General features: G+C 43.9%; 2 protein-coding genes across 2 annotated transcripts; one reads left to right on the top strand and one right to left on the bottom strand.

Annotated features, from left to right (window-relative positions):
- Positions 1-253: 253 nt before the first annotated feature.
- On the top strand, positions 254-46,203 carry LOC115138360 (transcription regulator protein BACH2-like). The gene is made up of 5 exons (XM_029675147.2): positions 254-488; positions 26,128-26,409; positions 36,733-38,277; positions 41,799-42,005; positions 42,239-46,203. Exons 2-5 carry the CDS (start codon positions 26,140-26,142, stop codon positions 42,740-42,742), a joined length of 2,526 nt encoding a protein of 841 aa, XP_029531007.1. The 5' UTR covers positions 254-488; positions 26,128-26,139; the 3' UTR covers positions 42,743-46,203.
- Positions 46,204-46,294: 91 nt separating this feature from the next.
- On the bottom strand, positions 46,295-51,030 carry LOC115138940 (gap junction alpha-10 protein-like). Its single transcript, XM_029676121.2, has 2 exons — positions 50,874-51,030; positions 46,295-49,596 (listed from the first exon to the last, which is right to left on the bottom strand). The coding sequence occupies exon 2, from the start codon at positions 49,547-49,549 to the stop codon at positions 47,990-47,992; it is 1,560 nt and encodes a 519-aa protein (XP_029531981.1). The 5' UTR covers positions 49,550-49,596; positions 50,874-51,030; the 3' UTR covers positions 46,295-47,989.
- Positions 51,031-52,338: the final 1,308 nt, after the last annotated feature.

The raw sequence follows: 52,338 nt of genomic DNA, 5'->3' as shown, positions 1-52,338 counted from the left end.
ATCCTCCTGTGCCTCGCTCCGCGCTGAATTAAACACTTCTATAGCCAAACGGGGATTTACGGTGACATGATTGTAAGGCCAATTCACCAACCCCAAGTGCGTCCCGCTATTTTGAGTAAAATGTCAAAGCGACCGGGGCTGTAGCGTAATTTCTGCACAGCGCATTGTTGTGAATGAGGGACAGGGTGACGTCAGCGCTCGAATGTCAACAATGTAGCTCCTGGGAGAAGGCGTTTCATAAGCGATACAAACAGCAGAGGAGGCTGCACGCTGTTTTTCAAAGGGACAAAACCCGTAACATTCACTGAATAGAAATTGTAATAGTGTAACCACACTTTTACACGTTATAAAACAAAATATTGATGACTATTGAAAAACACGCGGTTTCAGCAGTTTGGAGGGGGTGCTGCTGAAGTCACCATGTGGAACCATTCTAATTTGTAAGAGACCAACGGAGCGCTGACGTGCAAGAAAACGGGAAAGTTACGGTGAGCTTATTACTGCTTATTACCTATAACTAATTACATTATGGCTTTGGTTTAAAGTGCGTTCCTTTTCCCGATTGCATTGTTCAATTTGCAGTGATTGTTTTATACTGATGTTGCCGCGCATTGCATTACATTTCCCACAAGTTCTTTGTTGACATCCAATCATATGCATACGTAAATGCATAGAGACGCGTGTGTATTTTTTTATTTTTTTACTTTGTTAATCAGCATAGCGAACGAATATCCTTCATTTGGCTGTACCTTGAAGTGCTCGTCCCATTGTGCAGAGCGGTGACAGTGCGCTTTGTTGTGGGGGGCATGTTTTCGAACGGTCAAAGCGCAGAGGCTGGGTGGTCGCTGCCTGGTCAACATGACTCGAGCTTCCATAACGATGAGGGCACTGTCATTTTGCGGAAAGGGGGGGCAGAGAGGGACAAAGGATCACATCTCGTAGCTCCTATTCCCGCCCTTGGCCGCGCTAGAAGGACATTTTATTGACGTTTTTCAACGAATTAGTGACTTGCAATCATGCAATATAGATTTTTACTCACAAAAAAACGGGAAATAAATTGCACATTGACAATTTTTGTTTCACGGCTAGATGTCACTCTGCTCCCCACGTGTTAGGCTACAAACACCAATTACAGTTGACAATAAATCTTAACATATGTAGACGAATGTCTGAAATTATTATTTTTTAATGATCAATGATTGAATGTCCTAATCTTATTTTTTTGATTAATTGCATTGATTGATTATTTTTGATTTAATATAACGGATTTCGCTTCAGTGCCATGCATGAATCTCGTATACCCCTTCTGGCCATCTAATAATATTGTAATCTTTCAATCTGGAATGTGGTGTCACTCGCACTCCCTGACCTGTTACTTGAGCAGTCTTTGAACAGCTGCCTCTTTGTTTTAATCTAATCATACTAAGGTCATTTGCTTTCCCTTATATTTCCTTGTTTATGGTCTCACATGACGGGGAAAGGCGGATTTGGGTGCAATAGCAACTCAAGCACTTGAGAGTGGAACATTTTTAGCACAGCATCTGATTCCGAGGAAGCGGATTTGCATCATTGTTTTGAAATGAAAGGATAGAGTGAGGGAGAGGGGGCAAGGAGAAGGTGGGACTTGGACGACCCTGAGTTGTTGTCAGTCTGCCAGAGCCAGTCAATGAACACATTCAACCATGCATGGGGAAGCTAGCTACATGCACACAACCACGCACCAGGATCATGTCCTAAATTGAATAGAACGTGGCATGTGAGAGATGACTTGTGAACAGTGGCGTGTATTCATGGATGCCAAGTGAAGCCAGGTTTCCCCCCAAAATTGACCAATAAAATAATGTATCTTTCGTCTCTCTGTGTTTCATGATGTATAATCAATTCGCAAGCGGCTGAATGTATCTCACCGGAGAAAGCATTCGAGCAGGCGAAACAGCGCCCCTCGGTCTTTGTATGTGTTTCAGCCCATCATTTCGTATTATTCTGTACATAAATCCGAGACACTACATTTAGTATATGTTACGTTTTGTATGGTATGTATTAATTTGTGGATTTTCATGGCCCATTTCGTATGATAAAATACAATTAGTATTATATGTTACGAATTTGCGAAATGTACAACATGTTACAAATTTTCAAAACGTATGATGATTTGTAACGATCTTTGCTAAATGTATGATATGTTACGAATTCTAGCTAGGTGGCCCGCTAACGTTAGCTATAGGTCAGGGTTAAGTTTAGGATTTAAGTTAAATGGTTAAGGTTAGCTAAAATACTAAGTAGTTGTAGTTGAAAAGCTGCTAATTAGCTAAAGTTGTTCGTGATGAGATTCGAACTTGCAACTTTTGGGTTGCTAGATGTTCGCGTTAAACACCCACTCATGGTGCTGTAATAGTGGTGCCAGCTCCTGTTTTCTTTGCGACTTGCAGTAACTCCATGGTTCTAAATCAATAGTTGTTTAGTAGCCCGAAAATGTCGGAAACATTAACTTGCTTTACCATGCTCTAGGTCATTTAACTGTTTGTTACATGCAATATGCTTTGTGGACTTCACCAGACAGCGGTTGCTCTAAACTTTTGTGATGAAACAAAGGTGTGGTTGAATTTATTATGCCATTGTGTCTTGTTATTGTCTCGGCCTGTGGCCGAAAGTCAGCAAAAAGTAAACTGGAGCACTGCCTCTGCTATTCTAGCACCATTTCAACTTAAAAATGTAAGCTTTATTAAATCAACTAGGTCTAATACAGTGAAAACAAACATAAAGATACCATTAAACGATTTAGTGCACTCAATGTTGCTAAATAACATGTGGCTGTCCATGGTAGCCTAACTCCTCACGTGAGCAACAATGAACAAGTTAAGTTAGCTAGCTAATTAAAGGTGTAATATGCAGAAATTGCTCCGCCATTTCCTGGTTGCAAAAATTCAAATTGTTCGCTTAATTTCAGTTTATGTGACAAAACGTGGCTGAACGACGACATTATCAACATACAGCTAGCTGGCTGGTTATACGCTGTATCGGCAGGATAGGACAGCGGAGTCTGGTATGCCAAGGGGTGGCGGACAATGCATATATGTAAACAACAGCTGGTGCACGATATCTAAGGAAGTCTCAAAGTTTTGCTCGCCTGAGGTAGAGTATCACATGATAAGCTGTAGACCACACTATTTACCTAGAGGGTTTTCATCTGTATTTTTTGTAGCTGTCTACATACCACCACAGACCAATGCTGGCACGAAGACCGCACTCAATGAGCTGTATTCTGCCATAAGCAAACAGGAAAATGCTCATCCAGAGGCGGCGCTCCTAGTGGCCGGGGACTTTAATGCAGGGAAACTTAAATCTGTTTTACCACATTTCTATCAGCATGTTAAAAACTCTAGACCACCTTTATTCCACACACAGAGACGTGTACAAAGCTCTCGCTCGCCCTCCATTTGGTAAATCTGACCATAATTCTATCCTCCTGATTCCTGCTTACAAGCAAAAAGTAAAGCAGGAAGCACCAGTGACTCGGTCAATAAAAAAGTAGTCAGATGAAGCAGATGCTAAGCTACAGGACTGTTTTGCTAGCACAGACTGGAATATGTTCCGGGATTCTTCCTATGGCATTGAGGAGTACCCCACATCAGTCATTGGCTTCATCAATAAGTGCATCAATGATGGCGGCCCCACAGTGACCGCACATACATACCCAAACCAGAAGCCATGGATTACAGACAACATCTGCCATCTGTACAGCACTTTGAGATATCAGCTGATGTACGAAGGGCTATATAAATACATTTGATTTGATCTGCCCTAAGCTAAAGGCTAGAGCTGCCACTTTCAAGGAGCGGGACTCTAACCTGGAAGCTTATAAGAAATCCCGCTATGCCCTCCAACGAACCATCAAACAGGCAAAGTGTCAATACGGCACTGGCTCCGACGTTCATCGGATGTGGCAGGGCTTGCAAACCATTACAGACAACAAAGGGAAGCACAGCCAAGAGCTGCCCAGTGACACAAGCCTACCAGATGAGCTAAACTACTTCTATGCTCTCTTCGAGGCAAATAACACTGAAACATACATGAGAGCACCAACTGTTTGATCACGCTCTCCGCTGCAGATGTGAGTAAGACATTTAAACAGGTCAACATTCACAAGGCCATAGGGCCAGACGGATTACCAGGACGTGTACTGTGAGCATGCGCTGACCAACTGGCAAGTGTCTTCACTGGCATTTTCTACCTCTCTCTGTCTGAGTCTGTAATACCAACATGTTTTAAGCAGACCACCATATTCCCTGTGCCCAAGAACACTAAGGTAACCTGCCTAAATGACTACAGACCCGTAGCACTCACGTCTGTAGCCGTGAGGTGATTTGAAAGGCTGGTCATGGCTCACATCAACACCATTATCCCAGAAACCCTAGACCCACTCCAATTTGCATACCACCCTAAAAGATCCACAGGTGATGCAATCTCTATTGCACTCCACACTGCCCTTTCCTACCTGGACAAAAGGAGAATGCAAAAGTGAGAATGCTATTTATTGCTCAAAGCTCATCAATAAGCTAAGGACCCTTGGGCTAAACACCTCCATTTGCAACTGGATCGTGGACTTCCTGACGGGCTTCCCCCAGGTGGTAAGGATAGGTAGCAGCACATCCACCACACTGATCCTCCTCAGGGGTGTGTGCTCAGTCCCCTCCTGTACTCCCTGTTCACTCATGACTACACGGCCAGGCACGACTGCAACACCATCATTAAGTTTGCCGATGACACAACAGTGGTTGGCCTGATCACCGACAACAACGAGACAGCCTATAGGGAGGAGGTCAGAGACCTGGCCATGTAGTGCCAGGACAACAACCACGTGATAAAGACAAAGGAGATGATCGTGGACTACAGGAAAAGGAGGACCGAGCATGCCCCCATTCTCATCATTGGGGCTGTAGTGGAGCAGGTTGAGAGCTTCAAGTTCCTTGGTGTCCACATCACCAACAAACTAACACCGTCCAAGCACACCAAGACAGTCATGAAGAGGGCACGACAAAACCTATTCCCCCTCAGGAGACTGAAAAGATTTGGCATGGGTACTCAGATCCTCAAAAGGTTCTACAGCTGCACCATCAAGCGTATCCTGACTGGTTGCATCACTGCCTGGAATGGCAACTGCTCGGCCTCCGACCGCAAGGCACTACAGAGAGTAGTGCGTACAGCCCAGTACATCACTTGGGCCAAGCTTCCTGCCATCCAGGATCTCTATACCAGGCGGTGTCAGAGGAAGGCCCTAAAATTGTCAAGACTCCAGCCACCCTAGTCATAGACTGTTCTCTCTGCTACCGCACGGCAAGCGGTACCGGAGGGCCAAGTCTAGGTCCAAGAGGCTTCTAAACAGCTTCTACCCCCAAGCCATAAGACTCCTGAACATCTAATCAAATGGCTACCCAGACTATTTGCACCCCCCCCCCTTTTTACGCCACTGCTACTCTCTGTTATTATCTATGCATAGTCACTTTAATAACACTACCTACATGTACATATTACCTCAATTACCTTGACTAACCGGTGCCCCCGCACATTGACTCTGTACCGGTACCCCCTGTAAATAGTCATACTTTTATTTATTATTATTATTCATATTTTTTAAACTGCATTGTTGGTTAGGGGCTTGTTAGTTACCATTTCACTGTAAGGTCTAAACCTGTTGTATTCAGCGCATGTGACTAATACAATTTGATTTGATTTGATTTGAAACAGGCAATGTGTAGAGAATCATTGTAATCTAAACTGCTGTGAAATATATTTTCAATAACCAAAAATATTGTATTTTCAGCTGGTTGAAGCTGGTGTACAAAACCGAAAGTAAAAGACGCAGAAACTAAACTTAAGAACGGGAAGCATAGAAATAGCGCACATAGAAAATATCTATCGCTTCTTAGAATTGCTTTCAATGACAGATCTGTAACTCACATTTCTATGTGAATTTGGTTGGGTTGCCCAAAAATGTACATATATCAGCTTTAAACTGAGCACACTAGGCAACATCTAGGCTAGGGTTATATATTGAACTTTAGTTGAGCTCAGCTCAACGCTGATTGGCTAATTATTTTATTTTTTTTTTATCAAGGGAAATCAAATGCTTGCAAAACAGCAATCAATCTAAAGGTATGGTGGCAACATGTCATACTCTTTTTGTCCAGACAGCATCAGATACATCGGCTACACATACTGAAACAGAGGGGCGCTGTTTCCCTCACTCGGATGATTTCTCTGGTGAGATAGATTCAACGAATTGAAGGAAAATTATTAAAACACAGAGAGACGAAAGATAATACTATTTAAAAAAAAGTATATATGGCATCCATGAATACACAACACTGCAAGCGTGGCTTGTCTTCTACTTCAGTAACTTCGAATGAGTGAGTGTGTGGTGGGCAGGTTCAGGTTGGCGATTTGCATCCTGTGACAGACATACATGTGGTTGGGAGGAGAGTGAAACACACTTCCTGTGCTGTGTATGTACGGAGGCGTATTGTCACTGTCACTTGCTTAAATAACAGGATTTGCTTGTGGTAACGTCTCACTGCCTTGTCATATCAGCAACACATCCAAGATATGTGGACATGCACTGTACAGAAAAGCAAAATCAGTAGCGTTTTGACAGTCACATTTATAGTGGAAATTGTGTCTAAATTCAAATTAAAAATGCACTATGCAGAAATTGCTCCGCCATTTCCTGGTTGCTAAAATTCTAATAGTTCCCCTAATTTCAGTTTATGTGACAAAATAAGCAGGTGCAATGTAGAGAATCATTGTATCATCTAAACTGCTGTGAAATATCTTTTCCATCACCAAAAATATTGTATTTTCAGCTGTTTGAAGCTGATGTACCAAACCGAAAGTTAAAGACTCAAAAACGAAACTTAAGAATGGGAAGCATAGAAATAACGCACATAGAACAGATATACCGCTTTTTAGACTTGCTTTCAATGAGAATGACAGATCTGTAAATCACATTTCTATATGAATTTGGTTGGGTGGCCCCAAAAATTGCAGATTAAAGATTAAGATCACTTTATTTGTCTAATTGTATCAAGGTCAAACAGAAATTTGACTTCCGCTTTGGGGTGGCAGATAGCCTAGTGGTTAGAGCGTTGGGGCAGTAACTGAAAGGTTGCTAGATTGAATCCCCGAGCTGACAAGGTAAAAATCTGTTGTTCTATCCCTGTACAAGGCAGTTACCCATTGTAAATAATCATTCGTTCTTAACTGACATACCTAGTTAAATAAAGGTTAAAAAAAATCTAATATCCCAGACTCTCAGAAAGATACACATGGAACAGGGTGCCACTATACTATGGAGCCATTGGAGTAGTTGTTTTCGGGGGTTTAAGTGCCTTGCTCAAGTCTACAACAGCAGGCGATGGTATCTAAGATTTGATACCAGCAACCCTCCGGTTGCCAGCTCACTTCCTGCCAGATTTGTCTTGTAAGACCTGGCATTTGAACTGGCAACCCTCCGGTTGCCTCTCAAACCACTATGCTATCTGCCGGCTGCCGACCCGTATTTTGTCACATCGTAATAAGAATAAATAGGACTAGCTGAACTGAATGCGGGTCTATTTTCATCTTAGATTCGTCATGTGAGGACATTGCCAGAGGGTGTTTTGTGTGTGTTTGTCCACCTTTGTGTCTGTATACGCCTGTGTGTCTGTGTCCGCTTGTGTGTGTGTGTGTGTGTGTGTCTGCTGCGTCTTTGTGTGTGTGTGTGTGTGCCTGTCATATTCCACTCATAGTGTTTCCCTTAGGATTTATTTCAGCAGTGGTGACAAATTTAGCATGGGGGGATTAATCACTTCATCAGTAAAAACACTATAACTAATTGAGAGGTGTTCCATTACTTGTTACTTTTGTGAATTTTCATTATCCTCTCCTCGTGAGGGAGAGAAATTAGAAAATATCTTAAAGACATGTGGGTTTTTGGTAACGGAATTTCAAGGCACAAGGCAATGTTTCTTAAACTTATAGAAGGCAGAAACATTTATCCTAAACTAAATATAAGTGTTGATATTAGTTGGAAGGGGTCTTTACTTCAACATTATTCTGTTTTGATGTATTTCTAAAACCTTTTAAGACTTTTTTCGGTCAATGTTTTCTAAGACTCTTTTCCTTCTGTTTGACCAGAATCAAAGCCTTTGATTATTTCTAATTTATAGGATGGAAAATTGTTGAAAAATGTACACAGTATATGCCTTAATTTAAAAAAAAAATTGACTCTTAGCTTGCATTTGACAGCCAATTGGACATGCTCCTATGTACTTGACATGTTGGCGCTCATTGGCCCTTTTACATGGAAATAGACAATTACATTATGTATGGTGAAGCACTGCGAGGCATTTCTCGGTGCTGTCACACAGAGGGAGAACGTCTGTATGATAGACAGACAGTGGTACCAATGCATTGGATTCAACTCCACTGGAGAAAGACAGGACAGAATCTACCGTTACCCATGCGGAATCTATCCATATGAGACATCAACTCGTATGTTATTCTTCCACACACTGTCTGGCAGGCAGTATTGAAGCACAGCCCCCTAGTATGTACAGAGTACAGATAGTGCTGTGAGGTACATGTATAATTTACAGTGTAGAGCGCAGTGAAAGTCAAGTGCGGGTATGACTGAGTGTATCAGGATTCCTGTCTCTCTGAGAGGTTTGCTGAGGTGCAGGAAAAGCAGTCGGAGCGACGCCTCGCCACCTCCTCTCCCCATTATCACTCCCATCAATCCGTCCAAGGTGATAAGGACAGACTGTCTCTGGGGACGCCTGAGTGCCAGAGCGCTCCAGGGCAGACAGACCAAACCGTGGAGAGAGGCTGTTGATGAATATCCCTCTCTTTCTATCTATCACTTTCATTGTCTTTTTCTTTCTGTATTCTCCATCTTTAGCTTTCCCTCCTTTATGTACGTTTATATCTCTGTCTCTCTCTCTTTCTCTCTGGCTTTCTCCCCCATTAACATATTGTCTGTGAATGCAGTAGAGGGTTTCATGGTGCTCAAGTAGCGGCGTCTGTCATGTGATTCTATTTCACGCCTGGATCCCGTGATTTTTCACCATGACTGTCAGCAAACCTGCATCGAAACCGATATTCCATCAAATTCCTATATGAAATCAAATGTTTTTGTTTTTTTAATGCAAAATGTATGGAAGTGCACACATTTATAAAAATGTATTGACCTTTTGTGTTATTTCTTATGAAATGTGAATCGCCCATAAGTTTGGAAAAAAAAAACGAGATATGATTTGTAGGCCATATCCCCCAGCCCTGCTAGCACAGCAGAAATGTGTATTTTTTATCAGTGTGAAAGGATGTGTACATCCTATGTCCTGATGCATGCAGTTCCCTCCCACTGGGCACAGACTGGGTCAATCAACGTTGTTTCAATGTAATTTGTCAACGTATTGTGATGTGGAATTTGTGTGGGAAATACATTGGATTTGAAAAAAGTCATCAATGTATCAATTATTAATTTGTATACAAACTGGCATTAAAGCCAGACTAAGTCAGTGGGACAGATGGAACTATCTAAGCAGAAGATACATCAAGTGTTGATATTTGGTTGCGTTGACAACCAAACAATTCAATATCACGTTTGAAATGCAATAAATAGTCTAATAAGTTGCCGACAAGTTAACAAATTATATGTTCGATTCACGTCTCCAACTCAACCACAAATAAAAGTTAAGGAATGGGATTAAGCCAGTGGCTCAGATGGAATTAACCAAGCAGTAGATACATATTTTTAAAAATGTTTATAGTTGGTTGCCTTGTCAACCAAACACAATTCAATATTACTTTTGTAATACAGCAAATAACCTAAGTTAAGGTTATCTTACAAACGAATGTAACATTGGGTCAGTAACAGAAAGGTTGCTGGCTGGAGTCCCCGAGCTGACAAGGTAAAAATCAGTTGTTCTGCCCCTGAGCAAGGCATTAACCCACTGTTCCCTGGGCACCGAAGACATGGATGTTGATTAAGGCAGCCCTCCTCACCTCTCTGATTCAGAGGGGTTGGGTTAAACGTGTAAGAAACATTTCAGTTGTACAACTGACTAGGTATCCCCCTTTCCCTAACACATCCATGGCCACATTTTGAGGTTACTGTAACTATACATTTCTTCTTATGTAATCATATAAGGCGTGCATGTTCAACATAGCATGCATAGGTCTTCGCAGGTCTGTGGAGATCTTCACAATTTCTGTAATAATCTACGCAGAAACTGAAATGGCATTGATCATTTGCACCATGTACTTTTAATGTAATCACATCTCCAGTCCAGACCATTTGTTTCTGCTATTAGATGAAGCACATTGATAACCCATTAATCTGTTGTATAAATAAACAAAATATCCCATTTGAACTTTGTTGTGCTTTTAAATGGTTGAATGTGCAATGATAGACATTTGGGTGGCGACTAAACCGAAAATGAGTCATTGTTTTTCCATTGGAATTTGGTTGTGCTTTTAGACAGGGATGGGAGGTTCAGCTCTTTTAACCAACTCTGATCTTTTCAACTCGTTCAGTCAAAAGAACAAATCTTTCGACTCATTTTGTTCATTTGAGTCAGTCATGCCCAGAGCACGAACGAACGATGAACTGAAAATTCGAAAGAGTCATGACTCGTCAAGCCTCTCGTTCACGTCGTTCACAATAGGTGTCTTATTGGAGCTGTCATTTGTGACTGAGACTGTCATTTGTGACTGTGCTTTTAACAATGTACATTTGTTGATCGCTAGGCATACAAATGTGTTGATACATTTGAAATGAGGTCTAGTTGGGGCCGCAACCGGGCTAGATTGTGAACGACTCTTGACAGAGTGCATTGCTTGACTGCCGTGAGGGTGATAAGAGCAATGTCGTTCGGCAAACTGCAGACCCCCAACGATTCTTTCCTCGAGTTTGTGTTTGTGGACGTTCTAGAGCTCGAGTGTGTTGATGTTCTAGAAAGCTCTGTTCGTCATAATATTCAATCATCATCGAATTGCATTCACTCTTGCACCATGCACAATCAATTATCAATTCTTAACATGTCTTTTTCCTCTATGCTCAGGATCTATTGTCCTGTGCACATATGACAGACAGTTGGTGGTCGGAGCACATCTCTGGAGCCGCTGAGCAGGAGTAGTATGTATTAGTCCTGCTGTAAGATTCATTGCGGCCAGCACTAGCTGGTCAAACGAATGACTAAAATGAACGAGTCGCCCATAAAAACAAGTCATAACTCACGAGTCAGTAAAATGAGTCATTCAAAAAGCACAAATTGTTCGCGAACTGCACATCACTAGAAACCACCATAGTGATAACACATTGGAAATTCAACAAACTTTTGGCTGTCTTTTTGAGTGGGTGAATATAGTTTGTAATCAACATCTCAATCAAATATTACCTAATTATCCATGTTGATATGATGTGGTGTGCCCAGTGGGCTGTGCTCGTATCTGTGCCACCAGTACATCACGTTTAATAGGCATGGAATTGACAATTCATGTTCACAGCATGACAGTTGTTTTCACATTGTGGTTGAATTTTGGCGTTTCTTGACAGATTCCACATTCATGTATTCATCCGGACCTACCGCTGGTAAGAATTGTGCTCGCCAGATTGTAGGATTTTGACAGCATATTAGGGGATGCTTATACATTTTGGCAGCATAGTTTGACACAGACCACCATTGTCATATATTTCATACAGTCCAGAGGCTGTATGTATGTATATGCTCTAATGTGTATGCATTGATTTAACAGAAAAGCCCTCTTGATTGCCCAATACCAGGCTAGTCTGCTTCATAGAAACTATAATGTCCCCAGTCCGGGCATTCTGGCCCAGTATTGGCACAGCTGATGGCTGGCTGGGTTGGGGTTGGATAACCTTGCCATATATCTGGCAGCCCATCTGGCATGGCAGGTCATGATTAGTGGAGCATGGGCAGATGGTGACAAGATCATACCCTGGGTCTTTGTTGTTTAGGGGGGTGCATTAATCCATGGATTCCATGGGTGTGCCCACCAGATAAGCCAAAGCCCATGTTGTTTATTCCCATTCTCTCTTGCTTGTTTATAGGCCTCCAGATACATGTAGGTCATATTTGATTTGAGTCATGGCACCACTGGGCAAAACAATGGCAAAGGCCTTGCAGTCGAAGAGCCAGTGTGAAGCCAGTGAACAAGTCAGTAGGAAAAAGGCCTGTAGAACTCATCAAGCTCGGTGTGAGTGTGTGAGCGAGAGAAAGAGAGAGAGGAAACCCTTGAGAAGCTTCATGCAGAGAGAGGAGTTAGACAGGAAGGCAGGCATGGAATCCTCACGAACCACAGGAAGAAACATAGGCAGGGCGAGAGAGAATGAGCTGGATTCTTGGAATGCACTTTAGCTGGGACTACATTCTACAGGCTGTCAGTCATTAACCAGCTGAACCCAGTGAACCTGAGTGGGGCTCTAAGGTTCTTCCTGGGAGCTAAGTTACACCGGCCAGCCGGCCAGTCAGACTCTATGACAGAGTCATGTGCTCCACGAGGAACGAGGGGTCATTGAGGGGGAAAACCACTCCAATCAAGGGAACAAAAACAAACACAGGTCATTGCTCTGGTCTGTTTGTTATGTTTGATCACTTAGTCAGCGGTTCGACCTCTTTCATTTTAATGTGGAAAGAACAGGGTTGTGCATTTCTCCTCACGCATTCTTATTCTAAAAATAATGTTATTGCAGCAGCTGTGGTAAATGTTGATAAGTTATTGAGTATTATAAACTGGGTGGTTCGAGCCCTGAATGCTGATTGGCTGAAAGCCGTGGTATATCAGACCGTATGTCACGTTCTGACCTTAGTTTGTTTTAGTATGGTCAGGGCGTGAGTTGGGGTGAGCAGTCTATGTTTGTTTTTCTATGTTGGGTTTTGAGTTCGGTATGGTTCTCAATCAGAGGCAGCTGTCAATTGTTGTCCCTGATTGAGAATCATACTTAGGTAGCCTGGGTTTCACTTTTGGATTGTGGGTGTTTGTTTTCCGTTCCTTCGTTCACTTTATTGTTTTGTATTTCAGTGTTCAGTTCGTTTCATTAAATATGTCATCATGAACACTTACCACGCCACGCTTTGGTCCGATCCTTCTTGCACCTCTGAATGCCGTTACAAAAACACCCACCACAAAAGGACCAAGCAGCGTGGTAACGGGCAGCAGCAGCAGCGATGTCAGGACTCCTGGACATGGGAGGACGTTTTGGACGGCAAGGGTTGCTACACATGGGAGGAGATCCTGGCTGGAAGGGATCGTCTCCCATGGGAACAGGTGGAGGCAGCTAGGAGAGCAGAGGCAGCCGGAGAGAGGAGCCAGCGATTTGAGGGAACACGGCTGGCAAGGAGGCCCGAGAGGCAGCCCCAAAAATGTATTGGGGGGGCACACGGGGAGTGTGGCTAAGGCAGGTAGGAGACCTGCGCCAACTCCCCGTGCTTAACGTGGAGAGAGAGGGCGTCGTACTGGTCAGGCACCGTGTTATGCGGTGGAGCGCACAGTGTCCCCAGTACGCGTGCTTAGCCCGGTGCGCTACATCCCAGCTCCTCGTATCGGCCGGGCTAGAGTGGGCATCGAGCCAGGTGCCATGAAGCCGGCTCTGCATATCTGGCACCAGCCTTACGCATGGTGTCCCCGGTTCGCCAGCACAGCCCAGTGCGGGCTATTCCACCTCACCGCACTGGCCTGGCTACGGGGAGCATTCAACCAGGTAAGGTTGGGCAGGCTCGGTGCTCAAGAGCTCCAGTGCGCCTGCACGGACCGGTCTTTCTGGTGCCACCTCCACGGACCAGCCCTCCGGTGGCAGCCCCCGCACCAGGCTGTCTCTCCGTCTCCTCCCTACAGGTGCTCCCGCCTGTCCAGCGCCGCCAGAGCCTTCCTCCTGCCTAGCACCGCCAGAGTCTCCCGTCTGTCCTGAGCCGCCAGAGTCTCCCATCCGTCCTGAGCCACCAGAGTCTCCCGTCTGTCCTGAGCCGCTAGAGTCTCCCGTCTCTTCCTGAGCCGCCAGTCTGTCCTGAGCCACCAGTCTGTCCTGAGCCGCCAGAGCCGCCAGTCTGTCCTGAGCCGCCAGTCAGCCAGGAGCCACCAGGAGCCGCCAGTCAGCCAGGAGCCGCCAGTCAGCCAGGAGCCTCCAGAGCCGTCAGTCAGCCAGGTGATGCCAGAATCGACCTTCAATCCGGAGCTGCCGGAGTCTCCCGCCTGTCCGGCGCTGCCGGAGTCGTCCTTCACACCGGCGCTGCCGGAATCCCCGTCCATTCGGGACCCGTGGCTGGGGTCTCCAGTCCAAGATCGGCGGCGAGGGTCGCCACTCTAAAGAGGCCACGGAGGCGGGCTAAGAGGCGGACAAAAACTATGGTGAAGTGGGGTCCACGTCCCGCGCCAGAGCCGCCACTGTGGACTGACGCCCACCCAGACCCTCCCCTATAGGTTTAGGTTTTGCGGCCGGAATCCGCACCTTTGGGGGGGGTGGGTACGGTCACGTTCTTTGTTTTTGTCTTTGTTTTAGTAAGGTCAGGGCGTAAGTTGGGGTGGGCAGTCTATGTTTGTTTTTCTATGTTGGGTTTTGAGTTCGGCCTAGTATGGTTCTCAATCAGAGGCAGCTGTCAATTGTTGTCCCTGATTGAGAATCATACTTAGGTAGCCTGGGTTTCACTTTTGGATTGTGGGTGTTTGTTTTCCGTGTGATTGTTTGGTCCACACGGTACTGTTTCGGTTTTCGTTCGTTCACTTGATTGTTTTGTATTTCAGTGTTCAGTTAGTTTCATTAAATATGTCATCATGAGCACTTACCACGCTGCGCTTTGGTCCGATCCTTCTTCCACCTCTGAATGCCGTTACACCATATACCACGGGTATGACAAAACATTTATTTTACTGCTCTAATTAGGTTGGTAACCAGTTTCTAATAGCAATAAGGCACCTCTGGGGTTTGTGATATTTGGCCAATATACCACGGCTAAGGGCTGTGTCCGAGCACTCCGCGTTGCGTCATGCTTAAGAACAGTCCTTAGCCGGTTACACTGGCCATATACCACACCCCCCCAGGCCTTATTGCTTAAATAACCTCATGTTAATACAGTGCAATGCAATACAACATTGGATATGAGATTGTGCCCTATTTGGTGGATATTACACCTGTCTTTTTACATGATAATGCTTCCACATTCATTTCCATGTTTGTGGCTGAAAGAAGACATAGTTTGGCCTTTGATGTGAGGGGATTAGTGTTTGTGAGCCTCGACGGTTCTGGGACAGATTATATAGTACAGTAGGAGGTAAATAAACAACCGCTTGGTCATACTCGTAGGAAGTGACGCACCACCTTGCTTTTACCCTCCAATACGAAAAACAAGCTTAGGTTCAAAATGCTACATCCTTCTACAACATGACTGAAATAGACATTTCAAGAATTATTTGTAATCCTTTACTTGGAATGTTCACTGCAACAGACCCCATTGTCTTTTTTAAAGTTTCTTTGTCAGGTTAGAACTCTCACAAGCCCCTGCAGTACTGTCATACACATCCGATATGACAGATAATCCCAATAGAGATTGCCGTTACACATGCCTCTCTATGAATGTCTGACATATCTTAGGCAGCTGTGAATGTATTACAGATAATGATGAAGAAATGGCTGCTGTGTCACGTTAATTGGCTGCTGTGTCGTGGTAATTGCGATGTGAGAGGGGCACAATCTGCTCATTTTGCGATGGCACGAGACAGTGGTCTTTTGGGCTTGTATTAATATTCCCCATCATGTACCATTAACACTGATGGAGCTGTGGAGGCCCTGAGATCAGCTTCTTTTGGCGTAGTCTGATGACTTTGGTAGAGACAGCGATCATAGGGACCGTACCATATTTTGACACGTAGGGTAGATGGATGCGAGATGTTGAAGATAGAGGTTTGATTGATGTCGGACATTGTCGGGGAAGTACATTGGTCCACAACCTTTCTTTCTTACTTGTTTATATCACCCATATCTCATTTTGGGTGGATTCCCAGCCTCTAACATTTGTGTTGGCACTAGATGCTCTACCATTGCATGACTCTACAGATGTGAGACATCCAATCATTTTTTTTTGGGGGGGGGTAACACCTGAGTTGATCAGAAACCCTAGAGTGTGCAAGATATGGAGACTGAAGCAAAAGACCCCAGGCCATAAATGACGTCAGCCACAGAGCAGAAAGAAGAGGAGAGTGGATGACTTCAATCAGGACATGGACTGACATACAATAAAATGTCCCCACAGATGGAAAGTCCCTTGCTTGAGTGAGGACAGGTGTAATCTATACACACACCTTGTCACAGAAGCTGCTCTGTTTTTTTTATTAGGGCCAGTTGGTATCATCACTGTTCCTGTGAGAAGGGAGGATGAGACTATCATTACTGTTCCTGTGAGAAGGGAGGATGAGACTACGGGGGGTATTCGCTGCTTCTGCTAAAGCTAATGGGGATCCCAATATACGAATAAACCAAGATGCCACTGAATATCTTTTCTTAATAATATCTCTTCCCAGCTGCATCCTGACATCCAGTAACCAGGCCACAGTGACTCCGTTTCTGGAAAAAATTACAGCAATGGATTACGCTCAGATTTCATCAATACATTTTCTCTTTACAGGGCTAAAGTGTATCTTGATATTCACATGTGTAACCTGAATGTTCTGTTGACCTCAATGCATGATTTGACACAAATATCTGAGTTAGGATTTGGTCCTTACAGAATACATTTCCAGAATCTGACAGAATATCTGCTGCGCTGTAAATAACAAACTTTCTGAGTAACAATTCAGATCGTGTCATTGTGTACTGTATTATCTTGCTTTTTAAACAGGTAGCTTTTCCTTTATGGAAACACTGTAGGTGTGGAACGACCCACACACGTGCTTTCGTTTTTCAGCTGCAGAGGATGTTTATGTTAGCCAGTGAATGAAATATCCCACATGAAAAGTGGTTGTCACAATTTTCCTCTCTTTGTGACTCATTTGTCAACAGAGAGGTTTCACACCCTCGTGGTTATCAGTCAATCTCTTTTTACATGCATGTGGATTTTGTCCCCATACATCAATATCAGTTATCGTAAATTGCATATAAGCAAAATTATTAAATACCCAGAGATATTTTGCCACGACTAGTCTTCAAGGATACAATTTTGGAATGTATTGATTATTGATTAATGCTGGTTGTTTGAGTGATGTTGTGTTTTCCATGTATGTTTTAGAGGAAGTGGAAACGGTGGCTGTTGGCCATCTCCATCCTTGTCTGACCTCTCAGAGGTGCCGGAGAGTCAAGTTCCATGTTTTTCATCTTCCTCTATGAAAGTACCTCAAAACCAGAATGTATTTAACAGAAAGTCACCCTGTGGTCTTGTCGCACACCTTCTCTCACTTCCGTCACAATTTTGGCCATTAATATCCTCCTGACTTTCACTGCTGTGATATTTCGCTAGGTCCTCCCTCACATTGACATTAAGGTATCATAGCTCCAAACATATCATTTCCTCCCCCAGACTATTTCCACTTGATCTGAAAACGAATGCTATACTATGGAGGCGTGATAAACTGTGAAAGCATGTCACTGTTGTTCCTGACCTGTACTGTTTTGAGCTTGTTAACCACAGGACGTTGCAGATATGAGTGGACCCCTGTTGGCATTTCAAAAAATGTTGGGGGGGGGAATGACAAATATTTGGTGTTTGACGTTTTCATATTTGTAAGTTACATTCCCCCACTCCCCAAACCCCCCCTTTCTCTTTCGCTTATCTTTCTCTCCCACACACACACACACACACCGGCTGTTGTGAGGTCGTCACCCAGCTCTGGGGTGAAACGTGATCAGCCACAGTTCTCCTGGTTTGCCGCCCGCACCAGCTTTCTCGCTCTCTTTCTACTAATCAGGCCTCTGTGTCTGAGGATCCAGCCAGTCGTTAATGGTCGGAGGCGGTATGGCGGGCGCTGAGGCTGCTGCCAAATTACCACCAGGGGGTATCACATGGCAGGGGGTCAGCCTTGATACAGACCCCGAGGAGACATGTAGTTCTTAGGGTTCACACAAAGCCTTTACAATCACTCCTGGATGACTTTGGTCATTTAAGCCACTCTGATGTTTTAGGAACTGTTGAATCTGAGATGTTTTTCATGTTTTCTCTGTTTGAGGAATTTTTCAACTGAAATCCTTGTGTGGTTACTGATACATTCTGAGAATGGTCTGTTTGTACTGACATGGCTATTGTCAAGCATTAAGCAGCCATGCAGACCCCCACACACACACACACGCACGCGCACGCACACACACACACATATATACACACACTCATCCATTCAACAGCCTGTCCATGTTTGACCATGAATGAATGCTGGGCAGCCGTGTTAGTTCTCTACACACACTGACTGACTGCTGGGGGTTATTCCTGGCCAGAGCAACAGTGTACGTTTCTGTCACATGGCCGCTCGGCTAGCTCTAAGCTGTGTGTTACCATTCTAAACTGGGCTGTGGTGGTGACTCACCCTGGGCTGGCTGGGCTCCGACCAACAAAGCGCTGAGCTGTGGGAAGTCATGATTCACTCCTCCTGCTCCCTCTGCTTAGTTCACTTTAGTTTAGTTACCACCACACGCCCAAAATACTCTCCAGGCTACTACGACGTGACCGCGCTCCCCACTGACTGGCTGGCTAGCATGGACAGACTGCTTTTCTCCACCACCACCATGCATTTCTGCTGTTACCTATGGGGAATATCTGCTCTGGCCCACTGAGAGAAAGGGTTTACTAGGCCTAGGGTGCATTTAACTGGAGTCACTGACCCTGACATGGACTAGAGAGAGACATTACGCCATTGCTCTGTAAAGGTTTCTGAGGTATGCACTGCATGACTCATGGTTGTGGCGGATGATAACTCTTTAGTGAGTGTGTTGTTGTCCTTTCATGGAGTGTCCACCATTACAAAGAAGTTGTTTTTGGGGAGAAAGAATGTGTGCAACCTTAGTCGAATACAGCTGTGGAGTGGAGACCCAGCTATCTTGGGCTGACTAAGTTTGTGACCCACATTGTGGTTCCATTGTTTGTGCATGACTTTCCCTCAGAAAATGTATGCGTGTGCATGTCTGTGCGCTGAGGTAGCGAGCAAGGTGAAAGTGACTATTGATAGTCAATGGCCAGAGATGGGAGCCAACGTTCAATGTATCATGTCAGCGTCTAGAAGGGAGTAGATTCTAAGTTACACCACTACTACTACTGCACACACACACACACACACACACACACACACACACACACACACACACACACACACACAGTCTCCCTCTTTTTCCTTTCTCTCGCTGGTTCTTTCTCTCTATTCTGTAGTTAAATCATGAACTACTCATAATGAAGGATCTCTCCTCTCCGTGATGAATGAATTTCAGATGCCGTGTGCTCTAACCTAGTTCATCTGAAATGAAACAGGCCCTTTATTAAACAGGCTGGCTGTGCACAGGTCGACTCGCCCTTCAGTTGCGTCTCGAGTAACCCTTGAATATGCCATTTTCCTGTCTGGAGGGCCAGTGGGGAGCTCGTTTGCAGTAAATCCAATTTCACTTCACAATGCCTGGGTGACTTAGCAGTAAAGAAGATTGAGACTCACACAAACAGTGTTAGGTATGACCTCAGATGACATACTGTATGTCATGGGTTTCACTGACCTTCTGAAAGTGAGATCTCCTAACCCTGATTCTAGAACAAAGAGGTTTTGTTAAACGCAGATGATGATGTGACTGGTGCATTTCCGTCCCAGCAGCCCTCAGGGGAAGGCCCCTGGTAATGGACCCTGTTGCCCAATTCCTTTTGCTTTGGTCTTATGATGTTTCACCTAATGCCCCTTTTGATGACTAATTATAAAAACAAATGTGTTTATATTTTCTTCCCCAATATGTGTTGGAACGAAAGAAGTCTGACATTGTTTTATTGATTTCACACATTGCCGTCGAGCTTGGCTTTGTGTGTTTTGGTCGAGGTCAACCTCACGCAAAACCCACTTTCATCACCTTCCTTTTATTATTCTCTCTTACACACACTCCCACACACACACACGCCACACACACACACACACGCCACACACACACACGCCACACACATACACGCACACATTGTCGTGAGTTGAAAATAAGACATAATCAGGGCAGGAAGAACACAGGGTGGAGGGAAGTAGGGCATAGCAGTTGTCAGTGGTGTATAGTGTACTGTACATCACCACCAACATCGGCCTTCAAGTGGGAAGCCCTGAATTATTACTGTTTGTTAATTAATATTTCTCTGCCAGCCCAGAGGAAGACTGGGGCCCCACTCTCTGTGCTCTGTGCTAAATAATTCACAGCTAGTTGCTGATAATCCTGCTGGTTTACTTTCGATCACAAGGTTGTTTTCTTCCTCCTTCTCACTCAGGGGGCAGCCTTAGATGTGTTTTGATAGATGCAGATGGATTGCTAGCCTCACTTTAAACTACAAATGCCATGTTATAATATTGCACTAAATTACTCAAAAGTTTATGTGCATTCCCTGTGGAAACTCCAGGTCGAAACAGGGATAATATATAATAACATTTGTTTTGTAAGTTATCCTAGAAAAATAAATCCACTGTAAAAACTGTATTTTATTTCTTCTTTTGATTTGGTACTATGGGTAGGGTTGCAAAGCCACCGGTAATTTACTAAAATTACTGGAATCTTCACAAATTTAGCTAATTAGCAGAAAATCTATGGGAATCTATCATAACTTTTGGTAATTTATACTTGAATAACTTTTAAAATATATATTCATATATAGTATTCATTTTTTATATCAGTGTCTATATTGTCCACGAGTTTCTAGTAGATAGACCACGTGGTTCAAGAGAAAATAGCCTAATTAATGAAAAAACATCAACAACTCTTTCAACTATTGACTTTTTTCACAACTCTCCATTTTGATGCCAAAACATTGACAACAAATACATATTGACATAGTAAAATAAATAAAAGTGTGTAAAACATTTTTTAAAGGATATTTCATGCTGAAACCCTCATATTGTGAAATTGTTAGATTACTTGTTAGATATTACTGCATGGTCGGAACTTTAAGCACAAGCATTTCGCTACACTTGCATTAACATCTGCTAATTAATTTGTATGTGACAAATACAATTTGATTTGATTAAATACCAATGGTATTCACTAAGTTTATGGTTCATATTTAGGATAATGTTTAACAGCTTTGTCATTAAATTTGTGATATTTTTTTATTATTATTTAATCATTTAATGTGATAAGGCCACACAGAGGGCCAGAGATAATTACAGACACCTGTGATAATCTGAAGGACCCAAAAGGGCCACTAAATGTCTTGTGATAGATTACATCAGCTGGGCTAGACAATCTGGACCCTCTCTTTCTAAAAGTATCCGTTGCCATTGTTGCAGCCCCTATTACTCTCTTTTGTATCGTCTGAGATTCCTAAAGATTGGAAAGCTGCCGCGGTCATCCCCCTCTTCAAAGGGGGTGACACTCTAGACCCAAACTGTTACATACCTCTATCTATCCTACCCTGCCTTTCTAAAGTCTTCGAAAGCTAAGTTAACAAACAGATCACTGACCATTTCGAATCCTACCGTACCTTCTTCGCTGTGCAATCCGGTTTCCGAGCTAGTCACGGGTGCACATCAAACGCTCAAGGTACTAAATGATATCATAACCTCCATCGATAAAAAACAGTACTGTGCAGCCGTCTTCATCGACCTGGCCAAGGCTTTCGACTCTGTCAATCACCGTATTCTTATCGGCAGACTCAACAGCCTTTCTCAAATGACTGCCTCGCCTGGTTCACCAACTACTTCTCAGATAGAGTTCAGTGTGTTAAATCGGAGGGCCTGTTGTCTGGACCTCTGTCAGTCTCTATGGGGTACCATAGGGTTCAATTCTCGGGCCGACTCTTTTCTCTGTATATATCAATGATGTCGCTCTTGCTGCTGGTGATTCCTTGATCCACCTCTACTCAGACGACACCATTATGTATACATCTGGCCCTTCTTTGGATACTGTGTTAACAAACCTCCAAACAAGCTTCAATGCCATACAACACTCCTTCCGTGGCCTCCAACTGCTCTTAAACGCTTGTAAAACTAAATGCATGCTCTTCAACCGATCGCTGCCCACACCCGCCCGCCCGACTAGCATCACTACTCTGGACAGTTCTGACTTAGAATATGTGGACAACCTCAAATATCTAGGTATCTGCTTAGACTGTAAACTCTCCTTCCAGGCTCATATTAAGCATCTCCAATCCAAAATTAAATCTAGAATCGACGTCCTATTTCATCACAAAGCCTCCTCCACTCAAGCTGCCAAACATACCCTCGTAAAACGGACTATCCTACCAATCCTCGAATTCGGCGATGTCATTTACAAAATAGTCTCCAACACTCTACTCAGCAAACTGGATGCAGTCTATCACAGTGCCATCCATTTTGTCACCAAAGCCCCATATACTCCCCACCACTGCGACCTGTGTGCTCTCGTCGGCTGGCCCTCGCTACATATTCGTCGCCAGACCCACTGACTCCAGGTCATCTCTAAGTCTTTGCTAGGTAAAGCTCCGCCTTATCTCAGATCACGGGTCACCATAACACCATAGCACACGCTCCAGCAGGTATATCTCACTGGTCGTCCCCAAAGCCAACACCCCCTTTGGCTGCCTTTCCTTCCAGTTCTCTGCTGCCAATGACTGGAATGAATTGCAAAAATCGCTGAAGTTGGAGACTTATATCTCCCTCACTAACTTTAAGCATCAGCTATCTGAGCAGCTTACCGATCTCTGCAGCTGTACTGTACATAGCCCATCTGCAAATAGCCCATCCAACAAAACAGCGATCAGTACAATGTACAATTTTATAAGAAAAACAATGACATTTCTCAGCTACAAGGACCTCAATCAATACTTTAGTTTGCCCTAGTGGCAATTGTAATGAGTTTTGTAAATCATTCCATCAGTGAGGTGCGTTAAAACTTAAAGCGGATTTACTTAATTCGGTGGACACCCGAGGAAGCTCAGGAGTTAACCAACACTGTGAACACTTTGGTAACTAATGTTTTTATACTTCAACAATGAAGTTAAGTAAGTGCCTATCACAGCTGTGCTATCTAGTGCTGAGCTTGTTCATTTGAACAGAAGGCAGAGACAGTGAGACCCAGAGGAGCTGTTCAATATTTAATTGTTAATTGTTTGTCACTGATACTGTACAGCTTCATAAAGCCATCTACAAAGGAGACTTAGGGAGACCCTCCCACTGTGCCCTTTGTTAATGTGTTTGTTTATTGCCTTTATAATGTCACACTCACGCACACACATGCACATACACACACACACAGTTCCTCACTGAGTCGTTGCTCATAATAATAGTGTTGTATCACCAGCTGATTATTTCATTCTGAAAGACGAGTTCTCTTCCTCTTTGTTAGTCTGTTGTACTCTAAAATGACACTGATATTTATCTCTGAGTTGATGTCTGATTTTGCCTACGCAACCTCCGCGTATACTGTAGCCTATCACAATGTAGTCACCTACGGGCACAACAAGGCAAAACAGTCCTACAGCACTTTCTATACCCCGCCAACCTCAATTCACGTCCTGTTTGTTTCACCCAACTAGCTCTACCCTCAGTCTGAACCAGTCAAAGCTCAATTATTTCCAATATGATCCCAGAACTGTGACATGCTGAGAGTGGAACGAGAAGGGATGAGCAGGGGGATATGCTCTCCTCCCCTGGCTCTCGTCAAGCATTAACAGTTGGACTCCCAGAAGCCTGGAGTAATGATTATACAGTTAGCTGCTTGTCTGTCTAGAAGCTGTCTGTCTGGCAGACAAATATGATGTCGAAATATGTCATCCACACACAACAGACAACATGATGAAACGACCTGCAACGGCTTGTTTACAGAAACAGACTGTTTAAAAAAAATATTCATCTGGTGTTATTGGTGAGTTAATGAATTGGACTTTGAAGATCAAGTGTCAAACATAAGAACGATAGCTTGTCTAATTTACAAAGGTATGTCATGTGGTTGCTAGTCTAATTCGCAAGGTATTGTAAGGGTATTGACACTGGTTTGAAGTTATGGCTCATTTCCATAGACATATCGGTGTATTAAAGATAACGAGGGAAGGTTGTGGTTGTCCTGTAGATGCAGCAGAGAGAGATGGAAGGTGTGGAAGATTAGGCCATGGAAAGGGAACAAGCTCTTTGTCTGTTTCTGTTCTCCTTGTTGTTTTGTCCTCCTTGTTGTTTTTGTCCTCCTTGTTGTTTTGTCCTCCTTGTTGTTTTTGTCCTCCTTGTTGTTTTGTCCTCCTTGTTGTTTTGTCCTCCTTGTTGTTTTGTCTTCCTTGTTGTTTTTTCCCTTCTTGTTGTTTTTGTCCTCCTTGTTGTTTTTGTCCTCCTTGTTGTTTTTGTCCTCCTTGTTGTTTTGTCCTCCTTGTTGTTTTTGTCCTCCTTGTTGTTTTGTCCTCCTTGTTGTTTTGTCCTCCTTGTTGTTTTTGTCCTCCTTGTTGTTTTTGTCCTCCTTGTTGTTTTGTCCTCCTTGTTGTTTTTGTCCTCCTTGTTTTGTCCTCCTTGTTGTTTTTGTCCTCCTTGTTGTTTTTGTCCTCGTTATTTTGTCCTCCTTGTTGTTTTGTCCTCCTTGTTGTTTTTGTCCTCCTTGTTGTTTTTGTCCTCCTTGTTGTTTTTGTCCTCCTTGTTTTTGTCCTCCTTGTTGTTTTTGTCCTCCTTGTTGTTTTGTCCTCTACATTGTTCAAACCTTTAAAAAGAGAACATGGTTCTGTTCTACTGCTGGCCTGCTTAGCTCACAGAGACTACGAATGAAATCATCTATGGACTAGGGCAATCAATCTGTTCAATCAAGACCAATTAATGGCATCACGCGTATTACTGTAATAGTACTAGTCAACACAGCTCTAGAAAAATACAGTATATTCTGTAATAACTAAAATATTATGAGGAGAGGGTCACCAAAGTGGCTTATTAACAGTGTTTGCAAGCATCACCGTATATTTATCGAGCTACAAAGAAAGGGAATATTATGATGCTACTGTGAGCCTTTTCTCCCCTAGTCATAAAGGTAACCCGAGGGCAAATAGTAGACGATTTAGAATTCTGAGAAGATCCCCCCTGGAGTCTGTTCCTCTGCAGCAGGCCCCTGGCTCCAGGCTCTGCACATTAAAACACCGTGACTCAGCAGAAAGAAACCCCTCCAAGCATGATGAGTCCACACACACACCACACACTCCTGGGCTCAAATAGACAGACTGCAGCCTCAGCTGTCTGTAGGGCTGCAGGAGCTTTAAGTGCTCCAGTGTTGAGATGAGCACAATGAAAAATGCCTCCGCATTGAACCACTTTCAATCAATGTGGAACCATACTGAGTGACGCTACCTTAGACTTCCTGCACATAACGTGTTTATTTTCAATGCTTTTATTGTCACATCATATGATTTCCAATGTGCTTTACATTTTATGTTCATTTTTACAATTAACGCTCAATCATTGTTGTCTGTAGCGCGCTAGAGCCCTTAACTAATGTCATCGCTGTCCTTTCCTAGGTATCAGCACAACAAGATAATGCTGTTTGTGCTGTAGGCTAGTAATCTCAAATCGCCATGACCGTCTGAGCTATGAATGTGGGTCAAGAGAGACTAGTCCAGAGACATGTGTATCCTATTAGGAAAATCACGGGATGTATGTCAGATTTGTCTTGCAGAGGTGTTGAATCCAGGATTTTCTGTTGAAGCTAGTGGCGAAGAGGTGATAAAAACACATTTGAGGTATGTCATTACTGTGGTATGTCCCCCGTCTAACTGAACGCCTGAACAGAATGAAAGTTTGTGCGCTTGTGCGTGCATGCACGTGGGCACGTTTGTACGTGTATGGAGGAGAGAGACAGCGTTTTCTGTTCTCCATATTTGTAGAAGAAAGAAAGAAAAAAAAGAAAACCTCCGAGAAATGAGGTCCTTTGCATCCTTTGGGTCCATTGACTGTGTATCCAACAAACATCTTGTCTGTGTGTTGTGTTCTCTGCAGGACGTGAGCAGGATGTCTGCGGATGAGGGGGCTCATGCCCACGTCAGGTCCGGGGATGCTCCCATGTACGTGTATGAGTCGACGGTGCACTGTGCCAACGTGCTGCTGAGTCTGGAGGACCAGCGACGGCAGGACATCCTGTGTGATGTGACGGTGGTGGTGGAGGGGACGGAGATCAGGGCCCACAGGGCCGTCCTGGCAGCCAGCAGCAGATACTTCCTACAGGTGCTGCTGGGACACACACACCCCGAGCAGGAGCCAATCATCAGCCTGTCTGACAAGGTGGGTAATGACCAATCATGTACATGTATGTCTAACAGCCCTTAGAAAGCGCTTAATAACTTGACTTGAAAGACTTTATGCACCCCTGGGCGTGGCCGTTTTATACTGTTACAATGTATTATTACACAGCCCTTCCATTACATTCAGATACCTGCAATAGAGTGGTAAAAAGGAAGTGTCAGTCAAAGAGAGAGAGAGAAAGAGAATCTAGACTTATTGAGTACTCAAAATTCATGATCTTTTGTGTCTGTGTGAGTCAGAGAGAGAGAGAGTCAGATAGAGACAGGGGAGGTGGCCGAGTAGCTTGCTCAGGTGTCACACTGAAGCATTCCAATAGCTTGTTTACCTAGTGTTGGAAGGATTCCTGAAAACCCTGTGTGAATTTTTTGGAATCAGTGATACGTTATCTTTCCGCCGCTATATCTAATTGCGGGCGGAACAGCCCCGGCCCACATCCCAGTGGCTGCCATTAGCATATAATGTCCTAGATCTGTCAATTTGATTATCTATTTGACTCTACCTCATACAGTAATCACTATCAACGACTGAACCACTTCACATGTCAAAATCCATCCTCTAATGACTAGAAAGCATGGCTTATTTCAGTTTTGGTTTGTTTAAAAAATATATATCTTTATTCAAGTTTTTACACATTTTGCTATCATAAATAATTCACCTGAATACAAATCAACATTCACATCAATACATTTAAGTTCATAATTACGTAGCACGGTTTACAGATGTAATAGTTTCCACAGAGATTTTTCTTCTTCTTGTTTTTAGTTTCATTTTGGTTTGTAAAATAAATAAATAGTGTTTGAACAATAATGTTGTTTTATAGTCTCATAGACATCTTGTCTTCCACATTGTACTGTTCATAATGCATGTTATTGTCCACAATATTTGTTAAGTAATGTCAATGCATAATATTCTCCACCATACTTCTTTAGTAAAGTAATCCACGTAAATATCGAAGACACATTGACTTGGGATTTATACATACATCAAACACGATCATTCTCATCAGATCCGCTATTTCTTTACTTCTGTAGTATTTCACTTAAAGGTTTTCTCAATTCTCTTCATCATGACAATTAGGCATAGGACACAGTTAACTTTTGACAAAACAACTCCACTTTACTGCAGCACGCACTGGTCATTGTTTTCAAAGGAAAGAGGGCAAATTAAGTCATACAATTAAAAATGTTGACACACAGGTCCATATATGCACACATGCAAATGAACATGTGCACACACGCAACACACAAACACACAGCACACACAATTCCTAACTCTGGCACTCATTGTTCTAAACTGACCTGCCTAATTGGCCTCCCCATCCTATTCTAACCACCTCTCGCCGTCTTTGTGAACATGTTAGCTGATGAAATTGCTGTACAATAGGATCTTGTTGCCATCTGAGGCACATTCAGATGTCATAAATCAGCACTGCAGAGCTCTCCCTGTCCTCTGCCGTGCCTTGATTGTATTACTGTTGATGATATCTGGAAATGTGCATGTACATCTACTGTTGCTAGCCCCAATTCTGACTTGTGCTCTGATATCTGCTTCACTGATTTCTGCTCTCATAAAAGCCTGGGTTTTCTGCACGTTACCTAAAATGGATCAATTGAAAGTGTGGATTCACAGCTCCAATTCAGATGTGTTGGTCATTACTGAGACGTGGTTAAGGAAGAGTGTTTTGAAAACTGATGTTAACTTTTCTGGTTATAACCTTTTTCGGCAAGACAGATCTTCCAAAGGTGGGGGAGTGGCAATATTTACCAAGGATCACCTTCAGTCCCCAAACAATTTGATTTGCTGGTTTTAAGCATTAAACTTTCAAATAGCCCTTTGTTGACTGTTGCTGGGTGCCATCGTCCTCCATCAGCAACGGCCTGTACCCTACCTGCCCTAAGCTCTCTCCTGACCCCTTACACTAAGTCTGAATTTGTCCTGCTTGTTGACCTAAATTGGGACATGCTTAAACCACCTGACCAAGTCCTGAAGCAATGGGACTCCCTAAATCTTTCTTAAATTATTACCAATCCCGCAAGGTATGACACCAAACACCCAGACCTAAATCTTTCTTAAATGATTACCAATCCCGCAAGGTATGACACCAAACACCCAGAAAAGGCTACTCTCCCCGAAGTTATCCTCACAAATAATCCTGATAGGTATCAGTTTGTTGTCTTTTGTAGTGATCACTGTTTTACAGCCTGTGTTCGTAATGGCTGCTCAGTGAAACAACCTGTCCTGATTAGTCATAGACGATTGCTAAAAAATAAATAATGAGCAAGCCTTCCTTCATGAACTGGCCTATGTTAAATGGTATAGAATCAGCTTGACCCCCCTCCGTCGAAGACGATTGAACCTTCTTTTTTGATATTTTCAGTGGTATTGTTCACAGACACGCCCCCATAAAGAAAATTTGAATTAAAAACAGGTTCATCCCCCGGTTCGACCATGATCTTGCAGATGTCACGTATACTCCCTCTCCAGCCTCTTGGTCATCAGGCTACTGATTATCCCGCACACCTATCACCATCGTCTCGCCTGCCTGCGCCTCATGACACTCACCTGGACTCCATCACCTCCTTGATTATATTACCTATATTTGTCACACCCCTTGGTTCTTTCCTCAGGTGTTATTGACTCTGTTTTCATGTCGGTGCGTTGTTTGCGTTTCGTGTTTATTTTATTTATTTAAACACTCCCTGAACTTGCTTCCTGACTCTCAGCGCATTCGTTACAGCAGAGTTACTCCACCTCAATAATTGCATTTGTTGAAAGACCCAGCACACGCATACTCAGGCTGACTGACTATCGTTCAGGCAAATGAGAAATAAGTGCACTCAGGCTATCCGGAAGGCCAAAGTTAGTTTAAGGAGCAGGTCTAACCCCAAGAAGTTCTGGAAAACAGTTAAAAACCTGTAGAATAAACCCTCCTCCTCACAGCTGCCCATGTCTCTTAATGTTGATGATGTGGTTGTTACTGACAATAAGCACATGGCTAAGCTCTTTAATCACCACTTCATGTCAGGATTCCTATTTGATTCAGCCATGCCTCCTTGCCCATCCAACATTTCCTCATTTCCCACCCCTTCTAATGCGACTATCACTGATGCTTCTCCCTCTTTTTCCCCTGCCCCGCTACAAAGTTTCTCCCTGCAGGCAGTCACTGAGTCCAAGGTGCTATAGGAGCTCCTTAAACTTGACCCCCAAAAAATATCTTGGTCAGATGGTTCAGACCCTTTCTTCTTTAAGGTTGCTGCCCCTCTCATCGCCAAGCCTATCTCTGACCTTTTTAACCTGTCTCTCCTTTCTGGGGAGGTTCCCATTGCTTGAAAGGCAGCCACGGGTGGTCCTTTATTTAAAGGGGGAGATCAAGCTGATCCTAACTGTTATAGGCCTATTTCTATTTTACCCTGTTTATCAAAAGTGTTGGAAAAACTTGTCAATAATCAACTGACTGGGTTTCTTGATGTCTATAGTATTCTCTCAGGTATGCAATCTTGTTTCCTCTCAGGTTATGGATGTGTCACTGCAACCTTAAAGGTCCTCAATGATGTCACCATTGCACTTGATTCTAAGCAATATTGTGCTGCTATTTTTATAGACTTGGCCAAGGATTTTGATACGGTAGACCATTCCATTCTTGTGGGCCGGCTAAGGAGTATTGGTGTCTCTGAGCGGCCTTCGGCCTTGTTTGCTAACTTGTGGAGTGTAGAAAGTCAGAAATTCTGCTGTCTCAGCCACTGCCTGTCACCAAGGGAGTGCCCCAAGGCTCAATCCTAGGCCGCACGCTCTTCTAAATTTACGTCAACAACATAGTTCAGGCAGTAGGAAGCTCTCCAATCCATTTATATGCAGGTGAGACGGGTTTATACTCAGCTGGCCCCTCCCCAGATTTTGTGTTAAATGCTCTACCACAAAGCATTCTTAATGTCCAACAAGCTTTCTCTACCCTTAACCTTGTTCTGAACACCTCCAAAACAATGGTCATGTGGTTTGGTAAGAAGAATGCTCCTCTTCCCACAGGTGTTATTACTACCTCTGAGAGTTTAGAGCTTGAGGTAGTCACCTCATACAAGTACTTGGGAGTGTGGCTAGACGGTGCACTGTCCTTCTCTCAGCACATAACAAAGCTGCAGGCTAAAGTTAAATCTAGACTTGGTTTCCTACTATTGTAATTGCTCCTCTTTCGCCCCAGCTGCCCAACTAACCCTAATTCAGATGACCATCCTACCCATGCTAGATTACGGAGACGTAATTTATAGATCGACAGGTAAAGGTGCTCTCGAGCAGCTAGATGTTCTTTAACATTCGGCTGTCAGATTTGCCACCAATGCTCCTTATAGGACACATCACTGCACCTATACTCCTCTGTAAACTGGTCATCTCTCTATACCCGTCGCAATGCCCACTGGTTGATGCTTATTTATAAAACCCTCTTAGGCCCCACTTCCCTCTATCTGAGATATCTACTGCAGCCCACATCATCCACATACAACAGCCATTCTGCCAGTCACATTCTGTGAAAGGTTCCCAAAGCACACACATTCCTGGGTCGCTCCTCTTTTCAGTTCGCTGCAGCTAGCTACTGGAACGAGCTGGAGCAAACACTCAAACTGGACAGTTTTATCTCAATCTCTTCATTCAAAGACTCAATCATGGACACACTTACTGACAGGTGTGGCTGCTTTTTGTGATGTATTGTTGTCTCTACCTTCTTGCCCTTTGCGCTGTTGTCTGTGCCCAATAAAGTTTGTACCGTGTTTTGTGCTGCTACCATGTTGTTGTTGTTGTGTTGCAACCCATGCTGTGTTGTCATGTGTTGCTGCCTTGCTATGTTGTTGTCTTAGCTCTCTCTTTATGTAGTGTTGTCTCTCTTTTGTGATGTGTGTTTTGTCCTATATTTATATTGTATATTGTATTGCAGCCTACACAATAAATAACTAATATTGATAACTGTCGTACTGAAATCACCCAGGCATTATCTCTGAAATGTTTTGACAGTAGTGCACAGAGTAGAATTGTTAATAAATAATTTTGTTTTTGCAGGGGTCAGGTTGCGGTATGCCACTTCACCACTATATAATTAATCAGAAATCACTTTATTGATAGGTTTGTTCAAAAGACTGTTCCAGTTAATATTTAAATGTCTGAAATTGTCTGAGATACCCAATCATTAGGTTCCGTCAGAGTATTCAAATCCCTACATATAATTACTGAATACCTCGCACATAAATAGCCCCTAGTTTCGTAAATAATATATTTTCTTATTTGCATCAGAAGCTGTGTATACATTTATCGCTCTTATTTTCATTCCTCTAAAGTAGCAGTCCAATATTAAATAATCAATGTTTGCAAAGTCTGGTATTCTTTTAGATTATTTGCTTACCTTCTACTGGGGACTTCGTTTCTCATCTTTATTTTTAACCTGCTTGAGTGGTGGGGGGAACTAACTCTGGCGGGGAAGGGAGCAGAGAGAATGGGGGGGACGGGATTCATTGTCATCTCTCTCTCTCTCTCTGTCGGGGGTCGCAGAATTAATACTAAAGTCTGACTCGCTCATCTCCTCAAAGGACTCTTCTTCCTCACTCTCACTGCAGCTGGACTTGGGGATTGGATACTCTCGTTTACACTTTCAGCTCCCTCTACACCTACACCTCTGAGATCTGGCCACCCTAACTTTTGGATTCAGCTCCCTCTGCTTCTCTCTCATTCACTAGCATCTGCCTCTTAAGCTGCGCTTGAACCTGTAGTGGTGACCTCGCGCTCTGTCGTGGTGTGGGGGATGGAACTCACTGTTGGGGTCGGTGGCCCTGTCTCTCGCTCTCTCTCCTCTCCCGGCTCTTCCCCTGGGCTGTATTGGGGACAATAGCAAGATGGCGCCGACAGACAGGGTCGCCTCGCTTCTAGGCCTTAGGAAACTGCAGTATTTTGTTTTTTTAATGTATTATTTCTTACATTGTTAGCCCAGAAAATCTTAAGTGTTATTACAAACAGCCGGGAAGAACTATTGGATATCAGAGCGAAGTCAACTTACCAGCACTACGACCAGGAATATGACTTTCCCAAAGTGGATCCTCTGCTCGAACAACCTAAGGCATTCAAACTGATTCCAGAGCCTAACCCGAAACAATGTTGCCACAGAAGAGGTAGACGGAACAGCCTTCTGGTCAGACTTCGGATTCTTGTCGGTTATCGTCACAACCCTATATATCCCCCTCAAGCTAATACCACGACGGACCTCAAGGAAATCCGCTGGACTATATGCAAACTGGAAACCATATATCCTGAGGCTGCATTTATTGTAGCTGGGGATTTTAACAAAGCAAATTTGAGAACACCGCTACCTAAATTCTATCAGCATATTGATTGTAGTACCTGGGCTGGCAAAACACTGGATCACTGTTTCTCTAACTTCCGTGATGCATACAAGGTCCTCCTCCACCCTCTGTTTGGCAAATCTGACCACGACTCCATTTTGCTTCTCCCCTCCTATAGGCAAAAACTCAAACAGGATGTACCCGTGACTAGGACCATTCAATGCTGGTCTGACCAATCGGAATCCACGCTTCGAGATTGTTTTAATCACGCGGACTGGGATATGTAATATAGATTTATACACTGATTCGGTGAGTGAGTTTATAAGGAAGTGCATAGCAGATGTTCTACCCACTGTGACTATTAAAACCTACCCTAACCAGAAACTGTGGATAGATGGTGGAATTCATGCAAAACTGAAAGCGCGAACTACCGCATTTACCAATGGAAAGATGACCGGGAATATGGCCGGATACAAACAGTGTAGTTATTCCCTCCGCAAGGCAATCAAACAAGCGAAATGTCAGTATAGGGACAAAGTGGAGTCGCAATTCAATGGCTTAGACACGAGACGTATGTGGCAGGGTCTACAGACAATCATGGACTACAAAAAGAAAACCAGCCACGTCACGGACACCAACGTCTTGCTTCCAGATAAACTAAACACCTTCTTTGCCCACTTTGAGGATAACACAGTGCCACTGATGCGGCCCGCTACCAAGGACTGCGGGCTATCCTTCTCCATGGCTGACGTGAGTAAGACAACAGGTTAACCCTCACAAGGCTACCGGCCCAGACGGCATCCCTAGCCGCGTCCTTAGAGGATGTGCAGACCAGCTGGCTGGTGTGTTTACGGACATATTCAATCGCTCCCTATCCCAGTCTGCTGTCCCCAAGTGCTTGAAGATGGCCACCATTGTTCCAAAGGTAACTGAACTGAATGACTATCGCCCCATAGCACTCACTTCTGTCATAAAGTGCTTAGAGACTAGTCAAGGATCATATCACCTCCACCTTACCTGTCACCCTAGACCCACTGCAATATGCATATTGCCCCAATAGTTCCACAGACGATGCAATCGTCATCACACTGCACACTGCCCTATCCCATCTGGATAGGAATACCCATGTAAGAATGCTGTTAATTGACTACAGCTCAGCATTTAACACCATAGTACCCTCCAAGCTCATCATTAAGCTTGAGGCCCTGGGTCTCAACCCTGCCCTGTGCAATTGGGTCCTGGACTTCCTGACGGGCCGCCCCCAGGTGGTGAAGGTAGGAAACAACATCTCCACTTTGCTGATCCTCAATACTGGGGCCCCACAAGGGTGCGTGCTCAGCCCCCTCCTGTACTCCCTGTTCACCCATGACTGCATGGCCATGCACTCCTCCAACTCGATCATCAAGTTTGCAGACGACAAAACAGTAGTAGGCTTGATCACTAACAATGACGAGACAGCCAATAGGGAGGAGGTGAGGGAACTCGGAGTGTGGTGTCAGGAAAACAACCTCTCACGCAAAGTCAACAAAACAAAGGAGATGATCGGCAGGAAACAGCAGAAGAAGCACCCCACGTTCCACATCGACGGGACAGCAGTGGAGAAGATGGAAAGTTTTAGATTCCTCAGCGTACACATCACGGACAAACTGAAATGGTCCACCCACACATGCAGTACCTCAGGAGGCTGAAGAAATTTGTCTCGTCACCTGTTCACCCCGCTACCATCCAGACGGCCAGGTCAGTACAGGTGCGTCAAAGCTGGGACCGAGAGACGGAAAAACAGCTTCTATCTCAAGGCCATCAGACTGTTAAACAGACATCACTAACACATAGAGGCTGCTGCCTACATACAGACTTGAAATCATTGGCCACTCTTAACAAATGGATCACTAGTCACTTTATTAATGCCACTTTAATAATGATGTTTACATATCTTGCATTACTCATCCCATATGTATATACTGTATTTTATACCATCTATTGCGTCTTGCCTATGCCACTCTGTCATAGCTCATCCATACATTTATATGTACATTTTCTTATTCCATCCCTTTACTCAGATTTGTATGTATTAGGTAGTTGTTGTGGAATTGTTAGATTGATGATTTTACTGCACTGTCGGAACTAGAAGGACAAGCATTTCGCTACACTCGCAATAACATCTGCTGTGTGTATGTCACCAATACCATTTGATTTGATTTGATTTGAAGCCCTCGCTTTGTAGACATAAGACTGGGGGACACATGAAGAAGTCGTGGGCCTCGTTTGCACACAGGGTGCACATGCTTGGAGACTCAGGGTCTCCACGTCACCAACACTTCTGGGTACTGACCTGATGGTCCAGCCTCTGGGAGATGTAACATCGAGGGGTCTGTCTAGGGTAGGGGATCTTCCCGTTGTACGGGCCCAGGAAGATTGAGTTTGGGATTGTTATCAACTGCCCACTTGTGGTTTTGCGCATGCACACTTTGTACTTGCATACCCCATACCATATCCCGAACTTCTGCACAGGTTTCACTACAGGTTTTAAAATAGTGCAATTATTGGACCATTATTATTGAAGATAATTGATATATACTTTGGTTCGTCATGTACAACCGCAAGGTCGGCCAGACAGCTTTTGCTCAAGCGACCGAATGGCTTATTTTCCACATCTCTCTCTTTTCTTTCTCACCAGACGTCCTCTCTCTCCCTCTCTCGCCTCCTTTATCCTTTGTAGTGTGAATTTTCTATTTTTCTCACTCGCACTAATTTTCTCTCTATCCATCCTTTCGCTTGCCTCCTTTTTGCTTTGTAGTGTCTCTCTCTATCTCTTCCTCTCTCTCGCTCTCTCCGTTGTCTCTCATTTAGTTTTCCCTCTTTCTTTCCCTGCCTTTATTAGGAAGGATGGTAGTAACATTAAGGGTAACTCGCCTGGCTTCTGTGTGTTCATAAAGACATGCTTCTGTGTGTTCATAAAGACATGCTTCTGTGTGTTCATGAAGACATGCTTCTGTGTGTTCATGAAGACATGCTTCTGTGCGTTCATGAAGACATGCTTCTGTGTGTTCATAAAGACATGCTTCTGTGTGTTCATAAAGACATGCTTATGCAGGCATAGGAGGCAGCTGCTGACGCTAGCTGAAAACAGAGCCTCAGAACACTCAGCACTCTCCCCCCCCCCCCCCCCACACACACACACAAACACAAACAGGCACAGACACACACACACACAGGCACACTCAGACACACACACATATTCAGGTACGCACACGCTGCACTCACACACACACACACCAGGCCTGCTGGCTATCAGCTACTATGAGAGAGAACAAGAGATGATGAGGGGCAGATAGGGGGAGCTAGGAGGGGGAAAAGATTGGAAGAGGAAGGTGCTAGGAGGTGCTAAAGTGGAGGGGAGAGATAGCGATGCTGAAGGGGGAGAAGACGACAAGGGAGGGAGAGACATATTTTAAGGTTGGGTGACGTTCACCTTCAGACACGGACGAGCCCCCAGGAATTTTTTGGGATGATGGTGGAGTAGTGGGGAGGTGTGGAGGTAAAGACATGCTGGTGATGTGCTCCAGTTAGTTCTCTCTCTCTCTCTCTCTCTCTCTCTCTCTCTCTCTCTCTCTCTCTCTCTCTCAATTCAATGCAAGGGCTTTATTGGTGTGGAAAACGTATGTTAACATTGCCAAAGCATGTGAAGTCGATAATAAACAAAAGTGAAACATTACACTCACAGAAGTTCCAAAATAATAAAGACATTTAAAATGTCATATTATGTCTATATACAGTGTTGTAACGATGATCTCTCTCTCTATCTCTTTCTCTCTCTCGTAAAAATGTCTAAATAAAAACATGAATGGGTAGTCCACACTGCAGGGTTTGTTTGCCTGTGTGTAAGCATTGTAAGCAGCAGCTTTCTCCCCACACAAAATCCCCAGGACCAATAACAACACAATAGATGTTAACACTGCGTTTCCTCTTTTCCTCCCCTAACCAGGTCACAGCCAGGGGGTTTGCCCCGCTGCTACAGTTTGCCTACACAGCCAAGCTGGTTCTGAGCAAAGAGAACATCCATGAGGTGATCCGCTGTGCTGACTTCCTGGGCGTTCACAACCTAGAGGACTCCTGCTTCCGCTTTCTGCAGGCCCAGCTGCACAGCGACACCGATGATCACAACAATGGCCTTCTCTGCCGCAAGGAGCACACCGATGACCTCATCACAGAGATGGACGGTAGTGGTGGTTCCGCATCGTCGGAGAAACTCAGGGTGACGTCATCCTCAGCGTCGAGGCGGCGGCCCAATCACTCAACCCTCACGTCCCTCACCAGCAGCCTGACCTCTGACCTCCCACGATGCCCCAAATACAGGAAGTACCAGCAGGCCTGCGCCAAGCACAGCGGAGAGAATGACGACGATGACAGCGTCACCTCAGCCGCCTCGTCACACTGCCATACCTCAACCTCCCCAGGCCCTCTCTCAGAGACCAGCAGCACCCGTCAAGGGGGACAACCTCACCCCCTCTCCCCCTCCAGAATCAAAGAGGAACCCCGCTCCTGGGGCGAGGGAGAGGGGAGTCCCCCAGGACTGTCAGAGGATAGCCAGGATGTCCTGGAGATGGAGATGTGGCCGGAGCCCTCAGAGCGTCCCCCCAGCAGAGGCTCACCATCCTGCCTGAGCTCCTACCTCCAGAGGGGCCTCCTGGATCTCAGTAACCCAGACAGCACTCTACCTACCACTCCTCTCACCCAGCAGCTACTGAACAACGAACTCTCATTAGCCCATAACAGGGATAGGAACAGGGGGGCATTTCAAGGTGAGGGTGGAAGGGACCTCAGGGCGGGGTCTGCAGGGACAGTGCATTTGTCTGTGGATGGTGTGACTATGCAACCTCTGCCCTCAGACGGTCTCAGCAAGCAGGAAGTAGAGTTGGATCGCCGTAGCAGCGTCATCTTCTCCTCTGGAGTGTGCGACCGCCTGGGAACACCGTCTCAATCCTACTGCGACCGGAAGTCTCTGGAAAAAGATCTATTGGAGATCACATCAAAATCCCTGTGGACAGGTGTTAGTCAGTCCTTCCCCTGCCGCCAGCCTTACTCTCCCCTATCCTCCTCCACCACCCTCACCACGGTCCTCCAGGACCCCCTGCCGACAGTGGCCTGCCGAGCGCAACCCACGACCAGCTGTCCTCTGCCCATAAAGATTTCCCCCCGCTCCCCTCCATGCGAGCCCCGCACACGCACCTCCAGCTCCTGCTCATCTTTCTCCTACCTGGAGGACGTGGGCAGCGGGGACTCGCCCTCCAACATGCCCCAGTTTGAGTTCTCCTCCTCCCCATGCTCTGTGTCGGGCTCTGGCCTGGCTCGCTGTCTGGTGGGGGAGCAGAGGGAGCACGGTGGGATGGTGGTGGGGGAAGCCATCTTCTCTCAGGGCCGTGCCAAGATCAAGTGTGAACGTTCGTACGGGGCCAACTCCAGTGATGAATCTGGGTCCTTCTCAGAGGGAGACAGTGAGTCCGGCCCTGCCAGAGAGCCAGGCCCTGAGGTCAGAATACTTCATCTACACTCTATATTACAATTGCAATCTGTGCGATGGGTTTCGAAATTGGTTTGCTCTGTCAAGATATTACTAGTGTTATGGCTAAAATGATGAACTACACCCTTAGAAAAAAGGGTTCCAAAAGGGTTCTTCGGCTGTCCCCATAGGAGAACCCCTTTTGGTTCCAGGTAGACCCATTTTTGGTTCCAGGTAGAACCGTTTTGGGTTCCATGTAGACCCCTCTGTCTGAAAGGGTTCTACCTGCAACCAAAAAGGGTTCTACAAAGGGTTCTCATATGGGGACAGCTGAAGAACCCTTTAAGGTTCTACATAGCACCTTTTTACTAAGAGTGTAGGTTGTGGTAAATATGTTCTGATGGTTGGAAATATACTTTTTTAAACCAAAAGGGCAACATTTCTGAACAAGTTGCTACGATCACTCCACTTTATGAACTGCTGTGAAAGCAGTGATGGAGACAAAAGACACAGAAAGAGACAGAGAGACAGTGGTAAATGAATGGACTGGTTATTGGTATGACAACCATTGTTCTGCGGAAGAAGAGCCTGGAGAGTTTAGAACAGTACTAGTCATCTGTGATGCTATTCATCTCTAAAGCTATAGTCATGGCCCATCCATACACACACACACACCGTCCATACTGGTACACACCATCCATCCACACAGCCTAGCCTCTTGAGGATAAGACCTTGACTGCCTTGACTTCACACTGCCGTGATATCAAGAGAACCGCAGGGGTTGCCATGGCAATGTTTAAGCTCACACTCAGTCGCTCATGTTGCTGTGTGGAGAGAAATGTGATGATTCCTCCTGTGCTGCACTGTGGGCTGAAGTCTGTCATTCAGCTTCTCTCTGAGAGACACACACACAGCAGCTTCTTCTATTAACTCATCTGTATCAGCGTCCTCGTTTGATTCAAGTCCCTATTTCAGGACCAGTGATGAGTCAGTCAGTCAGAGGCTGTTGGAACGGGTGTGCGTGGGAAAGAGATTTATGTAATACAATGAATGTCTGCTGAAAATACACCAACAGGGATAGAATTATTCAACTTTTTAGGCACTGTTTTTTTTGGTGAACGGAAGGAAATTGAAGTAACTCTCAGTCACATAGCTCCGTAGAGGTGTCGTTTTTTAATTAGTGCAATAAAATGATATTCTGTTCATAGTGAGGGTGGATGCTTTAGCGATTTTTCTCACTCAAGTCTGAAAGGGAGGTGAGGAGTGTGTGTGTGTGTGTCCATATGCTCATACCAGTTCTCAGCGCTGACACACTTAGCTCAGACAGAACAGACACACACACACCCCAGGATCCACAGTGGCCAGGTACAAGGTGTTGTGTCCCTGTACCCTCTACCATCTGGCACCCTCCCCCACTCCTAACTAGGACAGTCCATTATGTGAGCCCCCTGCCTGGAGACAGAGCACCAGGCCCAGAACCTGGCCCATATAATACAGACACACACCAGTTGAAACAGATGAGGCCTACTTCTTAGCGCTGACCCACTCACAGAGCGGTGTAATGAACTGAATAGAGGGAGGCAGAGTTAAAAATGGAAACCAGAACAAGAGAGAGAGAAGGACAGGATTTACGGCTGTGTCTGAAGCTCACTCTGTCATCCTAACCTTGTTATGGGACTGGTGTGAGTGGAGGGGCTATATATAGATGTCTATCCAGCTCTGAGAGATAGAGAGAGCCCCCCTCCCCCAAGGTCACAGCTGAAACCGAGCACTCCCTAAGTCCCCTGCCTCTCCCCAGCTCTCTCTGAGACATGACAAAACGTCACACAGCATATACTGACCCATTAAACACTGAATACTAGGACTTTCAATTGGGAACATCATGCAGACAACTATTTACATTGGAGGAGTTCCTTATGACGTTAACAGAGAGAACTTTATGGTATCTTAAACATCAGTTTGAGAACATCCGCTAATCTGTATTTTTCAAAGTACTTTCTGTCAATTGGAAGTAAATTAATATCTTCCTCCCACTGTTTTTGACTAATATAAACTATTGATTTATATCTGCGCTTCAAATACACTATATAAGTATGCGGACACCCCTTCAAATGAGTGGATTCGGCTATTTCAGCTACACCCATTGCTGACAGGTGTATACAAATCGAGCACAATGCAATCTCCATAGACAAACATTGACAGTAGAATGGCCTTGCTGAAGTGTTCAGTGACTTTAAACGTGGCATCGTCATAGGATGCCACCTTTACAACAAGTCAATTCATCAAATTTCTGCCCTGCTAGAGCTGCCCCGTTCAACTGTAGATGCTGTTATTGTGAAGTGGAAAAGTCTAATAGCAACGACGGCTCAGCCACACAAGCTCACAGAACGGGACCGCCTAGTACTGAAGTGCCTTGCATGTAAAATCGTCTGTCAGTTGCAACACTCACTACAGTTCCAAACTGTCTCTGGAAGCAACGTCAGCATAAGAACTGTTCATTGGGAGCTTCATGAAATGGGTTTCCATGGCAGAGCAGCCGCACAAGGTCACCATGCGCAATGCCAAAGCTTGCCACTATTGGACCCTGGAGCAGTGAAACGCGATCTCTGGATTGATGAATCATGCTTCACCATTTAGCAGTCTGATGGACGAATCTGAGTTTGGCAGGTGCCGGGAGAACACTTCCTGCCCGAATGGATAGTGTCAACTGTAAAGTTTGGTGGAGGAGGAATAATGGGCCGGGCTGTTTTTCATGGTTCGGGCTAGGCCCATTAGTTCCAGTGAAGGGAAATCTTTACGCTACAACATACAATGACATTCTAGTCAATTCTGTGCTTACAACTTTGTGGCAACAGTTTGGGGAAGGCCCTTTCCTGTGTCAGCATGAACATGCCCCCGTGCACAAAGCGAGGTCCATACAGAAATGGTTTGTTGAGATCGTTGTGTAAGAACTTGACTGGCCTGCACAGATCCCTGACCTCAACCCCATCAAACACCATTGGGATGAACTGGAATGCTGACTGCAAGCCTAATTTCCCAACATCAGTGCCCAACCTCACTAATGCTCTTGTGGCTGAATGGAAGCAAGTCCTTGCAGCAAGGTTCCTGCATCTAGCGGAAAGCCTTCCCTGAAGAATGTAGGCTGTTAAAGCAGCAAAGGTCGGGACCAACACCATGTTAATGCCCATGATTTTGGAATAAGATGTTCGACAAGCAGGTGTCCATATACTTTTGGTCATGTAGTGTATGTAGTGGAACATCATGTACAGGCTAAGACCATCCACGATAGGTAGAATGACAGTGTCACCTAGTGGACTGAGTGGGTACACCCTGGGCTTCTTTCAACTGTGTGTGTGTGTGTGTGTGTGTGTGCGTGCGTGTGCGTGTGTGTGTGTTATCTGGGGGAGTTGAGTAATTAGAGCAGAGGACACATTACAGTTGTTCACTGTAATATGCACAATAAAGTTGTGTTGTATTGTACACCAGAGAAGATAGAAACTGCTGTATATCCCCAATGCATTCTCCTTTGTATTTTGTTATTTGTCTGCCAGGTCAAACTTCCATTCCCGGTGGATCAGATCACCAACCTTCCCCGTAATGACTTCCAGATCATGATAAAGATGCACAAACTGACCTCAGAGCAGCTGGAGTTCATTCACGACATCCGGCGGCGCAGTAAGAACCGCATCGCCGCCCAGCGCTGCCGCAAGAGGAAGCTAGACTGCATCCAGAACCTGGAGGTGGAGATACGCAAATTGGTACGTACATTGTTTTAACATGAAGGTCTAGTTATCATAAAAAGGTTCATCTTTACGGTTAGCATTTGTAGGACTGTCAGTTTTTTAAATATTTTGAGAGCAGGTTTTGGTAAACTGGTTATGCACTGTATACATATGGATTTTCTATATGTTTGTATTCCATGAGAGTAAGCTGTGTGTCTATTCTCTATGTACTCATAACATACATGTACTGTATGTGTGTTTCCTTGCAGGTGCATGAGAAGGAGAAGCTACTGAGTGAGAGGAACCAGCTGAAGGTGTGTATGGGTGAGCTGTGGCAGAACCTCTCCTACCTGTCCCAGGCTGTGTCCCAGGAGGTGTGCAGGGAGGTGCAGGGGAACCCCGAGAAGACCAAAGCCCTGCTCCCTACACACAGGCCCAGCGATCCCACCGCTGCCACCAACAGTATCTCCATCATGGCCAGCATCGACCTCACTTCCAACCCAAGCTCCCCAACCTCAGAGGGCAGCCTGGCCAAGTCACCCTGCTCCTATGAAAGCCCTGTGGAGAGAGATGTTGGCTCTGGGCAGAGGCTTAGGAGGGGGCAGGGCGGTGTGGAGACAGAGGTGTCTGTCCTGGGGCAGGAGGACCCGGAGTCTTCCCTAGAGCCTGGAGCATCTCCGGGTGTGTGTAGCCCCACTGTTTCGGTGGATTTCTGTCAAGAGATGACTGAGAAATGCACGACAGAAGAACAGCCCGGACAGGCCTGTACCTAGCTAGCAACGACTGAATAGCTAGCAACCATTAGTGTTTTTATTGTTATTATGACACACATCTCTACCTTGATATGTATAAAATTTGAAATACATTTGTTATGCGTGTTTTTTAAAGGATGACACTACAGTTGTCTTATCAGCAATACTGTTAAAACAGGTATTTGGAGTTATCAAACTCCTTAAGACATAGCACTGGCAGCTTCCCCCTCTCTCTTTATCTCTCCACCCAGCTAGCACATTTAATTCCTTGGAAGTTGTGGCAATGTATGTTTTTGGTTTCACATTCATTGTGGGAACGAAGGCATACGTTTCCTGACCGGTAAAACTTAACGTTTTTTAAATGAGAATAGAAGGGAACATTTTGCCTGTTCTGGGAATGTTTATTTTTAGGTTGCAGGGAAGTTATGATAACGTCTTACTATGGTTCCTAGAACGTTTTCCTGGGAGATTTTATTAACGCTCTGAGAGCAGAAATTATAGGTTATTTGGAGGTTTTTGAATGACTTGCTTAAAACTTTCATTAAGATGTTTAATAACACTGCTAGCTTATTTTGTGTTAACTTTTTTGAACTCCAAGCACAGATAAGAGACATGGAAATGTATTTCCTTAGGCATTAATCATGCAAACGCAATTATATTTTATTGTGACACGGCATCAGTGAGATTCAAACCTTTAGTCTTCTGTTCTCTATCCATGGAATTAGTCCACTGCACCACCAGGATGGAGCAAGCATGCCATGTTTTTTACACATTCAAAACTGTTCATTTTTGTCTATTCAAACAGACCCCATTTCAAGGAAAACAAGCACTCATTAAGATCAGGTGTGGCCGATAAGTGGGTGCGGTTAACACACCTGAACACGCTTAACAAGATAGAGGATAGAGAGAGTTTTGTTGTTGCTGAGAACGGAATGTATATATATAAAGTTTTCTTAACGTTTTCTGAACAATTTGAGAACATTACTTTAAATGGAACCATGAGGAAACCTGTAGGAAACGTTATACTGAAGTACCGAAATTCCCACAGAAGAACATTGTTTCTTAACGTTCTCGGAACAATTTGAGAACATTCCCAATGTCAAACCAGTTGGAGAATGTTCCTAGAACATTACCAAAATTGAAATTAAATGTAACCACGTTGAACTTTTAGGAAATGTTCTCTTAAAAGTAATGAAATACCAATAAAATAACTTATTGTCAAGTTCCTTAAATGTGCTGAGAATGTTCCAAAGCCCAGCAAATATTATGCACCATAATAGTACAAAGTACATAATAGTTACAACCTTTGGAAAGGTTGTAAGCAAAATAACCATAGGACAACCACACTCTCACCAAGCTCTAAGAAACATATGGTTCTCAGAACATTATGTGCTAGCTGGGTATATATTTCTCTCTCTCTCTCTCTCCCTTACTCACTCCCTGGCTCTCATCATGGGAGGTTAAACTCAGGAATTCCTCTGAATGTTCAATAATGTCTCTGTAAAAAGCTATTTCATTACAAATTGTACATCTGAAGAGTTCTTCTGTACAGCTGAGAGTAGAATTAACTCTCATATGCAAAGTTTCCTTCAGTTCTTATTTCTCACTTTCTTTTCCCTGCATACATGTTGTTTTATGAACATTCCTCTTTTGCCTGTGACACACAGTAGCATCTGTTGTGAAAGAAAGAAAGAAATGCAGGAATCAACATACCGTAGCTAAAGATGGAAATGGAAATAAATAAAAATGACCTGCACCATTCAGCACCTCAAAGAGGTAACATATCCCTACCAAATGCATTGAAATTGGCACTTAGAAATGAAAACTCCCAAGCCAAGTACTTACTTAACTTATATTCAACAAATATTAATGGTGTCAAAGACTATCATACTTATCTGAAACATATTGCGCTTTTAGGGGTAGAAATGTACCTTCCCACATGTAGTGAAAATGTAGTAATTCGTCCTGAGGTATTTCCACGTACATTTAGTGTAAATCAGATGTATTAAAGTATTGGGACATAAGTGGAAGTCACCACATATTCCTTGTTTGATAATCCATATAAATTCTTAGATATAAGAGTGCAATTTATCCTCTAAACTTGTCCAGTATTCCTAATGGTGTATTATCAAGTGAAATGTTAAAAACGAATTCAAAGAGATGCTTAGATAGTTGTTGATCCATGGTAATGCCAAATGATTCCATTGTGGAAGATAGTTCTGTAGCATGTGTCAGGGTTAGCTTAGTGGTTTCTTTGTTGATTTCTCTAGGAACTTTCAAATGTCACATTCGGGGAACCTCATTGACATCTGTTAGTTTTCCTCACAGTACAAAGTACCAATGACAGAGCTCCACAGAATGTACTGTTACTCTAACTACATTGAATATACTTAGCACCCCATTTTGATATTTTTGAATTTAGAAAAGAAATATGAACATGTTGTTAAATTAATTCATTTTAACAATGTTTCCTATGAGGATTATTTGTTGGTACAAATGTAAACTTCCTAATATTGATTCTAGTGATTTTTAATGGTTGTTGTTTTTACTGACAATTTGGATGAAAGAGAAGTCTTTTGTGTGTTGTATAATTCACAATGTCCTTATTTAGTACAAATTAAGCGATGGTTTAAAAGAGGTGAAAGTGTTTACAAATGTCTTTGTTACATGTTTTCGTTTTTTAAGGATTTTTCCATGACAAGAGACTTTGTGTAATTGGTTCGATAAGTTCGATTTTTTAAAAACTGTTTTTAAAATGGAACATAAAATTGTACGTGGATGATGTGTTCACACAAGATTTTAAAAGTACATGTTTGACAAATGCAGCTCCAAGTCTTGCCTTAGAGGTTTCAGAGGCCAAACTCATGTGAAAGGGCCCGGAAGGTGTCAAGTTAAAACCATACTGTAGGAAAATAACATTCTGTCCGTACCATGAAAAATGATTGATTTGAGTGCAAACTAATTGTTTACTTGTTGGGGAAAAACATAATTGCATTTTTCTTTTAATGTGCATTAACAATGTTATTTTTTCCACAGTAAAGGTTTGATTGAATCCCAACACTGGGAATCCCATCCCAGTGTATGCGGAGGTCATGCCTCGTTGGAACATAATGGACTCTCACACTTATCTACCTGTAAAATTCGGCATACCTCTCGTTTTGGGTCTAGGACTGTATTGTAGGAATAAGTTGTATGTGGTGTTGTTTCTATTTTTACACAAACAGTGGTTATTATTGTATTTGTAGATTTCTGGTGATCCATTTTTTTATGTGTAATTTGAGTAAACTGCAAAACTGCAGATTCAACTGTTTCGCTTTTCCCATTTTATCTTTGAATGTTCAAATTGCCTGAGTTTGCTATATTGTAAATAGGGTGTAACTGTGTTTTTTGTTAATTTGATATCCAAGTGTTTTGGAAGAAGAAACAATGTTTTGTAAAGACAACATTTCTGTTTATGGATTAAAACAAATAGCATGTGTCAATTCTTTGTTTGTTTTTTCTTCTGTGAAATGATGATACATCTAAAAATAATACTTTTAACCCATCAAAGAGGATGACAAAACGTGATTTTCAGTTTTAGTAAATAAGCATTTAATGTCATGAATTAAGATTGTATATCAAACAACTAAAGACACATTCCTCAGCATAACAGTCTCTTGATGAATGTTTGAGGCCTGGATTCAATGTGGGCTGTGAAAGATCCGCTTTATAGCGCCATTAACACTTCATTTTTGATTGAGCCGACATATCAAGCATTTATCATGAATGCAGTCTTCACTAACGTGGGAAAATTGCTTTTAATATAGTGTATTCGGAAAGTGTTCAGACCTCTTGACTTTTTCCACATTTTGTTACGTTACAGCGTTATTCTAAAATTCTTCTTTTTTTTCAGACAATAACTCGTAATGACAAAGCAAAAACAGTTTTTTAGAAATGTTTGCAAATTTGTATATAAAAAAAGAAGGAAATATCACATTTACATAAGTGTTCAGGCCCTTTACTCGGTACTTTGTTGAAGAACCTTTGGCAGCGATTACAGCCTCAAGGGTTCTTGGATATGACACTATGAGCTTGGCACACCTGTATTTGGGGAGTTTCTCCAATTCTTCTCTGTAGATCATCTCAAGCTCTGTCAGGTTGGATGGGGAGCATCGCTGCACAGCTATTTTCATGTCCCTATCAAGGATGATCAATGGAAACAGGATGCACCTGAGCTCAATTTCGAGTCTCATAGCAAAAGGTCTGAATACTTATGTTGTTGTTTATTTTATCCATTTGCAAAGATTTCTAAAAACCTTTTTTCGCTTTGTCATTATGGGGTATTGTGTGTAGATTGATAAGGAAAATAATGTATTTAATCAATTTGAGAATAAAACGGGGGCGCAGCGGTCTAAGGCACTGCATTTCAGTACTAGAGGCATCACTACAGACCCTGGTTCGATTCCAGGCTGTTTCACAACCTGCCGTGATTGGGAGCCCCATAGGGCAGCGCACAATTGGCCCAGCGTTGTCTTTGTTAGGGTTAAAAAAAGTTCAAGCAAAATAGTACTTTTATAAAAGTGAATGCTCTATATAAGCATATAAAAGTTTTTCAAGGGACATCGTTACATTTTTCATGCTTTTGCATGCTCACCAACATTCTTTTATCACAATCATTTGAAGTTCTCACACTTCACACATTTCTGTTGATGTGCACAATCCTTTTCCTTTTCTGCCACGATCAACCACATAAAAAGTAACTCATTTGGAGATACTGAGCATTTTTAGGTGCTTTGAATTGAAAACACATTTTGGAACAGCACTGCGTATGGCTTATGCCCACACATGGCACTACGTACGCCCACGCACGGCCTGGCATGGGATGGTGGCTGTTTTTGGCTCAATCAATGATGAGTGCAGTATTATTGATATCTTCTGTGTGTTGCTTCACTCGTAGGAAACTCCTGGGTCCTATTTTTGCTCTCTTCCCTCTTCACTTTTTCATGATAGAGGAGATGTCCAAGAATACACTCTGAAAGAGAGAGAACATTTAGGATTGAGAGAGGCTAGATAACACATTGACACTTGTCATCATGACTTACTTCCTGGAAGATTTCAACATTACATTTACAACATTACAAATCTATTGCAGCTTTAACAGTCAAATCTAGACATCTCTCTCTCTCTGTCCCACTACCTTCCTGTCTTATGCTTTGAGTCATGCTCTCATGCTCTGTTGTTATCATGCTCTGTTGTAATAAGCTCACATTACAGAGTGTTTATGGCTCTCTAAACCACTAGGTCAGAGGCTGCCTGTCTCTTGGCTCTACTTGCCATTGACATTCTCCTTCCAGGGGGTGGCATCATGGGCATGTCCCCCATGTCGCCCAGTTCAGAGTCAGATGTCCGTAGAGAGTTGCTGCTGCAGTCACTGATGGTGGACATGCTCTCAGAGGGCATACGTGTCATGAAGCTTTGCTTCCTTCCTGGGTTAGGCAAGAGGAAGTCGCTGCCCATTGATTTCCTCCTATCTTCCTCCAGGTCTATGTCCCTTGGAGCCAAGCTTGGTCTGTGTGTTGTCATGATGCTGGGTCTGTGTGTTGCAATAGGCACAGGTACTACTTCCATGTGGCTGGGCTGGTAGTGGTCTTGAGGGTGTAAATTGGGGTCCTTATGGTTCGGCTGACCCTGCAGGTTCCTGGGCCCACTGTCTCCATTCAAGAAAACTCCGTAAGCTGGAGGGTGCTGGTCAACCATGGTGGTGGTGTGGTTCTCTGGGGCTCCCTGGAGGTGCAGGGTCTGGATCATTCCTTGGCTGGGCTGACGTTGCTGGAGCTGCTGCTGCTGCTGCTGGTAGTGCTGATGGGGCTGGAGGCCAGTGCAGTTGGCCAGGTACTGGCCTGGAGCCACGCTGTTGTGCCTGGGCACCTCGTGGTTAGGTATGTAGTGGGGAGGTGGGTCCATTGGGTTCAGATCCTCCTCAGGAATGACTTTAAAGATGGTCTGAGTCAGCGGCCCGTTGTGAGAAGACAGTTTCCTCATCACACACAGTTGCTGTATCATCGCTTTCTTCTTCGGCTTATAAATCAAACTGTCGTTGTCTGCTGGGTACTTGTCTCCCTTCAGAGTCTGTTTGATTTTTTTGATGCCCAGGTGGGAAATCTCCATTAGGTTCAGGAAGAGAGACACCCCGGCAATGACGATCATGAACACCATGAACACTGTTTTCTCCGTGGGTCTGGACACGTAACAGTCCACGCTGTTGGGGCAAGGCATTCTCTCGCATTTATAAAGAGGTTCCAATCCAATGCCATACAGGATATACTGGCCCATGATGAAGCCCACCTCCACCACGGAGCGTGTTAGGATATGGATGACGTACGTCCGCAGCAGGGACCCTCTCAGTGGAGCCTTCTTCACCTTCCTCTGCTCCTCCAGCCTCTTCAACTCCTTCTCAATGCGCTTGTGCTCCTCCACCAGCGCCTCCGTCTCCCCCAGCTCTGCCTTCAGCTGGACCCTCCTCCGGTGCCTCTCCTTCTCCAGGGCGCGCAGGCGGTAGAGCGCGTGGCCCATGTAGACGAGGGAGGGCGAGGACACGAAGATGACCTGCAGGACCCAGAAGCGGATGAGGGAGATGGGGAAGGCCTGGTCGTAACAGACGGTCTTGCAGCCCGGCTGATCCGTGTTGCAGATGAACTCGCTCTGCTCATCGTCCCACACGTCCTCGGCCGCCACTCCCAGCACCAGCATGCGGAAGATAAAGAGGATGGTGAGCCAGATCTTTCCTACGATGGTGGAGTGAACATGTACTTCCTCCAAGATGCTGCCAAGCAGGTTCCAGTCCCCCATAGTCTCTCCTCAAGGCTCACTGGTCTCTACTGCCACATGTCCTCACACTGGAGAGAAAGAGACCAGAGGGATATCCCATCTATTTTATTTTAACAGTTTGATTGTGGCTCTAGTTTAAAGCATGCAATGTTTATGATTATAAATGAATGGACTTAATGAATGGACTTAATAATCGAGACAAGCGCGGTGGAAGGAAGCCACCTCAATGGAAGATAATCCATGAAAGAAAACAAGTAGGGGGCCGGTAGGATGCAGAAAAGTTTAGTGAACTAATGATACATATAGTAGGAACAAATCGATCTATAGTTTACATCAGGACACCCAACTGCAACATGTTTTGACTACAAAAGTCTTGTTCAGGCAGCATTGAAGAAGACTTTTGTAGTCGAAACGCAGTGAAGAATTTCACCTAAGAATTTCACTTAGTTGTTGTCATTTCAGAAATGCATTCCTTGTTTTCCTCTCTTTAACTTTTATGTTGGTGAGACAACTGCATTACAAATCAGCATCATGATGCAGACAGTAAGAGCAGTAGGGGAGAGTGGGGTAACATTTAGCATTCCTCGTCAAGGGAAATATGGTATTCTTTCTAACAAAGATATCTACATATATTTCAGGATGTTGTGTATCCCTGTCAATAATCAGAGGTCATTGTAAACATTACATGTAAACATTGCTTTTCCAAAAAAAGTGGTCTCTTCCCCCAGGTATGGGGTAAGTTGAGCCGCGGGCAGGGTAATTTAAGCCGCCTTCAAATTTCTGTCCTGAATAAAACGTTATCACTAACTTTTTAAAACCATGTCTATCTAACACTTTTAACATAGGCCCTGTTGTTAGCTCATATCCCAGCAATAATGCCTTGCATTACGCCTGGGAAGACAACACTTCAATTTGTTCAACTTGCCATTGGCACAACTTACCCCAAGGCAAACATTTTGACTATATTAGCCCACAAGTCTACAATGACGCACTTTCATGCTAGGTTTAGGACCTCATATTGAAGCTTATAGAGACCCCAACTGATGTATAGAATCATCTTAAAATGATCATCTTTGGTATAGATACAAGTATCATGAAACCTCTAAAACAATACATTCATTTGATTTGGTGAAAATCCGTTTTCTGAACCTAACTTCCGTACCACTCTTTCCATGTGTTTTTTTTCCATCACAGACTCCATGAAATTGTAACTTCTTCCTAAATATTGAGTCGAATGGTTTCCTAGAGTGTTGATCAACTTACCCCTTTACACCTACTCTCCCCTACATGTTGTTTTTACAGAATTCAATACATCATTTCAATGCAAATATGAACAAGCACTTACATATCAATGGTATGGGTACGATCTTTGCCTCTCGATGCAAAACATGTTTCCCACTCGCCAAAATCACATGCTTGGTATGGTTACCCCATGGAGAAGTTGGTTTCCTTTGCAAAAGCACATATATCCCTCAGTCAGTCAGTCCGCCACACAGAGTGACTGTTCTGTGTCCTACTGTGCTGCTGTTGCACACAGGGTTCACAGGATGTGAGGATTGATCTGCAACCAACGGGAGGGACAATGCCCCATGGCACATCTTGCCAGGCAATTGTTGAATCCTGCTTGCAACGGCCTGCTCTCACACCAACCAACAGTGCCAACCCAGCTAGTGCCCGCTAACCCCCATTAATACCCCGCTCGCTGGAAGAGAGGGTATATTTGTGTATTGTTTTACATTCCCACAATGCTCCCATTTCGGCCCTTTAGTTAGAATAGGAACCCTCCTAAGTAGAAGCTTCAGATATTGACATTTTGAGGCAAAGGTATGTAATCCCTCATATCGGATTAATGTAATGCATAATCTATAATGCCAGACACACTGGTTCAATGAGTCATGTCCAGTTTCATAGTTAGCTGCATGGGGAGTTATTGTTTTTTGGAGTGTGTGTGTGTGTGTGTGTTCTAACCCCTTGATGGTTTGTCTGCCGAAAGAGAACACCATAGTGCAAAATATACTCAATCTATCCAATCCAACGACTGAGTACTGTAGGGATAGGTCATATAGTGGGTTAGTCAAATTTGGTGTGAGTCGGTTGGTGTGATCTCTATTTTGCTTTGCATTTCAAAGTATTGGTTATGTCCTGATGAGTATTGTTTATCAAAAACAACACACCATGCAAACTGAATTGTATGCTCACTTTGGTTTGCAGTGCAATATTCCAGAACTGGTTTTATCCACTGAAAATGTATATTGAACTCCCCTTCTATCTATGGGACTAAAGGCATACCGCACTGCATAGCCATGAAGATTAGCAGAAAAATCACAACCTTGTCGAGAAGTGAAATTGTGTGGTTCTGAAGTTATTCTACACAACACAACCCCCCCATACCCCATGCTAAGTAATAGTACACAATAGTAGTTGAGCTGCTGCTGTATAAAAAAGACCAGCCAAGCCTCAGGGCTTTAATTATCTTTCCATCGCACGCTGACAGAGTCAATGGAGGATTGATTTGATTTTCCCTTGCAGAAGCTTCAACAGCAAATGCCAGATGTCACATCGGGACGTTGCATTACATAACGAGTTCATCTAGTACTTAGCTAGCGATCCATAGGGGCTGGGGCCTGGATTTTTTGTTGTCTATCTGTGTTGCTGATGCCCAGACCTGCACCCATATGTTTTCATCTGATTAGCTTCTCCTTTTTCTGTTCTGACTGAACGACATGCATTTAGTCATTTGTTCTATTGCTCACTGTTAATGTTATTGATTCAATAGAGATGTCAATAACATGCGTTCATCAAAAAGTTAC

Source organism: Oncorhynchus nerka, linkage group LG12, assembly GCF_034236695.1.
Source record: "Oncorhynchus nerka isolate Pitt River linkage group LG12, Oner_Uvic_2.0, whole genome shotgun sequence".
Lineage (NCBI taxonomy): Eukaryota > Metazoa > Chordata > Actinopteri > Salmoniformes > Salmonidae > Oncorhynchus > Oncorhynchus nerka.
Note: the sequence above shows the minus strand (reverse complement) of the source record. Positions and strands in the feature narration are given on the sequence as shown.

Bases quoted from the DNA above. Each gene is read 5' to 3' on its own strand.
- LOC115138360 (XM_029675147.2), top strand. From the start codon at position 26,140: ATGTCTGCGGATGAGGGGGCTCATGCCCACGTCAGGTCCGGGGATGCT. The intron at 38,278-41,798 runs GTCAGAATACTT...TTTGTCTGCCAG, and splicing joins CCAGAGAGCCAGGCCCTGAG to GTCAAACTTCCATTCCCGGT. The intron at 42,006-42,238 runs GTACGTACATTG...GTTTCCTTGCAG, and splicing joins AGGTGGAGATACGCAAATTG to GTGCATGAGAAGGAGAAGCT.
- LOC115138940 (XM_029676121.2), bottom strand. From the start codon at position 49,549: ATGGGGGACTGGAACCTGCTTGGCAGCATCTTGGAGGAAGTACATGTT.